The sequence below is a fragment of the Equus przewalskii genome, chromosome 7, assembly GCF_037783145.1.
Source record: "Equus przewalskii isolate Varuska chromosome 7, EquPr2, whole genome shotgun sequence".
Lineage (NCBI taxonomy): Eukaryota > Metazoa > Chordata > Mammalia > Perissodactyla > Equidae > Equus > Equus przewalskii.
In genome coordinates, this window is record NC_091837.1 from 31,333,386 (window position 1) to 31,403,984 (window position 70,599).

The window sequence follows — 70,599 nt, forward strand, 5'->3', positions numbered from 1 at the left end:
AGGCCTGGAACACGCAGGAACTGCCTTTGGGCGCAGGGAGAGCGTGGCGATCGTGTGGTCCAGCAGCCACGGCACCCAGCATGGAGGCAGAGCGAAGCAGGACACCAAGTCAGAAAACGCTCCTTAGGAAAAAATTAATAAGTAACTAAACGCTCTGGTGGCTTTAACAGCGCCTCCAGTGAGCCTGGGAACACCCTTGACTAGGGGGAGTGCCAAGGGACCTCGACCCATCCCTGCAGCACTGTGCAGGTGGCTTGGGTCCTGGGGGACTGGAGGCCACATGTGGAAATGACAATAGTCTTAGCAATCGTGGACACTGGAGCAGAAGGAATTTTGTTGTCAGGGATGGAAGTGAGCAAAATGGCTCCCTCACATCTCACCCTACCCTGTGGCAACGCGTCTGCAGCACCACCGGGTGGACAAAAGCCCTGATGTCACCTTACCCTCCAAGTCTTTCCAGACCTCCAGGGAGCCTCCCGCTCCCTTGTTGCTCACATTCGCCAGCGAGGACGGTGGTGAACCGACGACAAAGCACAAGGGCTGGGTTTGTCTGTCAGATACCTGGGTGCTGTCTGGTCGGGGAGACACCGTGGTTCCTGCTGCTGTTACAGGCAGGATAAAGGGTGCCATCTGGGACTGGGGGACCACCGAGCAGGAGCCCTGACCCAGGCCAAAATAGCAGTGAAACAAATCCAGTCCTTGGGTGTGTTAACTCAAGGACAGCTGTGTGAACTGGACGTTCCAGTCACCCAGAGGGGTTTGGATGGGGTCTTTGGCAGAGGCAAGGCAACAAACGAGGGCCCCTCGGCTTCTGGCCCCAGCTGTGGAAAGGGGCTGAAAACCGGTATAGCACCTGGAACAGCTGTGTGCTGCTGACCAGGCCCTGCAGCAGGTGGAGCCCACAACCCGTCCCCTGCCTGTCACCGTCCGCACTCATCTGCCCTCTCGGGGTGGCTGTGGGAGGCTTTCCAGAAAGCCCCACTTGGAGCAGCCAAAACACAGACACTGGTGAAGTGACATGCACACTTACACAACAAGGGACCCTGGCCAGTAGTCCCCTCAGTGCAGAACTGCATGCCATCCTGGGGTCAGTGACAAACACCACAGAAGAAACAACCCCGTTAGACCAGGTGCCCATGCCTGAAACCCTGCCAAATGTAGGAGAAGGAGTAGGGCCAATCAGAGGCCTGGTCAGGTGGCTGCACGAGGGGCAACCGCCCCAGTGGACGGCACTGGCCATCCAGCCTTCGACCGACGGCATGCGGTTAGACTCTGGCTCTGGGAACGGTGGTCAGTGGGCTGAGCTGCAGACTGCCTGGACAGTGCTGACTCGTGAGCCTGATCCAATATGTCTGTGCGTGGATGGGTGGGCAGTCTGTAAGGGCTCACCCTTCGGAGGGCCCAGTGGGCATGACATGTTAATGGTTGCCCGCTGTAGGGGGCAGAGCTCTGGGGTGACATCTGGCAGTGGGTCTGGGGAATGACCTTAACAGTGCACCACATGTCTGCACATCAGGTGACAACGCTGTCAGGAAACCAGCAGGCGGATGAGTTAGCTCAGATCCCTCTCCTGGAAGAAGTGCCAATCGAGAGAGCGGCAGAGTGGCTACATGAGAAGACTGGACATAAAGGACGAAGGATCCTATGGGCTGTTGCCAAGGCCTGGGCCTCCCCCTGCGCTATGCGGACGTGGTGCAGGTCTGTCAGGAGTGCCCTTCTTGTTCCTTGCAGAGACCCAGGTCATTCCCCGGGACACAGGCCAAATCACCAGAGGCAACCGGCCCGCTCAGCGCTGGCAGGTGGACCGTATTGGGCCCTTCCTCTTTCTGGTGGCTGCCGGTATGCGCTTCCATGTGTGGACACGTACACAGGACTGCTGCAGGCATACCCCAGCAAGAGGCCCACACAGAAGGCCACCATGAGAGGCCTGGGACACCTCTGCAGTGTGTATGGCGTTCCCGCAGACATCAACAGTGACCCAGGTACACGTTTTACTGGCCACCAGGTACAGACGTGGGCTGATCAAATGGACGTACCTTGGCATTTTCACCTCTCATACAGCCCCACAGCTGCGGGGCTGGTGGAACGAATGAGCGGCTTGCTTAAACAACTGAGGACAGAAGACAGGACCCTGGCCCATTGGATGAGACGCCTGACAACGGCAATACGTCAGCTGAATGAACGTGAGAGCCGCGCCCGACCCAGTGCCTCTCAGAAGTTGACATGAGGACCTGACCCGACAGCACGTCTACAGACAAGAGCTCATCGAGGAGAGAAACTACAACCACAGATGGGCACTTGGAAACTTACTATGGCCTCTGCCACAAGAACTCCCTCCCAGGACCCACATGGTCATTTGGCCCTGGGATTGATAGGTGGGGCCAGCTGATCTGGTCTCTTAGCCCCTTGGGGGACAGGCTTAGAACAGGATATCACAGTGACACCCTTCATTGTGGGGAGGCCACCCAAAACCTCCAAACTTACTAACCCAGGGCCTCTAATTCCGCAAGGTACATTCATCCTCTCCCTCTGGTGTGTTGTTCCCTCCCTTATCTTATACCATGGGTCCCTGCGGTGCCCACACCACTGGACAAACAGTGTGGCATTGCCAGCCTGGTCTGAAACCACAGGCCAGTACCATACTGACTCAAGACACTGCACCTGCGTGTTTCTTGCTAGATGGTCATGACCTCCCTGTTCTAGTCCCCTCTGAACATCTTACTTTTCATCCTTAGGACAATGTCTGCCAACCTCTTCGCTGCCTGGGCACACACTGTTGCTGACATACAAAATTGCTCCAACTGTATGCAGCGAGCTGCCTCTCTCCTCAGCCACGGGGTCACCATGGCATCTCCAAGCCGCCCATGCTTCTGACTGGAGCGCCCTCCGAGAGTGGAGGAACTCTGCCCACTTTCCCATTTCTCCTCCCCTCCCAAGTGACCTGGTCCTTGCCCTCTTATGCTGCCTCTTGAAAGTATATCTTCCAGCTGTGCGTGAGCAGGTTAATATAGCCCCAAGGGTGGGTACTCTGTTTTTGATGGCATATGATGGTTAACTGCTGTACAAACAGAATTGAGGTTCCCTTCCCTGCTGCACAGAACATCACAATAACTCCACACCACCAAATGAAAGCATCTCAAAAACTGTGGGGTGGACACCTAAAGCAATGTGCAACCAAACAATACTCATCACTGCTGATATGTGGTTGGGGGACAAAATAACACCATCAAAGGAGCCTGTGCCTCTCCTCGGGGGTGGTTGTGGGCTTGTGGCACCCACAGCTGGCCCTGTCTGCCCTGTAATTGGACCAGCAGATGCACATGGGGGCCCCTACATCCCTGCACGAATCCCGTCTTCCCTTCAACAGCTTCTTTCTAATTGGGAGGCAGTCCGTACGCGCCATCGTGTGCAACACACCGCAGGGTGGTTTTACTCCCTCACTATCTTTTCCCCACTGGCTGCAGCCATTGATGCAGAATGGGAAGTGTCTGCCCCAGCCCAACGTGTGGCAACCGCTCTGATCACACCAGACACGCAAAACTCTACTAAATGAAGAAACTTCCCAAATGAGGCAGGTAGTGCTGCAAAATAGGATGGATTTGGACATGCCTACCACAGCCTAGGGGGGAACCTGTGCCCTGACCAAAGTGGAATGCCATTGACAACCTGTGCACTGACCCGGTATCCGCTTGGATACAATCCCTGCCCTCCTCCTGGAGACGTGTTTTCTTTGGTGTCCTTGCCTTTTTACTACTTCTTTTATTTTCACGTTGTGCTCTCTATTGCCATTGTGGTCTCTGGCTACAGTGCTCCCCTCTGTGTCTGGCTTGAGGGAAACCGCAGGAGACTGGCATGATGACATTGTAAGGGCCATTCGGACACCTGGCGGGTGGAGCGTAGGGGCACCAGCCTGCATGCCCTTTAGGAGCTATGCTCCTTTGAAGCCCCTTATCTGGGCTACATGCCAGCACTCACGATGATAACAGTCCTGGCCTTGGCCAACCCAGTTGCTGTCTCATGGGAGAGTTAGCACAAAGACCATCTCAGTCTGAGGGAACACAGAAGCCCTCCAGGGGGGCTCTGGTCCTTGGAATGCAGGTTGTACAGGGACAGTGCCCCTGGTCAAGCATGCAGCCTTGGTTCCTCTGCCTACTTAAGCCAGCTTCTCTCACGGGGTGGTAGCAAGTGCACACTTCCATCCAGCAGCCGCCACTGGACATTCCCTGTAACTCCCAATAAACTATATGTCTCATTCGCTGTCTCTGGGTCTTTTCTTCAGTCTCTCCACAACCTGTCCCACTGCTCACTCAACTGGTGTGCAGCCCAACAATAATAAATACAGTTTTTCATATTGTATAGTGAAACATGTCCACATTTGGAAGATCATAAGTTAGTGAACCAATATTTTCCAAATGACCAGTGCATGATGTAACAAAATCACACGTGATAAAACTATCCATTCAAAGTGCAAGATAGACCAATGGATTTTACTGTAATAGAGTAGAAAAAGTTCACCTGTATGGTTTTAGATTGTGTACTGCAACTAAACTATCCCGTGTTCAGCTTGTACTATCTAAGAAGAATATACACAATTATCTGATAAGTATATTAAAATACCCTGTCCTTTTCCAACTATGCATACACTTGTGTGAGGCCGGCTTTTCTTTATATGCTTCCACAAAAACAACACATCCAACAGATTGAATGCAGAAGCAAATATGACAATCCAGCTGTTTCCTGTTAAGCCAGACATTTGAAAGATTGTCCCCACCCCACCTCAAAAGTAAAACAATGCCACTCCTCGCTATTTGTTTTGGAAAGTAAATTTAATTTTCATAAAAATGTTACCGAACACACACACAGCTTCATTTACCCGCTGCACACGAGGGCCAATAACTGGGAAGCCAGGCTTGTGGCAAGGAAAGAGGTTTACTATTGAAAGGCAGCCAGACGAGGAGATGGGAATTAGAACTCAGATCCATCTCCTGGAAGGGAAAAAGGTAGGGGTTTTTATCTGGGGTTTTAGGGGAGGGGGAGCATGTGGCCGTGCTGGTTGGCGCCTTCCCACCAGCCTGCATTTGGCCTTGACGACCAAATTTCTTTTCCCTTGACTCTCTGGACTTTTCTGGTTCTCATCTTCAGCCTGTGTTTGGCCTTGTGAGGCTGAATCTTGACGTTTGGACCTTGAATTCCCGGGAAAGACAGCTCACTCACATACCGGGAGGGACAGACTTGCTTAGTTTTGAACAACGGCTGATTATGCTGAGTATGCACAGCTGCAGCTAGCAAAGATTATCTCAAAGCTTTTTTCCTCTTCTTCTACCCCAGGGAAGATTTTTTAACCTCTTTGTCCTCAGTTTCAAAAATGTTATTTATGTTAACATGTTATCGTGAATCTTTGAGTTATTGAAGTGTAAATTAGGACTTTCACCATTTCAGAAAAGCAAGGACCTTAGAATACTTTTAACTGAATTTATACCACTCCAGCCTTTGTGCTATTGCTGTCAATTATTTTAATTCCCAGATCATTCAACGCCGGCAGCATGCGCGCCCGAGGGCTGGAGAGCTTGAGCATCCCAGACGCAGCACAACCCCTCCCAGCGGCCCTCGGCTGCAGCCCGCCCAGCGCGGGAGGAACTCCCGCAGAGCCTTCTGGGAGTTGTAGTTCATTCTGCCTTCGGGTCGCACAGACGCATTTCCTGTGCGCCCCTAATGGCCGCCATCGGCTCGGCTCCGGCTGGGCGAGCCTTGTTCCGCGGTCGGCGTCTATCAGCCCCCGCGGTGACCCGAGCTACAGTGCGCTGACCTCGTCTGCCTCGAGAGCTGTGGCCGAAGCACGCGGTGCTGGCGCCGCAAAGTCAGGAGCGAGGACGGAGGCGATGTGGCTGCAGATCCGGGAGATGGAGGCAGCCAGTCTCCCCCGAGTCCCCGCGCCGCCCATTCATGGGCTGGAGCAGCCGGACGCGCCGAATCCGTCCAGTTTGAAGGCAGCGGGACGGTACAGACTAGTCCGGCCTCACTCCTTCCTACCCGCCCCGAGCAGCGTCCTCACCGGACCGCGTGTGTTGGGAGCTGGGGTCCGCCGGGGCTGCGGAGGTTCGGCGTCTCCGCTGGGGGAGGGCGGGCGCCGGTCCTTGGACCCTCCCCCTGCGGGGGTCGGGCGGGTCCCTGCGTGGGGGTGAGGCGGCGGGGAGACCGTTTCCCTCGCGTTCTCTCTTCTCCCGCAGCCCTCCGGTCCTGCCACCGCCCGCGGGGCGCACGCAACCGACCGTGGGGACGGCCGCCAGGGTCCGGACGGCTGCCGTCTGGGTGAGTAGGGGTTTCGCCCTTGTCTCTGAAAAGCTGTCCTCGAACATCGGCGCGTGCACTTTCCCTCTCTTCCAGGGCGGACCTTGTCGTGAACTCCCTCTTCCCACCGCTCGTCGAAGCCCCTGGGCCTCTTTTAGGGGATATTAGGCCGTCCTTAAATGCTTCTTGTCATCAGACTTTTAATTTACTCTTTCTCTCAGTGCCTTTTCTGTCAGTCTTGTACCCCGAATTCTTGAGTTAAAGCAAGGGGTAATCATCCATGGTTCAGTTTTTTCAACTCATGCTTACTCTTTGTCTTCTGTGTCTGAGATCTTGGGGCCTTATTTGGGAAATTATGCACTTGTTTATTCAGTTATTCAACACTTTTGTTTATTGTCTTTTGTTTGCTGGACTCTGGGGCAGATGCTAAGAGTGCAAACATAAGTTGTTCATGGTTCCTGCTTTGGAAGAGCAGTGGTCTGATGGGGATGCTGGACAAGAAGACGTATAGGGACAGTGACAAGTTAGTAGGTTCTCTAAGAGCAGGCAGTGGAAGTGCATGGGGGACACACAGAAGAGGGTCCGTTTTGGAAGTAGGGACACCGCAAGAAATGCTTCAGAGATTAATCAGAGATTCTTAAACTGAGGTTTGAAAGTGAGTGAGGTGAACGAGGAACTGAAAGTCAGCCTAGGGAGAGGAATCCTGTGCACATTTAAGAGGCTTGAAATGACCCAGTGTGTTGGTGAACTGTGAACACTTTACGATTGCCGAAATGTAGAGTTTGGAGGTTTGTAGGTGTGGTGATGAAGAGTGTATATTAAGAAGTGAGGCCAGAGCCATAGGTAGAGACCAGATAGATCATAGAGAGCTTTGAGGATCACATTAAAAACTTGGAGTTTTAGGGGCTGGCCAATGGCATAATGGTTAAGTTTATGTGCTCTGCTTTGGTGACCCAGGGTTCACGGGTTTGGATCCTGGACATGGACCTATACAGTGCTCATTAAGCCATGATGTGGCAGCATCCCACATACAAAAAATAGAGGAAGATTGGCACAGGTGTTGGCTCAGGGCCGATCTTCCTCACCAAAGAAAGAAAAAGAAAAAAATGTGGATTTTTATCCTGTAGAGGAGACAGACTTATTGAAGTGTTTTCCCAAAGGATTTTTGGTTGGAACAGTCAGCAGCAGACAAGAGAAGACAAAGGTTTAAGTAAACTAGTGGTTTTGAGAAAAGAGAGGTGATAAAGAGGCAGAAGCAACTGGATTTAGTAACTAGTTGGGTGTGGGTAGTGAGTACGCTGGAAGAGCCAGAGTGACTGCCAGAGTTCTGCTCTGGGCCAGGTTGGGAGTGGTCCATTCCCTGAGTCGGGAGAGACCATCTAAGTCATTACTGGGTGTGGGTGGAGATTTCAGCTTTATGTGGATTGGACCCTCCAGGTGCCAGTGGTTGGGTGAGTAGGCATGTGTCTCAAGAGAGAAGTCTGGACAGATTACGCTGATTAGGTATCATTGGTTCGCAAACTGGTCCCGTCACAGGAGGGCAAGGAGAGACTGAAGAAAGAGGCAGACCACTCCAGGTTGACAGGTGGAAGTTTTAATAGACAAGGAAACTTCCGAGGCTTGTCTTGGGCAGCCGAAAGACAAGCAGATCTCTCCACATCCTTGCCAAATCTTAAAAGTTTACGTACAGGTTTTAGCTGGGTTCAGTCATGCCTACCATCCAGGTGGTTTCAACAATACCTTACTCTGTGGAGGCTGTGTCCTTGGAACGGCTCCCACTGTGGGAACAGTAGGCAGAGCATACATTCCAAGGACAGGGGAGGGTAAGGAGCCTCTGGTTGCCCACGTCAACTGGCAGTCACATCCTCTCGATCTCCTCCAACAGGCATGGCCAAATTAGCTCAAGGAGAGTGTGTGCCATGAGAAGAGGACTGAGGGCCATGCTCAGGGAACTGACAAAGGAAGGCAGTGGAGGAGGAGCTGGACATTGAGATGGAGCCCAATAGAGATGAGAGAAGAGGAGAGACTTGTGTTTCAGAGTTAAAGAAAAAGAAACCTCAAAAATGCTTGCCATGTGAGATGCTCCAGGAAGGTCAAGTAATATTAGATTATAAAAGTGTAAACTGGATTTAGTGGTGATGGTAGTCATGGGTGTTGCTGGTAATATTTCCAGAGCAGAATGTGAGAGAGAGTGTGTGTGTGTGTGTGTGGGGCAGGGGAGGAAGGTGAAGGAGTTGGGTAGTGGGGACAGCAGTTGGCTGCAGAAATGTGAATGAGGCAGGAGGACAGTGATAGAGACAATCGAGGTGCTCTGTTGTGATGGGAAGATAATGGTAGCTTGAGGAGAATCCACTGAGGTACCTTGGTACAGTCTAAAAATTAATAGGTTTCTTATTTGTAAATAGTATCTACTTATAAAATATAATGCAAGAAATTGTCCTATTTACACTGGCAATAAAAAAGGTAAAATAACTAGCAAACCTAAGAAATGCAGAGGACTTATATAAGGAAGGCTTTACAACTTCAGTAATGCCAGTTGTTAATGTTTATATAGCGTTTACTATGCCCCAGCCACGGCTCTAAGCACGTTACAGATGCAAACTTTAACCCTCACAGCGGCCTCATGAGGAAGGTACCATGGTAGCTCCGTTTTAAAGATGAGGAAAGTATGACAGAAATCTGTCATAGATCACACAGCATGTAAGTGTACATTTAAAAACTGCATTGTATATTATATCCTTTCAGCTTTCAGCCCATCCCTGAGTGAAGTCACCTACAGTTAGGAAAAAACTCAGTTTCTGTCATTCCTGGAGACTCGGCCACATCCACCCATTCTGCCCAGGGCACAGCAAGGTACCTAAGTGGTGATCTGTCAAGATCATCCAGCATGTAAGTAGCAGAAGTCAGAATTCAAACCCAGGAGTCAGGCTCCTGGCTCTGAGTTCTTAACACGACGATATATACTCTCACAAGATAAAGAGTATCCTAATAGATGATTTTTGAAACATTCGTTCATTTTTTCATTCTCCAGATATTTATTGAGCACCCACTGTGTGCCAGGCCCCCTTCAGGTCCGGCCTGTGGTGGTAAACAAGACCAACAGAGTCCACGCCCTTGGGGAGTTTGCATTCTGTTGGAGGGAGACAGATGACAAATAAACGATGAAGAAACTACTCACAAGTGAAAAGAAAATGTCAGAGTTGTGCTATACATAGCATTAAAATTGATTACTGTGAAAGATTGGGTGCTTGGGGAAAGCCCCACTAAGGAAGTGACATTTAAGCCAAGGTCTGAGTTATGAGAGTGGGCCAGCCTTGGGAAGAGCAGGTGGAAGAACATCCACGATGGGAATAGCCGTTGCCGGGGGCGTGGGGTGGGAGAGCGCCTTTGTGACAGGGGAGGAACGCCTGTGGCTGGGGTGTCGGGGGGCGAGGGGAGCAAAGACAGAGGTGGCCGCAGGCCAGATGAGGCTGGGAAGCTATTGTTTTAAGAAACTTGAACAAGACCTGCTTAGGGCTTTCAAAGACCCTTCTGGCTGCTGAGTAAAGAATGGGCTGTTTTTAGATGGATAAGACTAGGCACAGGAGAGGGTAGGACACAGGTGGCCGGCCAACTGATGGCTACAATGGTTCAGACAAGAAGTGGTGGAGGTTCCGTCTAGGGCAATAGAAATGGAGAAACTGGACAGAATTGGGGGATGTTTGAAAGTAGAGTGCTCTTTTCTGAGAACCAGCTTATGCTTTTCATCTAGTTGATTGTCTTTTTAAAAATTTATTTTATTTAATTTTATTTTTTAAATTTTATTTTTTTGAGGAAGATTAGCCCTGAGCTAACTGCTGCCAATCCTCCTCTTTTTGCTGAGGAAGTCTGGCCCTGAGCTAACATCCATGCCCATCTTCCTCTACTTTATATGTGGGACGCCTACCACAGCACGGCTTGCCAAGCGGTGCCATGTCTGCACCCAGGATCTGAACCGGCAAACCCTGGGCCGCCGAAGCAGAACGTGCGAACTTAACTGCTGCACCACCAGGTCGGCCCCTGATTGTCTTTTTTTAGAGTGGTTTATTTTCTTTAAGTGGTCCTGTATTTTTTATCATTCCAACCAAATGTTAATGCTCAGTGTTTACTCTGTGTGAGGATCCGTTCTAGATCTGTCTAGGTATTGATTAATGCCTTCTGTTGGGAGTCTGGTCACACCACTAGTCAGTGCAGAGCCAGGGTTTGAACCCAGCTTGTGTGGCTCTACACCCTTTTCCCTGGCCAGTGTACTCAGCTACCTCAGGATGTAGGTTGAGAATTTTTCAAGAGACAGAGATTCCAGCGTCCTGGGCCCTAATAGTGGTTACTGTTTACCCACGGAGGACAGCTTGTCAGCTCCTTGGACCCAGGTGAAAGGGACAAAAGCAGGACCAGTTAGATACCTTGCTGTGCCCTGGGCAGAGTGGGTGGATGTGGCCTGGTCTCTGGGGAATGATAGAAACTGGGTTTTTTCCTAAATGTAGATGACCCCACTCAGGGATGGGCTGAAAGCTGAAAGGATATAATACACAAAGCAGTTTTTAAATGTACAACTGAGGGGCCTGTTTCCCATGACAAATATACTCGGCCCGTATTCTGGGTGTCCCCCCTAGGTATTAAGGGTGATACCTAGTGATTAGAAGGCTCTACGGTGAGTGTGAATTCAGAGCAGAGGGAGGCAAGCCCTGGAAGGGGTACTTCACTGAGGCCTGTGAGCCCCTCAGTCTCTGGCTCTTTCTTCTGAGGATGCTGAGCACTTACTGGCAGGTTTTGCTTTTCACTTGCTTTTGTCATTTGACTACTTTCTGCCATTGACACTTGCCCCCCAAGTGTGTTATCACAAATTCATTTACAGTGAAGCTGCATGCCTAGGGGCTTGGGAGGATTTTCCGTTTCCTCTCATGTAGGGGTTGACTGATTTATATCAGCAAACCTTATTCCCTCTGTCTCCAGCACATGGGCAGGCCTCTGCTCCCGTGGACCACTGTCAAACACCGTCACCGTCAAGGCATGCTAGTAGCAGTTTGTGGTGGAGTGAGTTGGGGTTCAAGTCTGATGTGAGATGCTGCTTTGGGGAGGGAAGGGAATCGTGCTAGAAAGGGGCTTTTCTGAGAAAGGTCGGCCAGTGCTCCTGTGCCTACCACAGTGTATGTCTTCAGCTTTCCCCAAATTGACCCTCTTGGGGAATTACAGGTTAAAATGATAATTCTCTGTTAAAATTTAACTGGTTTTCATTCACCAGTTACTTGTTCAGAACTAACAACCCCTATTAAATGCTTGTTCATATATTCCGGGTATTGGTTAGGCACTGAGGATGCGACGTCAAAGATGGCCCTGGCCCCAGAGAGTGCACGTCTTCAGGAAGTTCAGAGAAGGAGCAGAAGGGCGGTGCAGGTGGCCATGGGATTAGAACTGGGGCACAGGAAGCCCGGGAAATGATATTGGCGGTGTCTACTCTCCAGGGGTCTACAGAATTCGCCTGTGAAGGGGAGGAGAAGACTGCGGCAGAGGGAGCAGTTTGTGCCTGCAGGTGCAGTGGGGAGGAGGGGAGTGGCAGGGATGGTCCGGGAGCATAGGCAAGCCCCGAGTGCTCTTGGGCCAGGCTTTGCCCTCAGCCGGAGCAGCTTGGGGAGGGAGCTGAGGCCACCTGGGGCCAGTTGGAATCTCAGCCCAGCCCTCGTTGGCTGACCTTGGGCAGGCTACTTATCCTCTCCGAACAAGCTTAGATTACATTTTTCTGATGAGTTGAGCCTTTAATGATTGTGGAGCCACCTTTATTTCCAGACATTCTTTTTAGCTTTAAAGTCTGTTTTATGTTCATATAGCTATAGGAGCTTCCTTTTGGTTAATTGCTTTTTATATCTTTAGCTTTTAACCTTTTTGTATCTTTATATTTTAGATGCGTCTTTTTTAAAGAACATCATTTTCTTTAATGTCTGTCAATCTTTGTATTTTAACTGGAATACTTTATGATTAATATTTATGATTAACATAATTACTGATGTGTTTGGGTTTTAAATCTACCATATTACTGTGTACTTTCTATTTGATGTACCTGATCTGTTTTTTTTTCTTCTTCTCTCTTGACTTCTTTTTTTTTTTTTTTTTTTTTTATTTATTTATTTATTTTTTTAAAGATTTTATTTTTTCCTTTTTCTCCCCAAAGCCCCCCAGTACATAGTTGTGTATTCTTCGTTGTGGGTTCTTCTAGTTGTGGCATGTGGGACGCTGCCTCAGCGTGGTCTGACGAGCAGTGCCATGTCCGCGCCCAGGATTCGAACTGATGAAACACTGGGCCGCCTGCAGCGGAGCGCGCGAACTTAACCGCTCGGCCACGGGGCCAGCCCCTCTTGACTTCTTTTTGACTGATAATTTTTTTTTTTGAGGAAGATTAGCCCTGAGCTAACTGCTGCTAATCCTCCTCTTTTTGCTGAGGCAGACTGGCCCTGAGCTAACACCCATGCCCATCTTCCTCTACTTTATACGTGGGATGCCTCCCACAGCATGGCTTTTGCCAAGCGGTGCCATGTCTGCACCCGGGATCCGAACCGGCAAACCCCGGGCCGCCAAGAATCGGAACGTGCGAACTTAACTGCAGCGCCACTGGGCCGGCCCCTTGACTGATAATTTTTTATTCTTTTTCTCTCTCTACAGAGGTTTGGGAGTTATACCCACTATTTATTGCTTAAAAAATTTTTTTTTTTTTTTTTTAAAGATTTTATTTTTTCCTTTTTCTCCCCAAAGCCCCCCGGTACATAGCTATGTATTCCTCGTTGTGGGTTCCTCTAGCTGTGGCATGTGGGACGCTGCCTCAGCGTGGTCTGATGAGCAGTGCCATGTCCGCGCCCAGGATTCGAACCAACGAAACACTGGGCCGCCTGCCGCGGAGCGCGCGAACTTAACCACTCGGCCACGGGGCCAGCCCCTTAAAAATTTTTTTAATTAAACTTTTTATTTACACATAATTTTAGACCTTAGAAAAGTTACAAGAATAATACAAAAAAATCTTTCTATACCTTTTACCCAGATTCCCCAAATATTAATAGTTGACTACATTTGCTTTATCATTTTCTCTTTCCCTTTCCATTCCCTGCTCCCTGCCTTTTTCACTTGACACACACATACGCATGCATGTGCAGACACACACATTTTTTTCTTGACCGTTTGAAACTGATTTGCAGACATCATGTTCCTTTACCCCTAAATACTGCAGTAAATCTTAAAAACAAGAACAGTCCTTTACATAACTGCTGAATCAGGAAGTCAGCATCAGTACAATGCTGTTATTTCATCTACAGTTCTTATTTAGGTTTTGCCAATTGCTCCTTTATAGGAATTTAGGGAGTATTACCCTTTACAGGAAAAGAATAGCTTGAATCATGCATTGTAGTGGGTTGTCCTGGCTCGTACAGTTCCTCAGTCTTTTAGTCTTTCGTGACATGATGTTTTGGAGAGCACAAGCCATTTTGTGGGTTGTTCCCCAGTTGGGTTGTGTGGTGTTCCTTCTGATCAGTTTCGGAAGTGATGCCTTCTTTGCGTTGCATCAAGGGGCACGTGATGTCATTTGTCTCATGGCTGCTGAGGTGGACTTGATTCTCTTGGTGATGGTGGTGTCTGCACTGTCACCACTGTGAAGTGACTCTGTCTTCTCTTGTAAGTAAGTATCTGAGGGGAGATACCTTGAGCCTAAATACAGAAATACTTCTTACTCTTCTTACTCCTCAAACTTTCACCCACTCGTTTAGCACCATATGGATGATTCTCGTCTGAATCACTTTTTATTATGCTGGTTGACAGATGAGCTTTATCTAATTCTCTTATTCCTTCCGCATTTATTAGACAGCTGTCTGCTGTAAGGAAGCTGTTCCTTTCCCCCCTCATTTTTTTATTTGCTTTCTTGTTTCTTCTCAGACTCCAGTGAAGCTTATGATAGACCTTCTCAGTCTGTCTTTACGTTATCTACTCTCTTCTGTATTTGCCATCTTTTTATCTCTCCGTGCCACTTTCTAGATAATTTTTTCTACTTTGTCTTTAAATTTACTCATTCTAACCTGCTGTTAAACATATTTTTGTTAGTGTCATTTTTTTCATTTCTAAAATTCATTTCTAAAATTCTTTTTAGTTCTTTTTAAAATATGCTTGCTAAGTCATTTGTCCAAATTCCTTGCCTTTTTATCCTTGAATGTAGTAAGATATTTGCGTTATAATCAGTGTCCATTCATTCCAGCATCTGTTGTCTTTGAGGTTTTCTTTCTGTTGCTTGTTCTTTCATTAGTTCTTGTTCATGTCATCTTGTTTTCTGAAACCTTTCTTATCTTGTGGGCCACTTACTGTACTTGAAAAATTCTTCAAAAGAAAAATTTAAGGCATAGGATGAAGGTACCTTATTCCAAATGTGCATGTAGTTTTGAATTTTTTTCTGTCTATTTTTGAGTACTATCAGTCCAGGACGAATTTGTTCCCATTTTAGGGGTTGGATATGAGCCCAGGCTGCAGGACTGCATGGGGTTGGCTGACATTTGCTTCACTCTGATCCTGAACTTGAAGTGTGCTGGCGTCCTGGCTTTTTGGAGAAAGAGTGTTATGTTAGATGTAGCATTCTTGCCTGGCATTGGATTTTGATTCTGTTTTTTCCATGCTACAAGGTGATCAGAATAGAAGTTCATATTTTGTAAAATGAACATTAACTGCAGGACAAAAGTAGCTCCCGTGCTTTCTTGCTTCTCTGAGGGTCCAGTCTTTCTTAGGTTTTGACTTGATTATTTTATTACTGAATTGTCAGCTCTGTTACCTTTTAGAAGATTTTTTAAATTCTATCACCAGGATCTTTAGTTGTTTTCAACAGGAGGCTTGGTTTGAACGGCCCAGCCAGCCATTTCTGGACATGCAGTCTGCGTCAGTGTTCAGAGGTGTGCTCAGACCTCAGCTCCGTTGGTTATAGAGCAAATTTCCTTTTTATTTTTGAGGAAGGTTAGCCCCGAGCTAGCATCTGCTGCCAATCCTCCTCTTTTTGCTGAGGAAGACTGGCCCTGAGCTAACATCTGTACCCATCCTCCTCTACTTTATATGTGGGACGCCTGCCACAGCATGGCTTGACAAGCCACACCCAGAATCCCAACCGGTGAACCCCAGGCCACTGAAGCAGAACGTGCAAACTTAACTGCTGCGCCACCAGGCTGGCCCTATAGAGCAAGTTTCTTAATTTGTCCAAATCTTGACTTCCCCTCTCCCCTGGAAACCATTAACCTACTCTGTGTTTTAATAAATTTACCTGTTCTGACATTTCATATAAATAGAATCACACTATATCTAGCCTTTTGTATCTGGCTCCTTTCATTTAGCATAGTGTTTTCAGCATTGCTTTGTGTTGGTCTCAGGTTATCAGTAACGATGCTCTCAACTGGGGATACCTGGGTCACTCACCTGGGCCCTAATACTTCTGAGCCCCCACAGACATTTCCCTGCCTGGAGCCAGTGTTGTGGCCAGACTGGCCCTGGTGTTCTTAGTATGATTGCAAGATGCACCTCAGCAGCAGCCATCAGAGAACTTTGAAAAAAACAAGGTTTATTCCTCACAGGTCCTGGAGGGTACGCGGCACACCCTGTGCCACACAGTGAGGTCATGGGGAGAGAGAGCGAGCATGCATGTGCATGCGCGGACCTGGGGTTCTGCCTTCAGTGGGGTCGAGGGTGGGGTGCCTTGGGTTTCTCAGGTTCACTTTTATTGGTGAATTTAAAATATACAGGCAGTAATTAAGGCACAGGAAGGGAAAAGCAGGTCACTCAGGCGAGCAGTTATCCAGGCCATCCAGGGCTTTCTCCAAGGGGAACTTCCTGGGTGGGCAGCTTGGCACTTTACCTAGTTGCACAGCTGGCAATATATTTATGTGGAATGGATGTCTTTGAAATGGATGCCTTGTCAATCAAAAGCTGAATGTCAGGCACTTACATTAAATAAAGAAACTAATAGTCAGGCACTTTTACCACAAAAAGTTCACCCGTATGGTAGCATTTATGAGTACTTCATTCCTTTTTATGGCTGAATAACATGGCTTTGTGTAGATATCCCACATTTTGCTTATCCATTCATCCATTGATAGACACTTGGGTTGTTTCCATTTTTTGGCTCTTATGAATAATGCTGTTAGGAACATTTGTGTCCAAGTGTTTGTATGGACATGTATATGCTTTTGATTCTCTTTGGCAAATACCTGAGAATGGAATTGCCAGGCAATAACAGTAGTTCTGTGTTTAGCTTTATGAGGAACTGCCAAACTGGTTCCAGAGTGGTTGCTCCATTTTACATTCCTCACAGCAGTGTATGAGGCTTAAAAACGTTACTCTTGTGGGGCTGGCCCCGTGGCCGAGTGGTTGGGTTCGCGCGCTCCGCTGCAGGCGGCCCAGTGTTTCATTGGTTCGAATCCTGGGCGCGGACATGGCACTGCTCATCAGACCACGCTGAGGCAGTGTCCCACATGCCACAACTAGAAGAACCCACAACGAAGAATACACAACTATGTACCAGGGGGCTTTGGGGAGAAAAGGGAAGAAATAAAATCTTTAAAAAAAAAAAACGTTACTCTTGCATCTTTTTGTCATATGCTGGATATCTTGGTTCTTCACAACGGTAATATAACTGTCATGTCCTACAGTATCCATGAAATGGTTTTAAAATAACAATTTATTGCTAACAAGGATACTAAATGATGTTCAATATGTCTTTATAGCTCATTTTATCCAAAGAATACACCAATAACACATGTTAAGGTCAGTTAGAAAAATTATTGTCTCTTGTAGTTTTGTTTCCAATTTGATAAATGTATTCGTTGACATATATTTTCAACTTTAGAGACTGCCCTCCCTGCTTTTTTTCATCGTGTGGAATATTTACATGATTCAAAAGTAGAACCTGGGTAATGGTGCATTCAGACAAGCCTTCCTTCCATCCGTTCTGCCCTGTCCTTCCCTCCTCCAGAGGTAACTGTTTTTACAGTTTCTAGTTCATCTTCTCAGTGATTCTTTTGGACATATAAGGGAACACACTCACACCTGACCTGACTCAGCACTAAACCTGGTCAGGAAGTCTTGTGTTTCCCAGAGTTCAACACACCTTGTCTTCTCATGTGTTTCACGTTTACATCTTGTATTTTCTTGTGAAAATAATTTCTGGAAGAAGGTTCCTCTGGACCTTCCCTCTTACTGTCTAATAGCCTCTCTCTCCTCCCTCTCATTCTCTGAATCTGCTCTCTCTCCCATCCCTCTCAGTGGCTGAGTCTTTTTTCCTTCTTTCTGTGCTGAACAGTTGGGTCTCTGTTTCCAGCAGCTTTCCCTCACAGTGAACGTCTGTGCTTCTGGAAGTGGGTCTTTGCCAATTATTTCTCAGATCCTCATGTTCTTAAGTGGCCACAGCACGTTAGGTCTCTTGGTGACTTTGGGAGTATATTTTATAGTCCCCTGCAACTCTGAGCCTCAGAGGCATTGCTCAGATTCCACTCGGGGGGAGGTGCTCCCCTGTTGGGGGTGCACATTGCTTGGTGACTTTGGAGACGCGCAGCTTGTGGCCCACCAGAATCTTCCCCCACTTCCTACACATCCTCTGATGGGAACTACCCTAGGCAGTTGGGTCACATCTCCCTGGATCATGAGGTTTCTGAGGAGACCCTACCATGTAGGTTTTGTGTGCTTGTTGTAGATGTCTATGGCCTTGTTCTTTTCCTATTCTGGTAGATCTGTTGGTTTCATTGGGAGTTTTGGGAGGTTAAAAATCTACACTACTACCCTGATCTCATCCTACGCCCAATGTTTGACAACAACAAAAAGTAAGACCCAGTGAGAGAGATTCAGCGACTTGTTCAGGGACATCTAAGTAGTGAGAGAAGAAGCTCTAACAGAAATGGAGACTGTTGGATTCAAACTCTGTTACTCATGTTCACCCCGCCTAAAACAGTTGTTTCCTCCTTAGTATCTGGCACTGTGTTCTTCTTTAAGTGGCGGCCTGAAGCTGTTTAAATCTCAGGGTAGTTGCTGCACTTTTGGGGTTCCTGGGGGCCGATGCAGGGTCTGGAGAGGGGGGACTGTCGTCAGTGTGCTGGGCTCCCCATTGGTATTTCGTTGTGCTTCTCCCCTGCAGTGGCACTGACCACAGTCTGCAGAGCACGCAGCCTGGCCTTGTGTGAGTATGTTTACTAGCAGAAGAAACCAAGGTTGGGGCCCAGAGGAAATGTGCTCACTAAAGTGAGTTTGCTCTTGAGTCTACAGGTCCCACCTCTCCAGGAACAAGACAGTTCATGCAATAGCATCAGAAAACTCCAAGGTCAGGAATCCATCCCGGGTCAAGGGACCGCTGACCAGAGGCCTCTCCCTGGAGGACCCTGGCAGACGCACAAGAGACACAGGACAGAGCAGGTTCTAGAGTGGCTGCTTATTTCCCAGGAGCAGCCCCAAACCACCAAGTCCTGGGTAAGTTGCTTATTTATTTATTCCCACTTCTTTCTTTATTACTTTTTTTTTTGGCAAGGAGAGGGATGGGGGATCCTCAGGCCTCACCTCAATCCTGTTATATCAGACTCTTCATTTTAACAAGATTCAGGGATTCATGCACATTAAAGTTTAAAACAAACCTGATAGCAAATCCATATTCAGATTTTGCCTGGGGTGTTTCTTTTACTTCTGATATTTTGTTATGAAAATTTTCAAGCACAGGGCAACATTAGAATTATTTTACAGTGAACATCTGTATACCCATCGCCTAGAATTTACTATTAACATTTAACCAAACTTTTTATCGCATTATCCATCTTTCCATCCCTCTATGCATCCATTAACCCATCTTATTTTTGGTACATTTCTTGATCTATTCCAGACATCAGCATGCCTCCCTCTAAATATTTCAGTATGCATAGCATTAACTTACTGTTCACTGTTTACTTTTTTTTAATTGCAGTAACCTTGGTTTATAACATTTTATAAATTTCAGGTGTACGTTATTTATTTCCACTTCAGTATAGATTACATCATGTTCACCACCCAACACCACACACATGTGCCTAATCATCCCTTTCACCCTCCTCCCTCCCCCTTCCCCTCTGGTAACCACCATCCAATCTCTGTTTCTATGTTTGTTTGTTGTCGCTTTTATCTTCTACTTATGAGTGAGATCATACGGTATTTGACTTTCTCCTTCTGACTTATTTCACTTAGCATAATACCCTCAAGGTCCATCCTTACATTTTTTTTTGACTTGCCTTTTCATTCCATTAATGCTGTCTTTTGATAACAGACATTTATAGTTTTAACTTATTCTGGTTTATAAATTTTCCTCTTTTACTGCTGGTGCTTTTTGTGTCTAATTTAAGAACTTTTTTTTCTTAACCTGAAGCTCGTGAATTAATTTTTCTTTGTTATTATTTTACCTCTTGCATTTAGATTTAGAGTACATCTAGAATTAATTTTTATGTTTGGTGTGGTAGGAGTCAAGATTTATTTTTTTTCTTAGCGTTATCTGATTGTCCCAGTCCTACTGAAGTGATTGACCTCCACCTATAACTCTGCAGTGCCCCCTTTGTCATATATTGAGGATCCATATATATGGTTTGGTTTTATAACTCTTTATTCTGTTCTCTTGGTATACTTTTCTCTCTTTATGCCAGTACCACACTGTATTTATAATAAGTCTTGATATCCAGATGCTTCCAGTTTTTGGTGATTATGAATGCTATCAACATTCATGTATGGGTTTTTGTGTGGAAATGAGTTTTCAGATCAGTTGGGTAAACCTAGGAGCATTGTTACTGGATTGTATGGTAAGAGTATGTTTAGCTTTGTGAAAAACTGTCTCCCAAAGTGCGTATGCAATTTTGCATTCCCACCAGCAGTGAATGAGGGTCCCTGCTGCTCCTCCTCCTGGGCAGGGCTTGGTATTGTTAGGTTTTTAAAAATTTTGCCATCCTCATAGATGTGAGGTGGTATTTCATTGTGGTTTTAAGTTGGATTTCTCTAATGGCTAGTATTATTGAGTATCTTTTCATATGTGATTTACTCTCTGTTTATCTTTGGTGATGCATCTATTCAGATCTTTTCCTCATTTTTTAATTGGGTGGTTTTCTTGTCATTGATTTTTAAGAGTCCTTTACATATTCTTGATTCTAGTCCTTCAACAGAAAAGTGATTTGTAAATATTTTCTCCCAGTCTCTGGCTTGTCTATCCATTTTCATAACACCAGTTTTCACAGAGCAAACTGTTTTATTTTATTTTTTATTTTTTGTTTGTTTTTTTTTTTTGCTGGGGAGGATTCGCCCTAAGCTAACAACTGTTGCCAGTCTTTTTATTTTTTCCTGCTTTATCTCCCCAAATCCCCCCTGTACATAGTTGTATATCTTAGTTGCAGGTCCTTCTAGTTGTGCCATGTGGGACGCCGCCTCAACATGGCCTGACGAGCGGTGCCGTGTCCGTGCCCAGGATCTGAACCAGTGAAACCCTGGGCCGCTGCAGCGGAGCGCACAAGCTTAACCACTCGGCCATGGGGCCGGCCCCAGTTTCGTTCTTTTTAAAGATTGTTTTGGCTATTTGGAGTCCCTTCAGACTCCATATGAATTTTAGGATGGGTTTTTCTATTTCTGCAAAAAGTGTCATTGGGGTTTTTACAGGGATTGCACTGAAAATGTGGGTCACTTTGGTGGCATTCACATCTTGTGGTTAAGTCTTCCAATCCATGAACGTGGGCTAGGTTTCCATTTATTTACATCTTCTTCAGTTTCTCTCAGCAAGCTTTTCCAGTTTTCATGCTACAAGTCATTTACCTCCTTGGTTAAGCTATTAATTCTTTAGTATTTTATTCTTTTTGATTCTGTCATAACTGGAATTGTTTTCATAGTTTGCTTTCCAGATTGATCATTGTTACTGTATAGAAATGCAACTGATTTTTGTGTCTTGACTTGTATCCTGCTGCTTGGCTTAGTTTATTTGTTAGTTCTAACTGGCTTTTGTGTGTGTGGAATCCTTAAGGTTTTCTACGTAGAGGATCGTGTCCTCTGTGAGCAGAGGTAATTTTACTTCTTCCTTCCCAGTTTGGATGCCTTCTTTTTTCTTGCCTAATTGCTCTGACTAGAACTTCCTTTGTTGAATAAAAGTGGTGAAAGCAGACATCCTTGCCTTGTTTCTGATCTTAGAGGCAAAGGTTTCAGTCTTTCACCATTGAGAATGATGTTCTTTGTGGGTTTTTAGTATGTGGCTTTTATTATCTCGAGGTACTTTCCTTCTATTCCTGGTTTGAGTGTTTTTTATCATGAAAGGGTGTTGAATTTTGTCAAACGCTTTTTCTGTATCAATTGACATAATCATTTTTTTTTTAAACTTCATACTATTAGTGTGATGTATTCACTGATTGATTTTTTAATGTTGAACCATCCTTGCATTCCAGGAATAAATCCCATTTAGTCATAGTGTATGATCTTTTTAGTATGCTGCTGAATTTGACTTGCTAGTATTTTTTTGAGGATTTTTGAATCTATATTCATAAGGGATATTCGTCTGTAGTTTTCTTATAGTGTCTTTGGCTTTAGTATCAGGGTAATGCTGGCTTCGTAGAATGACTTCAGAAGTGTTCTCCCCTCTTCAGCTTTTTGGAAAAGTTTGAGAAAGATTGATGTTAATACTTCCTTAAATATTTGGTAAAATTCACCAGTGAAGCCATCAGGTTCTGGGCTTTTCTTTTGGGGACTTTTTTCTTTTGGAGATTTTTGATTACCTATTCAATCTCCTTATTAGTTATAGGTCTGTTCAGATTTTCTATTTCTTTGTGATTTAGTCTTGATAGGTTTTGTGTTTCTAGGAATTTATCCATTTCAACTAGGGTATCCAATTTGTTGGTGGACAGTTGTTCATACTACTCTCCAGTAATCCTTTTTATTTCTGTAGAATCAGTAGTACAATTGTCCCCCCTTCTCCGCAGTTTTGCTTTCCATGGTTTCAGTTACCCACAGTCAACTGAAGTCTGAAAATATTAAATGGAAAATTCCAGAAATAAACAATTCTTAAGTTTTAAATTGTGTACCATTCTGAGTAGTGTGATGAAATCTTGCACCATCCTGCCCTGTCCCATCCAGAACATGAATCATCCCTTTGTCCAGCATATCCATGCTGTATACACTACCCACCTGTTAGTCACTTAGTAGCTGTCTCAGTTATCAGATCAACTGTTGCGATAGCACAGTGCTTGTGTTCAAATAACCCTTATTTTACTTATAATGGCCCCAAAGTGCAAGAGTAGTGATGCTGGCAATTCAGATATACCAAAGAGAAGCTGTAAAGTGCTTCCTTTAAGTGAAATGGTGAAAGTTCTCAATAATGAAAGAAAAAATATGGTAGGCTGAGGTTGCTAAGATCTATGGTAACTTTTATTACAGTATTTTGTTATAATGTTCTATTTTATTATTAGTTGTTGTTAATGTCTTACTGTGCCTAATTTATAAATTAAGTTTTATCATAGGTATGTACGTATAGGAAAAAACATAGTATATGTGAAGTTAGGTGCTATACACAGTTTCAGGCATCCACTCGGGGTCTTGGATGTATCCCCCACAGATAAGGGGGGACGACTGTAATGTCCCACTTTCATTTCTGATTTTAGTAATTTGAGTCTTTCTTTTTTTCTTAGTCCATACCTGAAGGTTTAGCAATTTTTTTGATATTTTCAAAGAACCAACCTTTGGTTTTACTGATTTTTCTCTGTTGTTTTTCTAGTTTACATTTTGTTTATCTCTATTCTGATTTTTATTATTTCCTTCTTTCTCTAGCTTTGAGTTTAGTTTGTTCTTTTCCTGATTTCTTAAGTTAGATTGTTAATTTGAGTTGTTTCTTGGTTTTTAATATAAATGTTTATAGCTATAAATTTTTCCCTCAACACTACTTTTGCTGCCTCCCATAAATTTTGGTATGTTCCGTTTTGTTTTCATTCATTTCTGAGTATTACTAATTTCCCTTTTGATTTTCTACTTTCTCCTTTGTGCCCATGTTGTACTCTCTGTGTTCCTTCATCTTGGCTTCTTTGACTGCCTATTACATTTGCATGTCTTTAATTTTGCTTTCCTCTGCAATACTAAACGCTTCTTGTGGGCAGGAGTGTGTTTCATCCATTTTTAATCACCTGCACCTAGCTGAATACCCGGCACCTGGTATTCTCGTATGTTGAGTGAAAGACTGACTGATTTAATGCACATTGATGGGATATTTTCAATAAGTTTTTACTTTTCTCACAAAGTAGAATTTAAATAATGGACGCCTTATGCAGCCTGTTGTTTCCTACAAACTTAGTAAAATAACTTGAGATCGAGTGGGAATATGCTATTTCAGGGACCATTCTCATTCACGGATGTGTTTGTGGACTTTACCTGGGAGGAGTGGCGGCTGCTGGACGTAGCTCAGAAGCACCTCTACAGGAGTGTGATGCTGGAGAACTATAGCAACCTGGTGTCCCTGGGTGAGTGCTGCCTTCCTGAGAGGAATGTGCATAATTTCCAGGCTTCCCCTTCTTGGTTGCTGAAAGCTGGGGGCTTTTGTAAACTACTTAGTGATTTTGGACTTAGATTTAGAGGTCAGATTTTCTTAGTCTCCCTTTGGCATCAGAATATGCTAGTTGAATGGTCTTTACTTTGCCAAAGTGCAGAAGGGCAGCTTTATCATGCCGCCTCTAAACTGAATCTCTCCCATTCTTTTCTTTTTTTTTAGGATTTTCTTTTTTCTTTTTTTTCCCCAAAGCCCCCTGGTACACAGTTGCATATTTTTAGTTGTGGGTCCTTCTAGTTGTGGCATGTGGGATGCCGCCTCAGCATGGCCTGATGAGCGGTGCCATGTCTGCGCCCAGGATCCGAACCAGTGAAACCCTGGGCTGCCGAAACTGAGCACACGAACTTAACCACTCGGCCACGGGGCAGGCCTCTCTCCCATTCTTTAGAATCTCTGAATCTAGGCAGTTTTGGGTCAGGTTGTCTGTGATTTTTCCATTCACAGGGCATCAGCACACCAAACCTGATATCATCCTCAAGTTGGAACGAGGAGAAGAGCTGTGGATGATGCAGGCCCAAAGCCCAAGTCAGGGCCGTCCAGGTGAGGGACAGGACATTAGATCCTTTCCTCCTCGTTCAGAATTGGTGTGAGTTCTGATGTGATGTGCACCTCATGTTTGTACTTTTTATCTCATCATAACCGTTCTCTGTTAGTTGATCTCCTTCTCTTTGGCATTCTCAGTTTCCTCCTTACTTTCCCATGGTAATAGACTCATCTCAATATGCATTTCAGCATGCTTTTCCTCTTTACCTCATTTGATGTGACTTTCACACCTCTTCTACTTCCTATTTTTTTATTTGTATTTTTAAGTCCCTTACACTTGTACTCAACAACCGCACTCCCAAATTCCTTCCTTCTCCTTGAAACCCACTAGTAGATTCTACCCTTCCATGTTTCTGCATGCTAATCAGTTTAATGTCATTACTCTCCTTTCTCAGTGCATTCCTGCGTCACTTGGTAATACCAGTTATCCTGCCTGAAGCCTTCCTTCCTCCCCCGTATTCAAGTGACAACCTGTTGACCCCACTCGCCCTGCATGATGAAGTGATCATTCTCCTCATGCTTCACTGGCTTGTCTTGCTCTTCCCTCTGAATCAAAGGGATCTTTTTTATATTCTGCACTCTCCTTGTATATTGTAACTTTTAAGACTTCCGTTCTGAAGATTTAATCTCATTCTTTCTCTATTGATAATTCACAACCCCATCCTTCTTTTGTCTGCCCTTTGGGTACTGGGTTTGATTGCTCCACAGGGCATCTTCACTGCATGTGCCACTCCCTTGTCTCATTTTTAGAACCTGGAATTGTCTCTCCCACTGCTCCGTAGCCACATCATACCTTCTTCTCACTTTTCTGATTGTTCGTTTTGCTGTGCTTCTAGTTCTTTTTTCTGGTACTGGGGAGTCAGCCTAAATCTCCTTTATATGCAGTTCTCCTCACTAGTGTTGCTATGGTGTTAGTATTTTGGTCCTTTAAAAAGAAGTCTTTTAAGGCCCCTATCTTCTCCATTCCCACCCAAAACCAAGCCAATATTATCTCATTTCTTTTTTTTTTCTTTTTTTTTTCTGCTTTTTCTCCCCAAATCCCCCCAGTACATAGTTGTATATTTTAGTTGTGGGTCCTTCTAGTTGTGGCATGTGGGACGCCTCCTCAGCGTGGCCTGATGAGCAGTGCCTTGTCCACGCCCAGGATTTGAACCAGTGAAACCCTGGGCCACCAAAGCAGGGTGTGTTAACTTAACCACTTGGCCACAGGGCCAGCCCCTATCTCATTTCTTGATTGTTCTAGTCATTAGCCAAGTTTATTCATTTTTCTCTTTTTGTATTAGTTTATCTTGATATTAGTGTCAGGTATGTTTCCTTAAGCACCTGTTTATTTTATTTATTTATTTATTTATTTTAAGATTTTATTTTTTTTCTTTTCTCCCAAAGCCCCCTGGTACATAGTTGTATATATTCTTCCTTGTGGGTCCTTCTAGTTGTGGCATGTGGGATGCTGCCTCAGCATGGTTTGATGAGCAGTGCCATGTCCGCGCCCAGGATTCGAACCAACACTGGGCCGCCTGCAGTGAAGTGCGCAAACTTAACCACTTGGCCATGGGGCCAGCCCCAAGCACCTGTTTATTTTGTCACAAGCATGGAAAGATAAATCAAGTTAGTCTTTGTATCATTAAGATTCTTTCGGCTGTAAGTTTTTATTAATTCTGAATCTGCCTATTTAAGCGGAAGTGATTTAGTGCCGCATCTCACCAAAAGTCCTGAAGTGGAGCAGCTCTGGGGTTGACTGATTGGTTTAGTACATCACCAAAGGCCCATCTCTACCCTGCCATTCTAAGTACGTCAGCATTTTCCTCAGGGTACCGCCCCTCATGGTCATCAGATGGCAATGACAGTTCCAGCCGACACCTACTGATATGTCAGTGGCTGGTGGAATAAGAAAGACTGTCTCTTCCCACATGACTCTCTTTATCAGCAGTAAAACCTATCACAGGAGCCCCCAGCAGGCTTACTGTGTTCAGCTGGCTAGATTTCATCACATAACTCTGCCTGAGGAAGACTCTGCTAAGGGAAATGGGACCATCATTGTTGGCTCAAATAAATCGTGCTTCCTTCTCTTGGGATGAGGATGGGGGTAGGGATGGAGATGGGTCTCTTTTTTCCCTGTCTGAAGCACATCAACTTAAGGATGGGAGTGGGGAAAAGACAGGATTTTGCCAGCCAGGAAAAGAGCAGCAGAATTGTTGGGTAGGCAACACTGTCCACCTTCATCTGCCTCTTTGGGTAGGCAGCATCCAGTCACATCCTTCTTCCCATTCATGCGTCTTCAAAAATATTCCACTACTTCTGTTTTAATTCTCTCTTTTTTAAGGAAGATTAGCCCTGAGCTAACATCCGCTGCCAATCCTCCTCTTTTTGCTGAGGAAGGCTGGCCCTGAGCTAACATCCATGCCCATCTTCCTCTACTTTATATGTGGGACGCCTACCACAGCGTGGCCTGACAAGCAGTGTGTAGGTCTGCACCTAGGATCTGGGAAACCCTGGGCTGCTGAAGCAGAAAATGCAAACTTAACCGCTGCACCACCGGGCCAGCCCCTGTTTTAATTCTTGTACTGCATTAATGCAAGTCTAAGATCCTTGGTCCCACTCAGACCTGGTGGTAGTTCTTTATGGTCTGGTGATCTATAATTAAAGATAAGTTACCCACAAACAACCAGCCACACACATGCAGAGTGGCAGAGAGAAGTGCAGGGTAGGTACAGCAGGAATCCCCCTTCTGGGAGAGCAGTCGCAGTGAACACCATGTGGAAGTCATTGGTTTGCGGTGCACTGGGGTCCTGGTTGGGCAGTCTGTGCCAGGACTTCCTGCTGTGGCAGTGGCCCAGTGAGCCCCTGGTTCTTCTCTCTGAGTATAGTTTCATTTTTCATTGTCTTCTGTGGCTAAACTCACGATAGTCACTGGGGAGAATGCTTTTCCGTAGCTTCAGAATCGCAATTCTGTTGGTGCGAGTTGGCGTCCCAGGGATTGCTTTCAGACCACAGCCAGTAGTCGTATTTAATGTAGTCTTGAGTCATCTTTAAATGATTTTTAAACTTAATAATTTCTGTCTGGAACAACAAAAGACCCCAAATAGCCAAAGGATTCCTGAGAAAAAAGAGCAAAGCTGGAGGTATCACACTCCCCGATTTCAAATTATACTACAAAGCCATAGTAACCAAAACAGCATGGTACTGGCACAAAAACAGACACACAGATCAATAGAACAAAATTGAGAGCCCAGAAGTAAAGCCACACGTTTATGGACAGCTAATATTCGACAAGGGAACCAAGAGCATACGATGGAGAACGGAGAGTCTATTCAATAAATGGTGTTGGGAAAACTGGACAGCCACATGCAAAAGAATGAAAGTAGACCATTCCCTTACACCATGCACAAAAATCAACTCAAAATGGATTAAAGACTTGAATGTAAGACCGGAAACCATGAGACTTCTAGAAGAAAACGTAGGCAGTACGCTCTATGACATTGGTCTGAGCAGCATATTTTCAAGTCCCATGTCTGACCGGGCAAGGGAAACAAAAGAAAAAATGAACAAATGGGACTACATCAAACTAAAAAGCTTCTGCACAGCAAAGGAAACCATCAACAAAATGAAAAGACAACCTAACAATTGGGAGAAGATATTTGCAAACCACATATCAGATAAGGGGTTAATATCCAAAATATACAAAGAACTAATACAGCTCAACAACAAAAAAAGCAACAATCCAATTAGAAAATGGGCAAAAGATCTGAACAGAGATTTCTCCAAAGAAGATATACAGATGGCCAACAGGCATATGAAAAGATGCTCAACATCATTAGCTATGAGGGAAATGCAAATCAAAACTGCAATGAGGTATCTCCTCACTCCGGTCAGAATGGCTATAATTAACAAGACAGGAAACAACAAATGTTGGAGAGGGTATGGAGAGAAGGGAATCCTGTTCACTGCTGGTGGCAGTGCAAACTGGTGCAGCCACTATGGAAAGCAGTTTGGAGTAGCCTCAGAAAATTAAGGATAGATCTACCATATGATCCAGCTATTCCACTGCTGGGTATTTATCCAAAGAACTTGAAAACACAAAGGCATAAAGATACTTGCACCCCTATGTTCATTGCAGCATTATACACAATAGCCAAGATTTGGAAGCAACCTAGGTGCCCATCAAGGGACGAATGGATAAAGAAGATGTGGTATTTATACACGATGGACTACTACTCAGCCATAAGAAATGATGAAATCTGGCCATTTGTGACAACATGGATGGACCTTGAGGGTATTATGCTGAGTGAAATAAGTCAGAGGGAGAAAGTCAAATACCATCTGATCTCACTCATAAGTAGAAGATAAAAACGACAAAAAAAATCACATAGCATTGGAGATTGGACTGGTGGTTACCATTGGGGAAGGGGGAGGGGGAGGGCAAAAGGGGTGATTAGGGTCACATGTGAGGGGATGCACTATAATTAGTGTTCGGGTGGTGAACGTGATGTATACAGAATTTGAAATATGATGTACATCCGAAAAAAATAAAAATTAAAAACAAACAAATGAAAAATATAAAGGATTTCTGTCTTCTTGTCTCTGGCCTTGGTATTCTTTACTGATTTCTTTGAACTTTCCCTTGAGATACCAACCATAATCTTATTTTTTGCCATTATTGTTGCAAAGAGAATGCTCAACAGAAAACACAGTAGATTTCCTGGGAAATCAAATGAAGGAAGTCTGAGAGGTGGGAACCAAGGAAAACTAAGGATGGCAGAGTACAGTACCAGCAACAGAAACATCGGAAGGGTGAAGTATAGGAATTGATGGTAAGGACAGATTCAGTATCCGTGAACTCTGAAAGTCTACAGGGACAATGCTGATGGCCAAACACGTGAGCAAATCTGATTCTAGGGCAAAGATTAATTACTGACTGGCCTATTTTCTTCTTGATGGACACGTTTCTGACTTTAGGACCATATCATAGCCAGTAATACCCCCTCCCAAACCATTGTGGTAATCAGAAGTGCCCATATTTATTTCTCAGTGCATCCTGGGGAAGGTACTGACCAAGTTGGGAATTGACATTTGGGAAAATAAAATTTTGAGGTTGTGTACAAAATGAATAAGGTTGTGTACAGAATGTGTACAAAATGAATCAGATTTAGGAGGTAGGGAAACCTGGAATGAGGTATTGAGGCGCTCTGGTCTGCCATCTGCAAACTGGACTTGCTGCTGTGTTCTCTTAATACCCCTTTCTGTTCACTGCCTTGGTCAGCATGTTACTTTGGGACATCCTGATCAGCTCTACACATTCTCTCTTGAATCCAGCCTTCAAATGTTTGTCATTGTGCCTGAATACTTAGTCCTGCGTCGTCTTCGCTGTCTACTTTGTATCTTTGGCTTTAGGGGTTTTATTATGTTTAAACAGCCTTCTGTCCACCCTGCCCCCTCCTTGTTTTCCATTCTCCCCTAAGAAAACCACTTCCATCTCTTTTTAGCTCTTGCTTATGGCATTTACCTCCCTGTTTCTAAGTAAACAGCTTCTTCTACTGCACCTTGATTCCCCCACTCCCAATGATGATGACTCAGTATGGAAGGGTGGGAATTTAATTCTCTTTCACCCTCCTCCCTTCATACTCCCCAAGAAATACACATTGTCTCTTCCCATACCCCACCATCCTAATAAAGTTATTTCATACTTTTGGTTAAATCAGTCTTCAGTCTTTACATCTTTATGACTGTAATTTCCATTCATAAGTAAATCATGCAAGTATACACAGTTAATTTTTGTTCATAAATCATTTTTTTCTCTTGAGTTGTTTTATTTGCCTGCCCATTTTCTCTGTCCTTATCTTTAATGTATTTATCATCAATTTAACCCCAGACTCTTCTTCACATGTCTAAATATTCTTTTGGTACATTCAACCAAATGAGTTATGCTGTCAGTTTCATCTTCCATGCCTTTGACTTGCTCCAGCGTAACCTAGTTTTTCACAAGACCTGGTTATACAATCTTTATCCTGGAATTTAATTTCAGATTTTATTTTTTATACCTATTCTGTGTCATCTTTTTTCTTGGTTTGTTTTGTTGCAGCACTTCTTCCATTAGCTTCCTGTGAAGAGGTGCATGTGATATAAGTTTTGATACTTTTACTCCTGCATGCTCTGTTTTCTATTCTCTAGTCATACTAATGAGAGGTCAGATGCCATTTCTAAACTTTGATCCATTATATGAAACTTTGTGTTTTTGGTATTTCTGGAGGCTTTTACTGGGTGCTTCTTTTCCTCAGTGTTCTGAAACATTGTGATGATGTTTCTTGTGAGTTTGTTTTCCTCTGTTTGTCTTGGTATTCAATGGAACTTTATTCTCAAGGGGACTGTTAACTAAGTTTTTAGTTTTCTGCTCTTTCTTCTGATCTTAGCACAGTGTTTGGCACATAATAGTCATTCAACAATTATTTGTTGAATGAATTTAATGCTGCACTCCCCTCCAACCTCTTTATATTTTGTTCATTTTTCCTTGTACCTATTTTGCCTTCTTTACCCAATATATAAAAATTTTAAATTCAAAACCATCTGTATTCATTGTCAGTGTCCTATGCCTATCTTCATTTTTTTAGTTTTGCTTTGTTTTCCCCAGTATCCAGAAGTATGTACATTTACTCTTGAGATTTTATTTACTTCAGATCTTATATGTGAAAATAAATGAATAACTTCATGACATGGTATTTTTAAGGCAATTTTATGCTATTCCAGGATCATGTTGTTATTTATAACGTATGTTTATTTTCATTTCTAGGCAAAGTCTGGGAAATTGATGATCATATGAAAGGGCATCAAGAAAATGAAGGCAAGCTGGAAAGGATGGCAGAAGACTATGAATGTACTGCATTTGGAAAACTGTGTTTTGTTGGTACAAATTATGTTTCTTCAAGACAAAAGCTTCATAACTGTGGTACACATGGAAAGAGTTTGAAATATAATATAGATTTCAATGTTAATTATGTTGGAAAGACTCCTAATGAGTTTCATCCACGTAGGGAATCATTCCTCCGTTCTGAACATGAGCAAACTGTTATTGGAATAAAATACTGTGAAAGTAAAGAATCTAGGGAAACTGTCAACAGGAAGTCACCACTCATATGCCAACAGATATGTATGGGAGGAAAACCCTTCAAATGCAGTTACTGTCGGAAGGCTTTCAGCAGCAACTCATACCTTGTAGTGCATCAGCGAACTCACGTGGAGGAGAAACCCCACGAATGTAATGGACGTGGGGAAGACTGCAGCAGCAAGTCCTACCTCATGCTACATCAGAGATCTCATACAGGAGAGAAATGCCATGAGGGCAGTGAATGTGGGAAAACTTTTAGTTTCAATTCACAACTTGTTATACATCAGAGAATTCACACAGGTGAGAATCCCTATGAATGCTGTGAATGTGGAAAAGTCTTCAGCAGGAAGGACCAGCTTGTTTCACACCAGAGAACTCATTCAGGACAGAAACCCTATGTGTGTAGTGAATGTGGGAAAGCTTTTGGTTTGAAATCACAGCTCATTATACATCGAAGAATTCATACAGGAGAGAAACCCTATGAATGTGGTGAATGTCAGAAAGCCTTTAATACAAAGTCAAACCTTATGGTACATCAAAGAACCCACACAGGGGAGAAACCATATGGTTGTAGTGAGTGTGGGAAAGCCTTCACTTTCAAGTCACAGCTCACTGTACATCAGGGGGTTCACACAGGAGTAAAGCCCTATGGGTGCATTCAGTGTGGGAAAGCCTTCAGTCTGAAGTCCCAGCTTATTGTACATCAGAGAAGTCACACAGGAATGAAACCTTATGTATGCAGTGAATGTGGCAAAGCTTTCAGGAGCAAGTCCTACCTCATTATACATGTGAGGACTCATACAGGAGAGAAACTCCATGAATGCAGCGAATGTGGGAAAGCCTTCAGTTTCAATTCGCAACTCATTATACATCAGAGGATTCACACAGGAGAGAGCCCGTATGAATGCCATGAATGTGGGAAAGCTTTCAGTCGGAAATATCAGCTCATTTCACACCAGAGAACTCATGCAGGGGAGAAGCCCTATGAATGCAGTGACTGTGGAAAAACTTTTGGTTTGAAGTCACAGCTTATTATACATCAGAGAACTCATACAGGAGAGAAACCCTTTGAATGCAGTGAATGTAGCAAAGCCTTTAATACAAAGTCAAATCTTATTGTACATCAGAGAACACACACAGGAGAGAAACCTTATGGTTGTAGTGAGTGTGGGAAAGCCTTCACTTTCAAGTCACAGCTCACTGTACATCAGGGGGTTCACACAGGAGTAAAGCCCTATGGATGTAATCAGTGTGGGAAAGCCTTCAGTCTGAAGTCCCAGCTCATTGTACATCAGAGAAGTCACACAGGGGTGAAGCCGTATGGGTGCAGTGAATGTGGGAAAGCCTTCAGGAGCAAGTCCTATCTCCTTATACACATGAGAACTCATACAGGAGAGAAGCCACATGAATGCAATGAATGTGGGAAATCCTTCAGTTTCAATTCACAACTCATCGTACATCAGAGAATTCACACAGGAGAAAATCCGTATGACTGCAGTGAATGTGGGAAAGCCTTTAATAGGAAGGATCAGCTCATTTCACATCAGAGAACTCATGCAGGGGAAAAACCTTATGGGTGCAGTGACTGCGGGAAAGCCTTTAGTAGCAAGTCATACCTCATTATACACATGAGAACTCATTCAGGAGCGAAGCCATATGAATGTAACAAATGTGGGAAAGCCTTCATTTGGAAGTCTCTACTCATTGTACATGAACGAACTCATGCAGGGGAAAACCCTTATAAGTGCAGTCAATGTGAGAAATCCTTCAGTGGAAAATTACGGCTCATTGTACATCAGAGAATGCACACAAGAGAGAAACCGTATGAATGCAGTGAATGTGAAAAAGCCTTCATCAGGAAATCTCAGCTCATTGTACATCAGAGAACTCATTCAGGGGAGAAACCCTATGGATGTAATGAGTGTGGGAAAACCTTCTCTCAGAAATCAATTCTCAGTGCACATCAGAGGACTCATACAGGAGAGAAGCCTTGTAAATGCACTGAGTGTGGGAAAGCCTTTTGTTGGAAGTCACAGCTCATTATGCATCAGAGAACTCATGCAGATGAGAAACATATCGATGATTTAAATATAAGAAACTTTCTCTCAAAAGTCGATTCACAGGAAATACCAGCTAACTCCTATAGAAGAGAAGTTCTATAAATGGAATCATCTCTTACCCCAGAAAACTCACACTGAATGGAACTAACCTTATGAACGTATAGCATGTAGAAGAGCATCTGCAGAAAGCTGTATTTTATACATTAAAAAAAAATCAGTCAATGCACGCAGGAACCTTGTGAATTCAGCGTACCCTATGAAAATTTTCAGCACATCATACCGTTTTAGGTTTATAAGGTGAAGAACCATATGAATGAAATTAATGTTAGAAAGTCCTTTTTAAATATAAAACTCACAAAGAGGAAATTCCATAAAGCTAATGAATATAGAATACAGTCATTTGAAGTTCATAGTTCCTTAAACATTAGGATTTTAATGAGAAAATATAAGACCAATGAATGGCAGAATTATCAGAATTACAAACACTTGAGGTATCAGAAGCTCAAACTTTGGAGAAATGATGCTATAAGTTAGGGAAATTCTTCATCTAGAAATGACAAAGTTCTAGCAAAAAAAACATATGATCTTCAAATGTGTCAAATGGGATAAAGCCTCACTAGGAGGGTTCCCTTTGTTATTATTTTGATTAATTTGGAAAAATAATGTCCTTTACAAATTGTTTAAGGGTTGCAGATGTTCCAAACTTTTAGGAAAAGGTTGGAGAAAATATTCAACTAAAAATGATAGACATGTTATAATAGAATATAAAGATTTTTTTTAGCATGTAAGTGTAATAGTCATGTGTCACTTAAGGACAGGGACATGTTCTGAGGAATGCATTGTTAGACAATGTCGTGTGAACATCACAGAGTGTAGTTACACACAACTAGATGGTAGAGCCTACTATACACTAGGCTTTATGGTACTAATCTTATGGGACCACTGTCATATATGTGGTCCATCATTGACTGAAACATTGTTATGCAGTTCATGATGGTAATCAGGATAACAATAAGAAATACATCATAAGATCTTCAGGGATATTTAGATGTTATCCTCCTCTCTGTACTATATGAGTCTTGTATAGTTTGGCATTTTGCTTGTGAATGCCACATATGATAGGTTAGATAGTACGTAAGCATTTCCCAGGGATTTCTACTCTGCATAGCAGCATTCTTCTTAACAAATACAACTTGTTATTAGAATAATATGACTTATTAAAAATATATTTTGATAGTACAGACCTTTCTTATTATTTTGTACCCTTTTTTAAGGCCTGGCAGGTACCTCTTTAGTTATATATGTCAATATAGTGCACATTTCATGTGTTTGTGTAGCTGGAATCTTCTGCCCTCGCTGGTTAGAACATCCTGATATCCTTTAAGAGAAATAATCCTTCCCCATGTATGCAGTCAAGTAGACTGAGATACTGTGCACTAAATTGTTAATGGACTCTATGTACAGAAAAGCAAAATGAGCCTTTGTTCTCTGGTACCGTCTTGCTTCAATTATTAATTCATTCCTTGTACATAGATTACCCAGAATAGTCTTATGGTCATTTTTTCTTTTTTTTTTTTGAGGACGATTAGCCCTGAGCTAACTGCTGCCAATCCTCCCCTTTTTTCCAAGGAAGACTGGCCCTGAGCTAACATACGTGCGCATCTTCTTCTGTTTTATACGTGGGACGCCTACCACAGCATGGCTTGCCAAGCCGTGCCATGTCCGCACCCGCAAACCCTGGGCTGCTGAAGTGGAACGTGCAAACTTAACTGCAGCACCACCGGGCCGTCCCCTTATGGTCATCTTTTAATTCTAGCTCACTTGTAATCTGAGCTATCTGATATCCATTTAACACATTTATGTGATCCTGCTGATCTGTGTACATGTAAATGTTACTGCAGCTGTAGTCAGGGTGGTGACAGATCATTCTGTTAATTACTTACTTACAAAGTCAGTTTCCTTCACAACCTCACCAGTTTCCTGACATGAATGAGCATTAATCTGGAAAAAGCTGGGACCCTGGCAGTCAGATTGGGCTGTCTTGGAGGTATATATGGGGACTCAAAACTGCAACTATTTCTGAAACACCCTCCACTTTATACTCTAGTTCAGAACAGAATCCCATTTCTTACCCAAAGAAACTGTTCTTTCCTTGAAGGAGATAAATGATTTCTGAATGCCTAAGCCTCATTGTGTTCAGCTCATTATACAGGATCTAGTCTCAGGATGCCTGAGGTGAAGAATGACAATTCACAGAAGGGAAAAGAAGGCTTGCATAAAGAAAGAACTTCAGATATTTGCTAACGTGTATCCCCTCAATCTGGAAAATATCAATGGATATGTATTTCACTGTTCCAAGGAAGATACACAATAAAAAGTAAATACATAAGAGAAAGTCAGTATTCTATTTACTATTACCCAGGGTCAATTAGGTTTTAAAGGTTGCTGTATTGTGTGAGGCAAATCCACATGCCACCTTGCTCAGTAGAAACCAGAAATGTCGACATAATGTTGAAGGTAGGATAATGCTGGGTTACGTCTTAGTCTTAAACGAAATGGAAAATTTACCAGATAGATGAAACTTAACAAATGAATAGATCTACAGCCAGTAAACAGAAAAGTTAAAAATTGAATCCCTGGGTCGAAAAATCTACCTAGTCCCTCTAGCCCTGCCCCAGCCCCCTAAAACAAAGAGGCTCCAGAGACTTTTCAGTAATAGTTGACAATTTTCAGGAGAGGTCAATGAAAGCTAATTCCAACGTTTTACAAGACTTCCCAGAAAATAGACATTTGGGGGTAAAATGACTTGCAAATCATGTTTAAGAACTTAGATTTTAAAAGTCCTAAATTGGAAATTATAGCAAAATGCATCTAATGTAGAGTTCTTTTTAAAAAAGTCATGACATTCTCAAGTGTAGCAGTGGTGGACCCACTATCCCTTCAATACCAACAGAATCTCTGGTTTGCATAATGGTTACATGCCCAGCTAAAAAGCTACATCTCTCCATTTTGTTTGTAGCTCAGTGTGATCATGGTACTAAATTCTGAGTAATGAAATATAAATAGAAGTTGCTGAGAGAGTCTAATGGGAAAGTTCTTCCAAAAGAAAACAACTAGGAAAGCCCCCTGCTGTCCTTTAATCTTACCTTTCTTTAATATGCAGCACACGTGATGGAGAATTATCAGCCATCTAGAACCTGAATTCATCCTGAGGGTGGAAGCCATCTGCCAGGGTGCAGTGGGAAGATAAGAGTGCCTGGATGGAGCTGTTACGTCAGCCTTTGACTACCAACATCTGGGCATCTTTTACACAAAAGAGAAGTGACTGTCTTGTTTAAGACGCCTTTTCTTTGAATGGAATAAGAGCTGGTTCTGTAATATGCAGCCAAATCTGGCCCTAATTGAAACACAGTAGGATGTTTGGAAGATTTAATATTAGAAAATCTTTTTATAAAATTAACCACACTACCAGGTAAAAGAAAAGCCATAAGATTATCTCAATATATGTAGATAAGTCATTTGATGGAATTTAATACCCATAGATGAGTTTAAAATATTGCTAGGAGTAGAAATTAACTCCTTTAACTGCAAGAAGTAGGTTTCAAAAACTGACAAATGTACTTAATGGTACAATAGTAGATATTTACATTTAAATTAAGAAAATTACACGAATGCTCATTACTTTTATTGAACAGTATAATGGCAGTTCTAGCCAAGGTATGAAAACAAAAGATTTTACGGAATTGGGGGTGAGAGCAGAAATAATTACATTGTAGAGGTGACTGTCTATTAGGAAAGTCAAAATAAACTACAGGCAAGTATTTAGAATTACAAATAGAGTAGGAAGTGTACTGGATATATATCCAGTTTTCAACAGTTGTGTTCTGCTTCTGGTTAAACTGGATAAGCTACAAAATCAGAAAACAGAAGACAAAGAAACCCAAATGAACAAAACACTAGAAAGTAAGAAACACTTTATGTAAGAAAAGAATGTTGCTGTGCTCATCCTCAGTGGAACCACAGACAGAGGAGAGGTCCCGCAGAGAGTAAGGGGAAGCAAGGTGAGCTAAACAGCAGTTGTCTGAACAAAGAGCCCCCACCACAGGGGTTTCCAGCCAACTCTCCCATAGGTCATTGTGAACCCTTAGAGATAGTATGACAAGTGTGATATTGGTGGAGAAAGCTAAAATAAAAAAAGATCCTGCTGAGATGTCCAGGTCCTCTCCTAAGTGCAGGGCAGATATTATCTGAAGGCAGGAAGGTGGACAGGCAAGAGTAGAGAGATTCTGAGGGCAGAATCTGATCCTGCACTCAAAATGTTTGAGAAAGCAGTTGTGAACTAAACCAAAATCTGCAACAAACCCCAGAGCAGCTTAAATATAGGTCAGGTTGATTCAGTCCCACCCTATCTTCTAATCTAACAGCTGACGTTAGAAAACAGTCTTTTTGGAAATAAATATGTATCCAGAGCAAAGAAAATTACTAGGAATAAAGAGGAATTTATATAATGATAAAAGCATCATTTCACCAAAAAGAAATCCTGAATGTGCATGCACTTCACAATGAAGCTTCAGATCATACAAAAACTGAGAGCTGAAAGAAATATACTCCACTATCTTAGTTAACACTTCAACATTTGTTTCTCAGTAACATAACCTGGAAACCAAAATTCAGCAAGTTATGCCATCATCAACAAACTGGATCTAGAAGACATTTCTAGAACATCCAACAGCAGAATACACATTCTTCTCAATTGCACATGAAGCATTCACCAATATAGGTCATGTCCTGGGTCATAAAATAAATGCTAAATGTTTAAAAATGATTGTAATCATACAAAATGTCTTCAAATTATAATGCAGTTTAAGAAGAAACCAACAGCAAAAAGAACAGGAAAATCTCCAAATACTTGGAAATTAAGCAACACAATTCGAAACAATCCATGGTTCAGAAAAATTTCAAGAAAAAATGGAAAGGATTTTGAATTGAACAAGAATTAAAATATAACATGTCAAAATTTTTGAGATGCAGAAAAACCAGTGTTTAGAAGGAAATTTGTAGCATTAAATGCTCATATTAGAAAAGAATAAAGGTCTCATATCAATAACCTAAACTTCTAGTTTATGAAAGTAGAAAAAGAGTAAAATAAGCCCAAAGTAAACAAGAATGAAATAAAAAGGATAAGATCAGAAACCAATGAAGTAAAAAAACAAAAAAGAGTAGAAGGAAATGTTATAAACAACACTACAGACATAAATTTGACAACTTTGATGAAATAGACAATTCTTAAAAGACACAAACTACCGAAGCTCACTCAAGAAGTGGAGACCCTGACTAGCCCTCCATTTACTAAAAACATAAATTCATAAAAACCTTCCAGCAAAGAGAGATTCAAGCTCAGATCATTTCACTGGTGACTTCTATCAAACATTTAAGAAAGAATTTCAATCTTATATAAACTTCCAAAAAATAGAAGATGAGGAATACTTCTTAGCTCATATTATGAGGTCAGCATTACACTGATAACAAAACCAGAGGTATTACAAATAAAAAAAAATGTTCCTCATGAAAGTAGATGCCAAAATCCTCAACAAAATGCTACTTAATTTAATCCAGCAATATAGAAAAAGGTAATACATTAAGGGAAATTGGAGTTTAGCTTGGGAATGCGAAGCTGAGGCTGATTCAATATTCAAAATCCAATCAGTAACTCACACTGTTTGACTAAAGAATAAAAACCATACGATCATCGGTGGGCGGAGCAAAATGGCGGGGTGAGCTCACCCGGGATTCTCTCCCCTCCAAAATACAACAAAAGATTGGAAGAACTGAATTTCAGAGAATAAACATAATGCCAGCTCGTTAGAGACCTACAATACCAAGAAGGCAGAGATCATAAACCTTGCTCACACCCTCGGAGGCGCTGGAACGGTAGGAGAGAACATCGCTCCCTCCCCTAGAGTCTGCGATCGCTGCGGCGCGGGTCGGGAAGGAGCGGGGGAGGGGCCGCGCGACCAGGGATCATCCAGGACTCCTGCCGCTGATTCAGTGGAGACCCGCTGACGGGGGGAAAGCTTCCGTCCACAGGGACCCCATAAATCAAGGGCCTTGGGAGACCAGAGAACAGAACTGATCTGAACCCAGACTGGTGCGTGTGAGTAACAGCCGCCCCTCCCCCCCCAAAGGCGGAGAGCTCAGAACACGCGGCTCTCGACCCCCATCTAGTGGCGACAGGCTGTAACTGCAACCGAATTCTACCGCCATGCAAAAAAACCGCTCCTCTACCATCCAGCAATTTATAAAAGCCCCAGACCAGAAGGAAAACAATAAAAACACAGAATTAAGTCCTGAGGACGTGAAATTAGGTAAACTAAGTGATAATGAATTCAGCGCAGCTATAATCAAAAAACTCAATGAGGTAGAGAGAAAGATAGAGAAACAAGCCGAGTTCTGGAGTTACTTCACAAAAGAGATTGAAATCATAAAGAAGAATCAAACAGAATTACTTGAGATGAAAAACACAATGGACCAGATAAAACAGAATACGGATTCCCTGAATGCCCGTGTAGACAATATAGAGGAGCAAATCAGCATAATCGAGGACAGACAGGCTGAATGGTGCCAGACAGAGGAAGAAAGAGAACTAAGAATTAAAAAAAATGAGGAAAATCTCCGAGAAATAATGGATTCAATGAGGAGTAAGAACATAATGATCATAGGAATTCCCGAGAATTTGGAAAAGGAAAATGGAGCAGAAAGTGTGCTTAACGAAATTATTGAAGAGAACTTCCCAAATCTAGGGATCAATGGAGAAATGTGTGTAGAGGAGGGTTTTTGATCTCCTAGATTTGTCAATGTAAAAAGACCCACCGCAAGGCACATAGTAGTAAAGTTGACAAGTAGGAATGATAAGGACAGAATACTCAGGGAAGTAAGGGAAAAAAAGAGAATAACCTATAAAGGAGCCCCTATCAGACTGTCAGCGGATTTCTCTACAGAAACCCTACAAGCTAGGAGAGAATGGAGTGATATATTCAAAGCTTTAAAGGATAAAAGCCTTCAGCCAAGAATACTCTATCCAGCAAGAATTTCCTTCAGATATGAGGGAGAAATTAAATCTTTTCCAGACAAACAAAAGTTAAGGGAATTTGTAACTAAAAGCCCTCCATTACAAGAAATCCTCAAGAAGGCTCTCATATTTGAAAAAAGAAAAAAGGGAGAAAGGGGACACAATCCACAGACTAGGGAGACTGATGGATAGAACCAGAACAGGATAGCAAATATTCAACTATAGCATTAGGGTAAAAATAAGGAAACTACCAAAACAAGGACGATCTTAGCACTCTAACTACAAATTAATAAGACGAGTTGGAATAAAAAATGAAAATAATTATTTAGGAGGGGAAGAGCAAAGGGTCTAAATCAGTATTGGTCGAGTAAGTAAGAGACCACCAGAGAATAGACTGTATTATACACGAGATTCTAAATACAAACTTCAAGGTAGACACTAAAATAAAGTACAGAACAGAGTCACAAATCATAGATAAGGAAAAATCTAAGAAACCCAGCATAAGAAACTGCAGTATTAAATGGATAGTCTAAAGCACACAGGAAAAGAAACACAGGAAAACAAGATAATGAGCGACAGATTGACAGCATTAAGTCCACATGCATCAATAATCACTCTCAATGTGAATGGATTGAACTCTCCAATAAAAAGACACAGAGTGGCAAAATGGATTAAAGAACACGATCCAACAATTTGTTGCCTCCAGGAAACACACCTCAGCCCCAAGGACAAACACAGGCTCAGGGTGAAGGGGTGGAGGACAATACTTCAAGCAAATAGCAAGGAAAAAAAGGCAGGTGTTGCAATTCTCATATCAGACCAAATGGATTTCAAAATAAGACAGGTAAAGAGAGACACAGAGGGACAATATATAATGATCAAAGGGACACTTCATCAAGAAGAAATAATGCTTATAAATATCTATGCACCCAACACAGGAGCACCAAGATTCATAAAACAACTATTAACAGACCTAAAGGAAGATGTTAAAAACAACACAATAACAGTGGGGGACCTCAACACCCCACTCACATCAATGGACAGATCATCCAGACAGAAAATCAACAAGGAAATAGTGGAGCTGAATGAAAAACTAAAACAATTGGACTTAATAGACATATATAGATCACTCCACCCTGAAAGAGCTGAATACACATTCTTCTCAAGTGCACATGGAACATTCTCTAGGATAGACCATATGTTGGGAAACAAGGCAAGCCTCTACCAATTTAAAAAAATTGAAATAATAACAAGCATCTTCTCAGATCATAGTGCTATAAGGCTAGAAATTAATTACAAGAAAAAAGTTGAGAAAGGCACAAAGTTGTGGAGACTAAACAACACACTACTGAACAAGCAATGGATCATTGAAGAAATTAAAGAAGAAATCAAAAAATACCTGGAAACAAATGAAAATGATAGCATGCCATACCAACTCATATGGGATACAGCAAAAGCTGTATTAAGAGGAAAATTCATCACAATACAGGCACATCTTAACAAACAAGAAAAATCCCAAATAAGCAATCTTAAAGCACACCTAACTGAACTAGAGAAAAAAGAACAAATGAAGCCCAAAGTCAGCAGAAGGAGAGAAATAATAAAAATCAGAGCAGAAATAAACACTATTGAAACGAAAAAGGCAGTGGAAAGGATCAATGAGACAAAGGGCTGGTTTTTTGAGAAGATAAATAAAATTGACAAACCACTAGCCAGACTTACAAAGAAAAAAAGGGAGAAAGCTCAAATAAACAAAATCAGAAATGAGCGAGGAGAAATAACAACAGACTCTGCAGAAATACAACAGATTATAAGAGAACACTACAAAAAACTATATGCCAACAGAATGGATAACCTAGAGGAAATGGATAAATTCTTGGACTCCTACAATCTCCCAAAGCTCACTCAAGAAGAGGCAGACAATTTGAACAGACCAATCGCAAGGAAAGATATTGAAACAGCAATCAAAATCATCCCAAAGAATAAAACCCCAGGACCAGATGGCTTTCCTGGGGAATTCTACCAAACTTTCAGAGAGGATTTAATACCTATCCTTTTCAAGCTATTCCAAAAAATTAGGGAAGATGGAACACTTCCTAACACATTCTATGAGGCCAACATCACGCTGATACCAAAACCTGACAAAGACACCACGAAAAAAGAGAACTACAGGCCAATATCACTGATGAACATAGATGCAAAAATTCTCAACAAAATTTTGGCAACCAGAATTCAGCAATTCATCAAAAGAATCATACATCAGGATCAGGTGGGATTCATACCAGGGACACAGGGATGCTTCAACATCCGCAAATCAATCAACGTGATACACCACATCAAAAAACTGAGGAATAAAAACCACACGATCATCTCAATAGATGCAGAGAAGGCATTTGACAAGATCCAACAGCCATTTATGATAAAAACTCTGAACAAAATGGGCATAGAAGGAAACTACCTCAACATAATAAAGGCCATGTACGACAAACCCATAGCCAACATCATACTCAATGGGCAAAAACTGAACCCCATCCCCCTGAAAACAGGAACGAGACAAGGATGCCCTCTATCACCGCTCTTATTTAACATAGTACTGGAGGTCCTGGCCAGAGCAATCAGGCAAGAAAAAGGAATAAAAGGAATCCAAATAGGGAGGGAAGAAGTGAAACTCTTGCTGTTTGCAGACGACATGATCTTATATATAGAAAACCCCAAAGAATCCATTGGAAAACTGTTAGAAGTAATCAACAACTACAGCAAAGTTGCAGGGTATAAAATCAATTTGCATAAATCAGTAGCATTTCTATACTCCAGTAATGAACCAACAGAAAAAGAACTCAAGAATACAATACCATTCACAATCGCAACAAAAAGAATAAAATACCTTGGGGTAAATTTAACTAAGGAAGTGAAGGACCTATACAATGAAAATTACAAGGCCTTTCTGAGAGAATTGGATGACGACATAAGGAGATGGAAAGACATTCCATGTACATGGATTGGAAGAATAAACATAGTTAAAATGTCCATTCTACCTAAAGCAATCTACAGATTCAACGCCATCCCAATCAGAATCCCAAAGACATTCTTTACAGAATTAGAACAAAGAATCCTAAAATTCATATGAGGCAACAAAAGACCCCGAATTTCTAAAGCAATCCTGAGAAAAAAGAACAAAACGGGAGGCATCACAATCCCTGACTTCAAAACATACTACAAAGCTACAGTAATCAAAACAGCATGGTACTGGTACAAAAACAGGTGCACAGATCAATGGAACAGAATTGAAAGCCCAGAAATAAAACCACACATCTATGGACAGCTTATCTTTGACAAAGGAGCTGAGGGCATACAATGGAGAACAGAAAGTCTTTTCAACAAATGGTGCTGGGAAAACTGGAAAGCCACATGTAAAAGAATGAAAATTGACCATTCTTTTCCACCATTCACCAAAATAAACACAAAATGGATCAAAGACCTAAAGGTGAGACCTGAAACCATAAGGCTTCTGGAAGAAAACGTAGGCAGTACACTCTTTGACATCAGTATTAAAAGGATCTTTTTGGACACCATGCCTTCTCAGAGAAGGGAAACAATAGAAAGAATAAACAAATGGGACTTCATCAGATTAAAGAGCTTCTTCAAGGCAAATGAAAACAGGATTGAAACAAAAAAACAACCCACTAACTGGGAAAAAATATTTGCAAGTCATATATCTGACAAAGGCTTAATATCCATAATATATAAAGAACTCTCACAACTCAACCACAAAACATCAAACAACCCAATCAAAAAATGGGCTGGAGACATGAACAGACATTTCTCCAAAGAAGATATACTGATGGCCAATAGGCCCATGAAAAGATGCTCATCATCGCTGATCATCAGGGAAATGCAAATCAAAACTACACTAAGATATCACCTTACACCCGTTAGAATGACAAAAATATCTAAAACTAATAGCAACAAATGTTGGAGAGGTTGTGGAGAAAAAGGAACCCTCATACACTGCTGGTGGGAATGCAAACTGGTGCAGCCACTATGGAAAACAGTATGGAGATTCCTCAAAAAACTAAAAATAGAACTACCATACGATCCAGCCATCCCACTACTGGGTATTTATCCAAAGAGCTTGAAGTCAGCAATCCCAAAAGTCCTGTGCACCCCAATGTTTATTGCAGCACTGTTTACAATAGCCAAGACATGGAAGCAACCTAAGTGTCCAGCAACAGACGAATGGATAAAGAAGATGTGGTACATATATACAATGGAATACTACTCAGCTGCAAAACAGAACAAAATCATTCCATTTGCAATAACATGGATGGACCTTGAGAGAATTATGTTAAGTGAAATAAGCCAGCGAGAGAAAGATAATCTGTGTATGACTCCACTCATATGAGGAATTTAAAATTGTGGACTAAGAACAGTTTAGTGGATACCAGGGGAAAGGTGGGGTGGGGGGTGGGCACAAAGGGTGAAGTGGTGCACCTATAACATGACTGACAAACATTAATGTACAATTGAAATTTCACAAGATTGTAACCTATCAATAACTCAATAAAAAAAAAACAAGGGAAGAAAAAAACCCAAAAAAACCATACAATCATCTCAATAGGGATAGTAAAAGCATTTGTTCAAATTCCACAGCATTCATGATAAAAACCTCAGCAAAGTAAGAATAGGAAGTAGCTTCCTCAAACTCAAATAAAGAACATCTTAAAAACGTCCTCAGTTAACATCATAGTGGTGAAAGACTGAGTTGCTTCCCCTAAGACAACAAGTCAAAGATGTCCCCCTCACCATTTTAATTCAATGTTGTACCAGAAGACCTAGCTGGACCCACAAGGCAAGAAAAAAAAAAGGAAACAGATTGGAAAGGAAGAAAGACAACCTTCTCTATTCAGAGAAAACATGATTGCCTTCATTGAAAATCGTTATCAAATTTACCCAAGAAAAGCCACAATAACAAACAAGTCAGTTGAGCAAGATAGCAGAATATAAAATCAATATTCAAAGGCAGTTCTATTTCTATATATTTGCAATGTCTGGTTGGAAATTTAGATTAAAATGCACTTACTATTCATGGTAGCCCCCCCAACATAAAATAAGTATAAATCAAATAAAATATATGCCACGAACAACAATTAAGGGAATAAAAGTGACCTAAATAACTTGAGGATATGCCACATTAATTGATTCACTAGTAAAGTGTTGATGTTCTCCAAATTGATTTATAGATTCAATATCTTTTCAATCAAAATCCCAGAAAGATTTTCTGTAGAAATTGACAAGCTAATTCTGAAATTTACGTGGAATAGCAAAGTAACTAGAATACAATTTTGAAAAGGTAAAACAAAGTTGCAAGGCATATCCTATTTGATTTTAAAACCTATGATTAAGCTAAGACAGTGTGGTATGAGTGAAAAGATAGACATAGATTGGTGAAACAGAATAGAGTCCTGAATAAAACTACACACTATACGGTCAACTGACTTTTGTCAAAGATGCAAAAACAATTCATTGGAGAGAACCTGGTCTTTTCAAAAACATGGTGCTGGAACACTTGCAGATCTGTATGGAAAAAAAAATAGTCTTGATCTAGACTTATACCATACACAAAAAAATAACTTTTTGAGGAATATACTAGAGGTGGAGCTTCATCCAGCTAAAGGGCTGATGGTGACCATGTAACATGTTTAATTTCAGATCTAAGACTAAAATGAGAGTTGAGTAAGGATGGAAGAATACTGTATAAATATATTTTCTGATAAAGTAGGAAGAATGTAAGTAAGCATGGGAGAAGTGAGAGGGTTGGGGGGAGTAAGATAATACTGATTTTAGGAGAAAATCAGATACCACTTCATCTGATAGGCTGATAATAAAAGATTAAGAAAAATGGGACTCAGGGCACTATAAAAAGATATAAAAGTAACAACTAGAACATAAATAAGAAACTTCATAAATTATAAAAGAAATTATATGAAAGAACAAAGAACCATATAGAACAAAAAAGTAAATATAATAAATATGTTGCACTGAAATAACAGAAGAGCGAAGAGGAAAACCGCTTTATGACAGTAGAATTCCAAATGATAACTGTAAAAGAAATGATGAAATTAGAAAATCACTATTTGGAACCACTACAGTCTGGATTGTTTCAGGCAGAAATTATTAATGGATGCTAAAACTTCTCAGCAAAAATGTTAATGAGGACCAAATATTACAGTCTTAAAGTATCTTCCCTCAAGATACTTCTGAATTACAAAAATATTAACTTTAGAGTGAGAAAATAGACAATATTTTTACATAAATGATAGTGAAATACAATGCTAGAAAGGTTTTGAAGGAAAATGTATAGCTTGAAATTAATATATTAGGAGAGAAAAGGTTGAAAATCAATTATCTAGCCTTGTTTTTCAGGAAGCTAGAAAAGAAGAGCAAAGCAAGTTAAACTCAGAGAAAAGAGGAAGGGAATAATGAGGAGCAGAAATTGATTAAATAGAAACAAATGGGGGCTGGCCCCGTGGCCAAGTGGTTAAGTTCACATGCTCCGGTTCAGTGGCCCAGGGTTTCGCTGGTTTGGATCCTGGGTGTGGACACGGCACCGCTCGTCAGGCCATGCTGAGGCAGCATCCCACATGCCACAACTAGAAGGAGGCACAACTAAAAACATATACAACTATGTACGGGGGGGCTTTGGGGAGAAAAAAGAAAAATAAAATCTTAAAAAAAAAAGAAAACAAATGTACAAGAGAAAGTAATACCACTAACAGTCAGTACTTTGGTAAGATTAATAAAATTCATTTCTGATCAAGAAAAAGCAAGAAAGAGAAAAAGTACATTGCCAGTATCCAGAATGAAAATGCGGCTATCACAACAAATTTTACATGAAAATAAATGAATGATACATAAATTAATATAAAAGATAAATGAAAGTAAAAGAAGGTTAAGTAATAGGCAAACACATTTGACACTTTAGATGATATGGACAGATTCCTTGAAAAACACAGCTTAAAACTGACACAAGAAGAAACTGAAAAATTAATTATTCCTAAATCTATTGAAGACATTGAATCCAAAATTAAAAACCTTTCCACGAAGAAAGCTTGAAGCCTAGATGACTTCACTAGTAAATTCTTCCTGACATTTAAGAAATAATTGGAAGAAATAATTCCAATCCTATAAAAATTTCCAGAGAAGAGACAAAGAGAATACTTCCCAATACTTTTTATGAGACTAGTGTAACTTTGGTGCCAAAATCCAGCAACATATTGGAAGAAATGAAAGTGTAGACGTAATTCTTTTTTATGAACAGAGATGCAAAAATCCTAAACAAAAAATTAGCAGACTGAATCTAGTGATATGTAAAAATCACATCATGATCAAATATGGCTTATTCTATTCATACAAGAATGGTTTAATGTAAAAAAAAAATCAGGGGGCCACCCTGTGGCCAAGTGGTTAAGTTCCCGCACTCCGCTTCAGCAGCCCAGGGTTTCACCGGTTCAGATCCTGGACACTGACACAGCACTGCTCATCAGGCCATGCTGAGGCAGGGTCCCACGTGCCACAACTAGAAGGACCCACAACTAAAATATACAACCATGTACTGGGGGGATTTGGGGAGAAAAAGCAAAAAAAAAGAAAAAAAGATTGGCAACAGTTGTTAGCTCAGGTGCCAATCTTTAAAAAAAAAAAGATTCTAGAAAAAAAAATCAACCACTGTAATCCACCATCTTTTCAGATTAAAGGAGAAAAACCAACTCAAGAGATGTGGGGAAAAAAGTTGATGAAATTAAACAAGTATTCACTGCAAAATCTCTTAAAACTAGTAGTAGAGACCAACTTCTTTAATCTGATCAGGGGCATCTACAAAAGAAATCTACTGCAAACACTTCCTGATGCAAAGACATCATGATGTCCCCTCATGGTGAAGTATTTAATGCTCTCTCCTTGCACAGACAAATAGGAAAAATTACAGCCATTACCTCTTGTATTCCACATTGAATAGTGGTGGTCCTAGGTAGTGCAATTTTTTAAAAGTATATAGATTGGAAAGAAAGAAATAGAACTTGTCACCCCTACACGATATGTGCTTGGGAAAATCCAAAAGCATCCACAGATAAACTGTTAGCATCAATAAGTGAATTTATCAGAGTTACCAGATAGAATGTCAATATACAAAAATCAATTGCATTTCTATATATTAGAAAAACACTTAGAAAATAGGACTAAATGTACCATTGTCCATAGCATCAAAAACATTTAAATGGTTAGACCTATAAGTCTAAAGAGAGGTGTGAAAAGCTTCTGCACAGAAAACTACAAAGTATTGCTTGAAATTCAATAAATTGAGATCTAGTTCACATTCATGGATTGGAAGACTCAACATTGTTCTCAAACACTTCCCAAATTGATCTGTAGATTCAATGCAATCTCAAGTAAAGTCCTAATAGATACAGTTTTGTGAAAATTAACAAGCTGATTCTAAAATTTATTTGGAAAGGCAAAGGGTAAATAATAGCCCAGACAAAGAGGGAGAAAATTGAATATCAAGACAGACTATGATTAAAATAGTATAGTTTGTGTAAAGCTAGACAAATAAAAGAATGGAACAGATGAGAGAACCCAGAAACAGACCCAAACATGTACCATCATCTGATTTAAGACAAAAACTGCACTGCAATGTGGTGGTGAAGATCCTCTTCAATACGTGGGCTGGTCATTGGATATTCATTTGGAAAAAAGGAAACACTGACACCCATTCCTCATACCATAGGTTAAAATTACCTCCAGATGAATTGTACACCTAAATGTAAAGGGGAAAAAATAGAACTTCTAGAAGGTTACATGGGGAAAAAAACGTATGGCATTTGAGAAGGCAGAATTACTAAATAGAATATAAAAGTGTCAACCATAAAAGATAAATCTGATTTCATTAAACCAAGATTTTTTTCTAACGCCATATGTAAGAGAATGAAAACATGAGCTACTGTCTGGGAAAGATACTTTCATTATACAAATATGAAAACAACTTAGATCCAAAATTTATAAAGAACTCCTACAAATCAGAAAGAAAAAGTAAGACAAGCCAATATAAAACGGGCAAAGAACTTGAGCAAGCTTTTCACACAAAAGGGTAACCAAATGGACAATATGCATATAAAAATATGCTCATCATCCTTAGTCATTAGGGAATACAAATAAAAACCATGAGGATGTATCACTATACACCCTCCAGAATAGATAAAATGAAGACTGACAATATCAAGTATTGGCAAGGAAGTGGAGGAACTGGAACTCTCATATGTTGCTAGTGGGAGTGTAAATTTGTATAGTTTCTTTGGAACACTGTTTGGCAGTTTCTTTTAAAACTAAACATATGCCTATACTATAATTCAGCATTTTCACTCCTAGGTGTATACCCAAGACAAATGAGTGCATGCGTACACTCTAAAATGTCACAAGAATATTCATGGCATCTTGTTGATGATATACGAACTGCAAACAATTCAAATACCCAATAGTTGAATGGAGAAACAAGTTGTGGTAGATTCAAACCATAGAATTCTACACCACAAAGAAAAGTAATGAACTACTGATATATGCAACAACATGGATGAATCTTAGAACACTGTTCAGCAAAAGAAGCCAGACTCAAAAGAGTACATACATACTTTATACGAAATTTAAGAAAAGGCAAAATTAATCTATGGCAATGGACGCCAAAACAGTGATTGTCTTTGGGACATACTGACCGGAAGGGGCACAATAATGCCTGTTAGGGTGCTAAGAATATGCCCTCTCTTGATCTGAGTGTTGGTCTTCCATTTATATCAAGTGCAAAATCAGGCAAAGCTAATCTCTGGTGACTTAAATCAGAAGAGTACTTACCCTGGGGGGGTACTGACTGGAAAGGATGATGAGAAACCGTCAAGTGTGGCAATGACATAAGTATATACATATATTGAAAAAACAGAGGTATACCCTTAAGATTTATATAACTTAAGATATGTAAGTTATACCTCAATAGAAAAAAATACAGAATCAAAATCATTAAGAACTTTCACAATGTACTTTCATTTTCTTGGACTTACGTTTCTATTCAACTTTTCACATGTAATATTAAGCTAATTTTAAAATGGTTTTGGTTAAATATCTTTTTTAAACAATAAAAATACATAAATAGATTGATTTCTTCCTGCCCTACCTAGAGCAGGCAATCCACAACTCTTTTTGGAGGGGATGGATTCCTCAAATGCAGGGACTTACTCATCTCTGATGTCAGTGCCAAGCGTGGGCTGAAGCATAAGGAGCATCAGGAAAGTGTGCCGAGTAAGGACAGAATGTAGCTTACACTGAGACGTCCCGCCTCCCTCCCACCCTCCCATTCCCTGTGCTGCTGGATGACATGAAAACACAGATGACACCAGAGCCTTCTGCTTCCAGGAGGCGGTACTCATAGTAGAAAGCCTATGTCCCATAGGCAAGTGGGTCATGTTGAAAAAATAACACACACTTTCGAGCCAGATGAGTGTAGGTTAACTTTGAACCCACCCTCTACCAGTTATGTGACTCTAGACCAGTGACTTAACCTCCCTGATGGGCATCTTGTCATTTGGGAATGATGGCAAAATACCGAACTCACAGAGTCCTTATGTGTGCTGTCTGGCACACAGGCTCAGTCATTAGTACTTGGCTCTGAGTCCCTGCCCCCACCCTGTACTTGACCCACGACTGAGGGAAAGAACATTTGCAGTAGGTGAAGGGGGCCTTATTGGGCCACACCACTGCCCAGCCACCTTTGAACGTGAGGCAAAAGGAAGAAATCAGTAATACTTGTCTTTTTAAATAATTTTGATATTTTGTTCATCGTGGATTCTCTGGCATCAATTTTTATTTTGAAAAATATTATTTATCTTGATTAATGAGTTTTTTGATGCCTCACTCGCCTCACCCTAGTCCAAGCCTTATTTGGAAAATAAAGTACTGTGGGACATGGCCTGGGCCTTGTAGATCGAGACTCCAGGGAGTGTTGGGCCCACCTACCTGCTGGGTCATTGCTCTGAGTGGTGAAGCTGGAACCCAGGGTGACGAAGGAAGCACACCATGGGGGGCCCGGACCCTGACCCAGAGTGGGGCAGTGCAGGGCTTTCACCAGGGCAAGATCTTCAGGTGGATGTGCAACTTGTCAGTCATCTGAGTTTGTAAAAGAACACGGTCCAACCCTCCAGCAATGCTGTTGGTCCAAATAGCTTCTGTCACAGCAAAAAAAGGAGCCATTCCTAATGCGCTCTGGGTCAGTACATTGGGAGAGAGCTTAAAATCGAAGCTCCTGTTTTCCTGGTCCCTGCCCCCAACCACGTCTACTTCCCAGAAAGGAAGGATGGCTGAAGCAGTCTCGTGAGCTCTTGCTTATGTTCCCTCTGTCCTTCACAGAGTCCCACCCAGGACATCAGACTCTCTCTGTCTTTCTCTGTCAGGCATCTGTTTCCCAGGGTGTCCCCAGAAGACCACCGGCTCCCGGTAGTTCTGTGAACCCAGCCAAGGGGCCCAAAGGACTGGGCTCCAACAGCTTGGAGCCCCTCAGTATGCAAACAGACATCTACCAATCTGACAAATCTCCCTAGAGGTACTCACCCAGGGGCCATCCAGAGGGCTCCACGGGGCAGTGTGGCCGAGGCAGGGACTCCCTCCGTAGAGCCCCTGGTGAGGAGGGCAATTCCCCAGAGGGAGGAAAGGGGTTCATGGTGAAGCAGAGGTTCTTAGGAGGCCAGTCTCCAGGGGCTGCCGGGCTTCCACGCATGAGGGATCTTAACAGATGTGTTCAGCTAAATTATAATGCTGAAAGTACAAGAATCGCCAAGAAATTTCTGAAAACGAAAAACAATACGGGGGAATTTACCTTACCAGGTTTTTAACGTGTTAAAAATAAACAATGTACATAAGAAACGCAATGATGATGATGAAGAAGATAGCATTTTTTGAGTATTAACTCGTTTAATTATCTCAATCCCACACAGACAGATGTCCTATCATTAGCCTCATTTTACCAAAGAGGAGAGAAGGTACAGAGAGAGTCAGTGACTTGCTCAAGGTCACACAGCTATTCAGTAATCGAACTAAGAGTCCACTCCAGGTAGCCAGGTCCAGGAGAGAACAGAAAATGTAGACAAAGCAGGTAAGTATGCTTTCGAATGTGTCCTGTGCTAACGACTGCATCTCCCGTTAGAGAGCAGGGAGGAAGAGAGCAGCCTGCAGTTACCACGGGCATCGGTTAATGAGATGTCGGCAGTACCTTTTGTTGGAAGATCAGGCCTCCATTAAAAGTGAACCTTTAGAACAGTTATTCCTGATTTAGAATACTTACAAATGGTTATGTGCTAAAGTTAAGACTAGGCTTTTGAGTCTGACGGTTCAAGGAGGCCACTTATTGGTGGAGGGCCTCTGGAAAGTGTTTTAAAATTCACTGTATCTATTCGTCCTTAGTAACAAGGGAATAACCATAGCTCAGAGGGGGATAGGGAGGCTCAAATAAGACAATGTTTGTAAATAATAACATCTTACCTGGGACATGTTGAGTGTTTAGCAAATGGTAACCAAAAAGAGTAACTTATTTTATAATAATGAATTATGATCATACAATTTGTTGAATTATATTTAAATTTAATTTAATAAGGTACATACTTTGACATTTTAGGTTCCACTGACTTTTAGAATTCATTGGTGCTTAATAGGTGGAAAGGACCAGGAATATTTTCCCTGAGCACAGAGTGCATCCTACAGCAGGGCCTGCGGCGGCCCTCCCAGAGGGGCCCCTGTGAGGGGGTTTTGCTGCGGCGAGCCTGCTCCTGCCTCTTCACCCAGTCCGGGTGCCTCAGCCTCAGGACACTTGGTCATCGGGATTGCTTCCCCCAACCCTGGCGTCTATCTTTTCTCTTTCCACTCCTTGAAAAGAACTTTAAAAATAGAAAAAGAGAAAATTATCTTAAAAAAAAATTTTTTTTTTTTGAGGAAGATTAGCCCTGAGCTAACTGCTGCCAATCCTCCTCTTTTTGCTGAGGAAGGCTGGCCCTGAGCTAACATCCACGCCCATCTGCCTCTACTCTATATGTGGGATGCCTGCCACAGCATGGCATGCCAAGCGGTGCCACGTCTGCACCCAGGATGCGAACACGCAAATCCCGGGCCGCCGAAGTGGAATGTGTGCACTTAACCGCTGTGCCACTGGGCTGGCCCCAAAATTATCTTTTTTAAAATTAGAAAACATAAATAAGCAAAAGGAAGAAAATTAAAATGCCTAATACAAATAAACGGGGGCCGGCCTGTGGCCTAGTGGGTAAGTTTGGCACACTCCACTTTGGTGGCCTGGGTTCCGATCCATCTGGATACCTATTCCACTCAACAAAAGCCATGCTGTGGCGGCTACCCACATACAAAATAGAGGAAGACTGGCATAGATATTAGCTCAGGGCAAATCTTCCTCAGAAAAAATAAATAAATAAAGTAATAATTCTATCACCCAGGGGCAACCAGGGTTTACCAGTGTGGCCTCCATCGCTTTACATGTGTTCTTTCCAGAGGGGGTCCTATCACTCAAACTGTCTTGTAACAGCCGTTTTACTGTACAATGTGTTGTGATCACCGCTTGGGTCAGGAAGCGTTCTTCCTCAGCATAATTACTAATAACCTTCCAGGAGCCCATCCTCTTTCCCGAGTGTGATTTATTTATCGAATCTTCCACCAGACGCTTGGATAGTTCCCAGATTCTCACTTGAACAAACGCTGAAATGTTTATCTTTTTGCTGAAGTCTTTTGCATAAGCTTATGCATAAGCTTTGACGGCAGAGAATTTTTTGTTTCCAATAAGACCTTGACCACCCTTTAAAAACCAACTTGAAGGTCTCTTGGTCTCTCATTTCTAGAGCACCTTCCAGCTTTCTGTGTAAAACAACTCACAAAACTGAACTGCACGAGGGGAGAGGCTGGGCTGCCTGAGCCAGGTCGCTGGCGGTTTAGCGACGTCCCATCTGTCTTCTGACCAGGGCAGCGGGCCCACCCTGCTCGCGAAGGTCTCTCCATCACGCCCTGGAGGTCGGCCCCTGGGGGCTCTGGCCGCTCTCAGGGCCCCGCTTCGTGGAGCCCCCTCCTGGGCGCCGCGGCCCCGCGGGTCTGGATCCGAGCCCCATGCGCTCTCCAGGGGCCTCCGACCCGCTCTCCTAGGGTCTGGGTGTGAAGGCACCCTCCTCCCGCGGGGCCGGGGTGGGGTGCGGGTCTCAGAGAGCACGGGATGGGTGTCTGCGTCACGGCTGCGACCCCAGTCGGGCTTAGGCTTCGCTGTGCACCAGGACGTGTGGCGCGGGTTAGCCAGGGGTCACAGCTTCTTCCTGCCCCCACCCCCCCGCAGGGGAGTGGGAGTCGTGCAGCCCTCTCCTCCACCGCCGGCCTGTCTCCGCAGCCCACGACCCCCAGGACCCCCGCCCCGGTCCTGCTGGGGCCTGAGGACGGGCGGAGCCAAGCTTCACAGCGCCTCGGAACCCCCCCCCCGCCCCCCCCGCCCCCCCCGCCCCCCCCGCCAACCTCTGGGATCCCCTGCAGTCCCTCGGATCGCACAGACCCTCAGAGCCCTGGGGCCTCCCGAACCTCTCCGATCCCCTGCAGCCCCCGGGATCCCACAGACCGCAGGAACCCTTGGCCCCGCAGAACCTCTCGGCTGCCCCAGAACCCGCCCCAAGCCTCCAGACCCCCCGGCCTCAAGCGCGCGGGGGAGAAGGCCCCGAGGTCCGGGTCGCCGGGCGGGGCCCTCGCTGGGATTGGCCGCGTCCTCGATACTTTGTAGCGACCTCGCCTTCCTCGCTGCCCCGCCGCCGCCGCGGCGCCTCCTCCCGAGGTGCGGGCCGAGCACGTGCGCGCCGAGCGCGGAAGTGGGGAGAGGGCGCGGGCGAGGGTGAGTCGGAGGGCGGGGGGCGCGGGGCGCGGGGCGCGGGGCGGGGGTCGCTGGGCGGGGGGCATGGGTGGGCCCCGCGGCGCCGAGAGCGGAGCCGCCGGGGCAGACATCTCGGCCTCCGCGGGGGAGCATCGCCCCGAAAGGTACGCGGGCTCCAGGCCAGAGCCAGGCGGGGGGTGCCTGAGTCAGGCCGCCCGGCAGAGCCACCTGTCCCCGCTCGTCACCCCCGTCCCTGCCCAGGGCCGGGTGCCCTCAGTGTCCGGGGTGCCCCAGGAACCCACTTACTTCCTGAACTCCTGGGTGTGGTCTGCATAGACCTGGCCCTTAGCCTCTTTCCCGCCCTCTCTGGAGCCGGTGGGGGGTCGGCCCTGGAAGAACCTGGGGTCCTGAGAGGAGCCCTTCTCTCGCCGCGTGATCGAAGCCCTGGAGCCTCGGCCCCCTCGGGGGACGCGGGGTGCGGGACCTCCTGCCCGGCGGGACGGGGAGAAACGCGGGGCCCCGAATCAGGATTCGGTGACACGGCACTAAAGCTGGGAAGTGGCTGCGTAGACGGGAGCGCGGCCCCCTGGACCGGACAGGCGGGGCGGGGCTGAAAGAACTGGAAGCTGAGGCCAGCTCTTGTCAGGGGGCGCTCACAGGCCGGTCCCCAGCATCCTGGCGCGCAGATTCTCACCACCTTTGCGGAAAGCAGTTTGGCAGCCTGTACTAAACACGGAGAGGTCCTATAGCACTGCCCTTAACCTCGCTCCCAGGGGTCTGTTCCATAGAAGGAAGAGTAATGGCGAACCAAAGGTGTTATGTTTGAAAAACCAGTGTCTAGCCTGCTGCCTCAGTTCCACGGGTAGGGAGGTGTTTAAACGAGCTACGGCGCCTCCTTTCACGGGATGCTGTGCAGGTCCGTGCGTGTGGACTAGGAAGTATGCTGTGGTACTAGCCAGAGTAAGTGTGGGCATAAGCAGTCTCTCTGCTGCTAGAAATTGGCGCATGTACACATAGTCAGATTGGTATAAAAAAGGAAAATTCACAAAGCCTTCGAGTCTAACTTGCCATAGCTTACACGTGTGGGGGGGCAGAGTAGATGGACCATAGCAGAGTGGGATTTGGGGATGTAATGGATCAGTACTCCCTGCTTGGACACTGAAGCCAGCCCGCTGGGGTCCCCACTCTGGACCTTGAGGGTTGCCGCCCCTCTCAGCCTTGTCTTTGCCTGGCAGAGGGGAACAGCTCAGTTTGAAGGTGGAGGTGCCTCCCCTCAGCAGAACCAGGCACAGGGAGGCCCAGCAGTCTTCATTCCTCTGCATAGTTTTTTTTTTTTTTTTTTTAATTTGTGGCATTAGGGCAACCTTTAAATCTTTGTGTTTTTCAAATACAAGTTTTGGGGTTTTTTTTTTTTTGTTTGTTTTTTTCCCCCAAGATTAAAACAGCTAAAACCAGGTGGTGCTGCTCCTGCTCCCTCAGGCCCCATGGCCCCTCTTTGCAGGAATGCAAACAGTCTGCCCAGGGCACCTCCTGAGTGCTCTGCGAGGCCTTGGCATCCATCTGGCAAAGGCTGGGGAAATCTGATGACCCTAACGTCCACAGTCCCTGCCCTACTGGGCCCCAAGAAGGAGAGATACAGAATGTGATTACCTTGTGTGTAAGAACATGGCGGATGTCAGAGGACCTGGGTGGGGCCTGTGGGAATTCCCGGGGCACCGGGAATCCGTGGAAGCTCCAGAGGAGTGAGGGGGGACTGCTGTAGTGATGGCACCTGGCTCAGTCTGGGCACACAACCAGGGACTAACAGGAAATTTTGGTGAGCATCTGATGCCCCCCGCCTTTTCCAGGGTGAGTTCTTACTATTGCCATGTTACAAGGGCCTGTGGCAGGAGGGACCTTGTGGGGTTGGTCTGAAGATTGACGCATCAGCCTGTGGTGAGTGCTGGCTGTTGTCATGACTGCCCTCTTGTTTGCAGAGGGGCCCAACCTGACTCGGGATGCAGAGCTTCCTGAACCTGCTGAGGGGGAGTGAGGGCTCCGGCCCTCCCTTGGCAGAGCTGGTGACCCTCGCAGGCAGGCTGTGCCGTGACCTCCAGGACGACCCCGCCCAGGTGCAGCCCTTGGTCTCAGCCCTGCTGGACAGCCAGCTCCGCCTGTACTTGCTGGACAACGCGGATGTGGCCCTGGTGTGCGCCCGCGTGCTGGCCCAGCAGGAGCAGCACCAGGACGCCTGCCGGCTGCTGGAGGTAGGACTGGTCTCGGGGGGTGCACAGAGACAGGCAGCTGCTGCCATCCCACACGATGGGAATGCCCGGAAGTCAGCAACAGCCTGGCGAGGGGTGCTGTGCACCGAGTGGGGTGGTCCACTCTCACTTGACTAAGTCTGACTAGGCTGGTAATGCGAGACCAAAGTATTCACTTGTCGAATCCATATGGAGTGGGGGTCCTGGCTTGGAGAACTGGCATCTAAGTCAGCGAGACAGACAGTCAGACCCAGATCTCAGCCCCTTAGCTGCAGGTCGGCCATCAAGAACTTTGAAAGGAAAAGTCTTTGTCACTCATCTGGTGGTACTTGGAACCTCAACTCATTTGACCTCAAAACCTGACCTGCATTGATGTGAAGCTATTTATGGTCTTTATTTATTCCCTTAATGTGACTGTGGTACATCTGGCTTCCTAAATACTGGTATGTTTGATTCTGCGGTGCTGCCTGCCCCAGATTACACTGGCGTGGTGCATACTATGTAGTACATACCAGTACTTCCTATAATCTGAGAAGTTCTGAATTCCAAAATACTTCTGGCTCAAAGGTTTTCAAATAAGGGATTTATGGGCGAGTTTTTCCCTCTTTCACCCCATATTACAGTCCATGCTGAGTTTACAAGATACTCAATTCTTTCCAGTTCTTTTTATTTCCACTCCTCACCCCCCCAAGCCATGTGATGTCCTCTTGGCCACTCTCCCTATGTCCTCTCCTGCTCCCTTGATCTGTTCCTCACGTATCGGCCAGAGAGAGTTTTAAAACTGCAGATGGGACCACGGTGTGCGCCTGCCTGCGATCTGAGTCTGCCTGCTCCACAGGCTCATCTCCAGACTCAGCCCCGGCTTCCTCCACAGTGACTGTGCCAGCTTCCTTGCTGTTCCTAGAACTCCTGAGATATTTCTTTGTCTTAGGACCTTTGCATGTGCCATTCCCTCTGCCAGAGGCTGGTGCTTGGCTCTTTGTGTGGCTGGTGCCTTCTTACCTTTCTGGTTTCTTCTTTAAAGGTCACCCTGTCTAGGCACTGCTCCCTTATTCTCCAGTACAGCCCCTCGTTCCCCCCTCTGTTGCTCCTTCCTCAGTTCATAATTAGAAGCCTATTTATTTGTCAGCCTGTGTTTCGTGTGCCTCCTGGTTCTGCACCGCAGGCCCCAATGATGGAGGAGCCGCCTTGGTTTGGCTCATTACAGGATTCTCAACACCCAACGTGACACATGCAACATAAGAGGGGCTTGGTTTTTCAAATCCATCAAAATAAACGGATGAAGTGAACAAACAAGGGAACACACAGCTGGAGTCGTAATACCTGCTGTGAAGGCAGTCGGTGATGAAGTGTGTGAATGACACCAGCGATGAAAACTCCCAGGAGAGGGTACAAACTCAGTCAGAATGATCCAGAAGTCTCTGAGGAGGTGACGTGTGGCTGAGACCTGAGTGATATGATGGGCCACCACGCCAAGAAAGGGCATCTTTGGCTCAGGGCCAAGTCCTGTGGGCAGGGAGGGTCCCGTATGGGTTCCTTGACCTGTGCCCTCAGCCGATGGCTGCATCCAGGCTGGAGATGGCAAGCCGCAGCCCAGCACAGTGGGCTTTGTCTGATGCTGTGGAGAGAAAGCTAGATGATTCCCAGTACCTCCCTCCGCAAGATGGTTCTGGGAACACTGGAGTTAAAGGCAAGAACCACACACACTGACCACAGGGGCTGTGTCCCAGGGGAGGCCAGTGCTGGGTGTCCTTGGCCATCTCCAAAGTCTGGGCATGGGAATAAGTCACAGTGGATCGGTGAGCTGTCACCGGGCACAGACCTGGACCCCTCCATCCCACTTGGCTCAGAATGCGCTCGCTGAGCACCTAGGGGCTCAGCCCTGCTTGGTGGGAGAAAAAGGCCATTCACGTAAGACATGGGTCAATCCTCAGACCCTCAAATCTGACTGTGTGGTTCTAATCGCAGCTCTGCCTCTCTGTGCTGTGTGGCCACAGGCCAGTTACTGGCCTTCCCCTTGCCTCGTGCCCCTCACCTGTAGGGAGTGACTGAGAGCTGTGCTGACCTCATGTGCTTCATGGGAGGGTTGAAGGGCAGAGGTGAGTGGGTGGCCGGTGGGGCCACCAGGGTCACTATGGAACCTGGTGGGGATTGGCATGCTGGTCATATGGCTCCTGCCCTTATGGCTTGGCGCATCAATGAGCAGCTCCTCCCAGGGTCAGGTTGGGTCAGATGCCGGTACTCCAGGGTGGGCGAGGGTGGCCAGGTCTCAGGAGGCTTTCTCGGTAGGGTTGCCGGGTGCCAGGAGGCAGCCAGGAGCTGGTGCAGCTCTGGAATGACATTCACTACCGTCTAGTCATGAAGAGGCTGGGTGTGGCCACGCTGACCCCGGTGCAGAAGTTCCGCTGCAGGAAGAGGTACACTGCTGGCCTTCATTTGTGCTTATTCTCTGCGGCTCCCAAGGGATGTGCTGTCCAAAACCACAGAACGGCTGAGGTGAGATAGAGGAAGGGAGATCAGGGCCAGAAAAGTCAGATGAAGCAGTAACAGTCAAAAGGTAACAGGCTCACCTGCTGCCAGCGTGCCCGACTTGGAGCCATGCTCTCCACCTCTCAGCCGGCCGTGGCCTATTCCTGCCTGCACCTCTGGGGCAAGGAGAGCCAGCTGTTCCCAGGAGCGAGGCAGAGTTCCAGCTGTAGCAGGAGCCACTGCCCACCAGTGAGGCCCCCAGGGAGGGAGTCAGTGGGTGGGCACCTCACCTCACTCTCGTCTTGTCTCCTCCTCCCGTGGGAGCCACCCAGCACATGTGCCTCAGGGCATCTAGTCCCCACTGTCAGGCTCTGCAGGTGGCCCAGCCTGAATCCCAGCACTGCCCCTCAGGGCTGCAGGACCTTTTAAAGAGAGATAAAGATGAGAGTGCTGCAAGCATTAGATGAGATACATGCCTGGCATGTGATGGATGTTGAACAGATGTTAATACTAATTACCACCATGACCATTTTCAGCACTGAGTAAGCAGTGTGACTACTAATTATTATTATTACTGTCATTACCAGTCATGGATGAGGAAACTGAGGCATAGAAAGGTTAGTAACTTGCCTAAGGTTGCATACAGGAGAGATGCAAACCCAGCACTCCAGCCCAGACACTGAGATGGTAGAGCCTTTGTTGTTGATCTTGGGTGTTCCCCACTGGCCAGGAGGGGCTTCAGATCTTGCTTTGAGCTCCTGACAGCTCAAGCGGCAGAGGATTCCTGAGCCATGAGCCCTGGTTGATGGCCTGGTTACTGGGAGAAAAAGAGATGGATTTCTTTTGGACCAAATAGAGTGAGATATGTCCTGGAAGCCTGGCAGCTAATCAGCATTGGGGTCTTCAGGGATGCAGTCATGTCCCTCCATTTGGTGCTGACGGCCTGCCAGAGTGCAATTCAGTGAAGTAAATGATTTGGGGACCAGCATGCAGAGTTTGTGGAGAGGTCCCTGATTGCTGGGTGCCACTGGAGGTGTTGGTGATATAGACTGGGACCTGCTCTCCTGGAGCTGATGTTGGGTGTGGATGATGGACGGTAGACAAGGAAACAAGGGAGGTCCCATAATTCAGAGTGAGGAGCACTAGATGGAGAATGCATTCAGAAGAGGACTGTGACTCATTGCTTCTTTGCTCTGGGGAAGGGGCTGCAGCACAGGTCTGTCCCAGCTTTGGAGGAGAGGCCTGAGCACAGACGGCAGTCCCTGGGGGCATAAAGAGGGAGTGACATGGGAGTTACAGCAAATGCTCAGTGCAAGAGCAGAGGCAGGAGGTTCTTAGCATCTCTGGGAGTGGCCAGAGAGGGGTTGTGTCGGGACAGATTTTGGAGTATTTGCTGATGGGTTGGATGTATTGGAGGAGGTAAGACAGAATGAAGCTGGACTCCAGGGCTCCTGGCTTGATTGGCTGGAACGTGGTGGTTTGTCACCGAGATACACAGCATGTGGGCTGGGGCAAGATCTGGAGAGTCGGGGACCGAGCTCCATTTGGTTTGTGGGTGTGTGGCATGCATTTTTGACATCCATGGGGATTTGCTCAGTTGGTGTTTGGATATCAAGTTTTGTATGGATAGGTGCTATTTGTTTATATGTCACTTTTTTCTTTTGGAAAAATTCAAATATATACAACAGTAAAGAGAATAGCATAAGCAACCTCAACATCCTCATCATCCAGTTTCAAGAGTTATTGGCCATTGGTTAGCTTTGGCATCTCAGTGAGTGGTCCTGGAAACCCTGGTGAGACCACTGTGAGAGTGTGGAGCACAGTACGGGCTGAGCTGACGCTGGGCCCCTCCCTTGTTCAGGGGACAGACCCCTGGGATTTGTAGCACACAGCCAGGCAAGGAGGAGTGGCTAGTGAGACGTGAGGCAGTCCAGGGAGCGTGGTGTTTGGGAGCACATGAACTGCATCCAGGAGAAGGGGTGTCTGTAACCACCTCCTCACTGTCCTCATCCAGGAACCCACCGCCCCCCTCCCTCTGTCCGGGCGGCCTGAAGAGCCGGAACTTTCCCAGAGAGGTTCGCCAGAAGCTGCATGATTTCGCTTCGGGAGTGAGCGCTAACCCCAGTAAGGCTGAGCGGGTAAGAGCCGACAAGACGGAGGCCAGCTAACCCTCCCCTTAGCTGCCACTCCATCCTTAAGGGACCCTCCACCCTCAGTTGTCCCCTCACCCTTAGGTGACACTCCACTCTTAGGGGACACCATCGTTAGGAGATACCACCACCCTTAGGTGACAGTCCCTTAGGCAACACCAGCCTTACCCCCGCCCCCGGCCTCCCGAGTGGTCTGTCTGCCGGGGCACTGGTGGTCTCCGCCTCTCCTTGAACTCTCATGGGAACAGGAGCTCGTTGGCGTGCAGCCCCTGGCCGTCCAGCGGGCAGACGTAAAGCCTTTTGTTTCCTCACGTGGGGTCATAATATCCCCAGTCGGTGTGGCTTCAACAGATGTTCACTGAACACCCACTGCGGCCAGGCCCGGGTACCAGGGTGAGAAGAGTCGAGTATCTGCCTCCGTGGAGCTTCCCGCGTCGGGCAGGCAGATGGCCGCGGAGCCCAGTGCCTGCCGAGGCTCGTGGGCGCCGTCCCCGGTCCCTGAAAGGAGGAGGGATGCGCGGGGTGGGGTAAGGTCGCGAGAAGAGGCCAGGTGGGCAGGCGGGAATTTCGCGGGGTTCAGAAATCTGGGCCCGCTCTTTTCACCGGCGTCTTTGCGCTGTCTAATCAGCGGGGCTCTTCTGTGTTTGCTCCACCCACTTCTCTCCCCATCCAATCATCAGAGCTGTCCCAGCGATCGCCCCTCCCGCATCTCTCTACTGTCCAATCGGCATGGTTCTCCTAGTAGTCACCCCGCCCACCTTTCTCAGCCCTCCAATCCAGCGCTCTGCGCCGTGGGCAGTGGACGGCTGGGGGTGGGGCTGTCTCTTGAGAAGGTTGAAGGCGCAGTTTGCTCGAGGCGATCGCGGGCCGGCGCGCCCACGTGGTCTGGGTGCTGGCGGCGGGAAGCTCCGGCTCCGCCGGTTCTGCCCGAGTCCCCCCTCTCTGGGTGGCCGTCTGCGGGGTCCGTCGGCGCCCGGCCGCTCCCTGTCCCCGGCCCGCGGAGAGCCTTCCCGGTGGGGCCGCCGGGAGCGGGGCTAGAGGCCGTGTCGTTCGGGCAGGAGAGGCTGGCCTCGGAGACGAGCCTGAGCGCGGAGCAGGTCTACAACTGGTTCGCCAATTACCGGCGGCGCCAGCGGGCCCTTCTCCAGCGCGCGGAGCCAGCCCCGGACGCGGCCGCAGACGCCGGCGCGGGGGCGAGGGGCCCGGTCGCCCCGCGGCCGTCAAGTTGCCCCGACCTGGGTTCCGGACGTGGGGACCGGCCTCTGTGGTCAGGTGAGTGGCCCGAGGGCCCCGGCACCCTCTCAGGTCTGGGGCCAGGCCTAGGTAGGGCCCCTCTGGTGCAGGGGCAGTCCCCCCACCCCAGTCCGCACGTTCGGCTTTCAGCCTGTCCGGAGCGAGACCGCTGAAGCAGAGGCTCGGATTGGGCTCAGGGTGGGCCCAGGCGGGGCTGCGGCCGCCCTTTCGCGTTTAGAGGTTACTTTGGGGCCAGGGCCACAAGTCAGTGAGTAGATTTAGGAAGTGAGCCAAACGCCAGGCTTTAGGGTGTCCTGGGTTCAGATCAAGGGACAAACAAAGAATTTTGGGATGCTTGGGTGGCGACACCGTTTTCAGGCCAGCGGGGCTGCTCTTAACCTCCTGGGCAGGCGGCTGGGGCTCGAGCATCGCAGAGCCCCGTTCCCATCTGATTGGCTTTCAGGAGGACGCGAAGAAAATGGGCCTGTACAGTCCCCGGAGACCACCCAAGAGCCATGGGAGCCGCTGGCCCTGTCCCTGGACTTTTCTGGAGATGAGACTATGCCAAAGCCACTGGCTTCCAGGTACTGCCATTCCCACAGGCTGTGTGACCATCTCCTTGTTCAGCTCCCCCATCCTCGGTCAGAGACCTGGCCTGGCGTGGAATTGCTGGGGCACACACTGGGACCAGGTCAGTGACAGCTGAGCACAGACAGCTGTGACCCCAGGGGTAGTGGGGCCACTGGCAAGGAACCTACTTCAGGGACCTGCACACTTCCTCCTTGGAGCCTGTTTCACAGCCTGGCTTCATGTATATTTTGGAGAATGGAGAAGACAGCTAGGAAAACGTGCAGATCTGCCTCCTGAAGGCAAGTTCAGCTGTCTTTGTGGTTTGTTTATTTCTAGTATTTTCTGTGGTTTGTATTTCTTGAGTTCCTCCTACCAGGCACTGTCCAAATGCTTTCCCTTGCTCTACAAGGCACAAACCTGGTGCAAGGGTAAGGCAAGTGCTGGCCAGCAGCAGGACTAGGGGTCAGGCCCAGGCTTGTGTAACCATCAAGCTGTGCACTCTTTTTCCACTTAGTGCTGTGATATCAGCTTCTCTCGTGACAGTACTGGGGCCTGGCACCTCATATCCAGGCTGGCTCTGACCTGGTGTGTGACCTCAGACAGATTCCTGTAACCTCACAGTGCCTCGCTTCTTTCACCTGTGAAATGGGGCTAGCGATAGGACCTGCCCTGCAGGTTGTTGATAAGATTATAGGGGTGGTGGTAGGGAGGTGTTGACAAAAGACAAGGGCACTATCCGAGACACAGTGAGCATTTGTGGAATGTTAATTCTTTAAATTATTATCAACTGCTGCCTCATATTCCTTTAGATAGTCATTATCTGTTCATTCCACTGTTAGGCTTAGCCTATTCATTTTCAGCATTCAATATTGTTGAACAATGCTTTATTGAAGGTCCTTGTACATAAACTGCTAACGTATCATAGGTTTCCAGTAATAGTGTTCTTTAAGTGTCTCTAGAACCCTTGCAGCTGCAGGGAGAACAGTGAAGGCAGCGTGACTAGGGATGTGCTGGGTGATTAGGGATGTCAGTTGCTGAACTGATTCAGGAACCCAGATTTCCAAACTGGGCTGGAGTCTCCTCCCAGGCCCCACTGCCCCGGCCTGAGGAGCCTCTGCCCACCAAGGGATGGTGTCCACTGTGTTCCCCAGGTCTCTGCAGGGTGCTGAAATATACCAGGAGGGGCCTGGCCACGGTCCTGCCAGTCTCCCCACCGTCTGCCCTGGCTCTGGCCTCTGCCCTCTGGCTGCCAGCAGTGACATGCTGGACCCCTCGCTGGCTGCCCCTGAGTCATGGCTGATGTCCCTTGCACTGGCGTCCTCCAAAGAAGTTTCCTTCCAGACTGGGCAGCTGGTCCACGGTCACGGGCTGGACTTCATGATGCGCCCCGCAGATGCTGCCGTGTCTGTGTCCATCGCTGCCCTCAGTGAGCCCAGCCCCACAGGTGGGTCCACTCCAGACAGACCATGAGTTTCTGCACCAGACGCTACAGCTACTTGTGTCCCATTTGAGGGGGCAGAAGTGCGCAAGGGTCAGAACTTTCTGCTTGAATCCCACGTGTTTGATTCAGGTCAGAACTTTCCACTTGATCCCACAACCAGTGCAGTTAGAACAGAAGCTTGTCCTGCAAACATCCCAGATACTTCTCGTTATTTTATTTTGCAAAATAAGATATACACGTCTGGAAAATAAGACAGTGAGGAAAGAGCTAATGAAATGAACCAGCTGCCACCCCTGCACTTTCCAGTCTAGTCCACCTCGCTCGCCGTCCCCGTGGCTGCAGCTGAGGAGAGCTGAGCTGCTTAGCTCTCCCTCCTCCACTCATCTCATCTCATGGTGGAAATATTTTAATTTCTCTCTTAGTTATCATAGTAGATATAAATACCTTTAAAGAATACATGTTTAGATATGTATTTCATCCACCAAATACAGTAACATCTTGTGACATCCCACTGAGCTAACATCTGTTGCCAATCTTCCTCTTTTTGCTTTAGGAAGATTGGCCCTGAGCTAAGCTCTGTGCCAGTCTTCCTCTATTTTGTATGTGAGTTGCCGCCACAGCATGGCTTGACAAGTGGTGGAGGTCCAAGCCTGGAATCCAAACCAGTGAGCCCAGGCCACTGAAGTGGAGTGCTCCAGACTTAACCACTGTGCCACAGGGCTCACCCCAACATCCCACCTTTTAGTGAGGATATTGGCACTATGAAGTCAGCCTTTCACCAAGATTTCCCAGTCTTCTATGGTAATATATATGTTGTCTTAGAGTTTCCAGTTGCCTTTTTTTCTTACATTGCCTGCTTTTATCACATCCGTCAGTCCCCTCTGAAGACTTGCTGCTGGGAGCGCTCCTTCCCCATTGAGTGATGTCTCCCTGGGTCTGGGACGGAGCTGTCATCCCAGAGCTCATTGAATCGCTTCCCTGGGTTTGCTCCAGTGTTTCCTGAATTGCAGATCTTGTTCTTTCTTGACTCCTGTTAAATTGGAGAATGCCTTCAATTAACTTTGCAAGAAAGGGTGCCTGTAAGATAAATTTTCTGAGTCCTTTCATGTTCTGAAATTGTCTTTTATCTTCCCTCACATTTGATTAGCAGTTTGCTAGGGACAGAATTCTGAGTTTAAAATACTGTTTCCCTTCACACTTTGAAGGCATCATATCAGTGTGGCGTCTAGTGTTGTGGAGAAGTCACACTTTCCCTGGTGCTTACTCCCTTACAGGTTGCCTGGGTTTTCTTTCCTGGAGTTTTTTTTTTTAAGTCTTGGCGTTCTGAAATTTCATAGTGATGGTCCTAGGTGTGAGTTTTTTTAAATTCGCTGTGCTGTTAAGCCTTTCAATTTAAAGAACAAGAGAACAAGTTCTCCTTTAAGCTGTGTGCATTTGTTATAATATTCTTTGATAGTTTCTTTGATAATTTTCTCCCTCCATGTTCTCAGTTTTCTTTTTAGAGCCCCGACGTTATTTGGATGTTGGAAATCCTAGACCAATCTCCCCAAATGCTTTTTTTTCTTATATTTTCCTTTCCTTTTTATTGTATGTGTTTTTGGTTTTCATTTATTTGTGAGTTTTTTTGCTGAGGAAGATGTGCCCTGAGCTAACATCTGCTGCCACTCTTCCTCTTTTTGTATGTGAGCAACTGCCGCAGCCTGGCCAGTGATGGACGAGTGGTGTAGGTCCACGCCCAGGAACCAAACCTGGGCCACCAGAGTGGAGTGCACCGAACTTAACCACTAGGACACTGGGGCTGACCCTGGGGGAGTATTTCTTAAACTCTGTCTTCCAGTATTTTATTTTGTTTTAACACCTTTGTTTTGACAGTTATATATTCTAAGAAAATTCTAAGCTCTCATCTCTGAATTTTCCTTTCTTAATAGATCTTGTTACTTTTTATAGATGCAATATTTTATATTTCTCTGAGTATCTTAATTAGATGTTTCAAAAAACTATGCTATGTTGTCTGAAGGCAGGAGTACTGGGGCTGTGGATGTTGGCCTTTCCTTACATAGGGCAGGTGAGGGGCCACAGAGAGGAAGGAACCTGGGGACTCGTCCTCTGGGGCAGCTTTTCAGTGTGACCACATTGGTCTTTCGTTTCTTGCTGCCCATTTTTTTTTCGCTCTCAGAGACTCATATTTGCTTGTCCGTATTTGCTGACAAGGCTGGAGTGGGGACACTCAGGGGCCGACTGGCACTGGGACCAGGGGAGCTGGTCTTCACACCAGGTGCGGCCCCTGGGCAGGTGGTGCTCTCTGGGAATTGGCGAGCTTCCCTGCTGACTGCCGAGCACCAGGACGGAGCCTGCTCGCCCTCACTGCTCCCTCCCTCCCTTCAGGCTCAGCCCCTGCCCTGCGTTCAGATGCCCTACCATCATGGGACTGTACTTGTGCCTGAGTCTGCAGGACTGGACACACCCAGCTGCTAATTACCCCCCCACCGTGACGCTCCCTTTGTTCTTAGCTTGTGGCTTTTTACTTCTCTTTCTTTTGATGAAGAAACTATAACCCATTGGTCTATTATGTTTGAACCAGAAATGTTCAAATTAGCACTTGAGCTGTGTTTCATGTGCCTCACATTATCTCTAGAGTTCTGCAGGAAGGAGGACACAGCAGAAAGTGGAGGTAGAGTCACATAGCAAATGGCCAGGAAGGCTCCCTGGTCTGAGAAGATTTGGGCAGCTGGCCGGCAGGAGGGAGGGCAGTGTGAGCCTGACCTGCTTGCCTGTGATTCTGGCTCTGAGGTCAGGGACTCTTAGGTTAGGTTTACCACCTGGTAGGCTCAGCACAGAAACGAACCTTCCTTCTCAGCTCACTTTGCTCCTAAATGTCTGTCAACCCAGAACTGATCAAATCCACAGTGGCTTGTCTTTAAAAGTGTAAGGCATTCTGAGATATTCTCTGAAACGTCTTAAGTTGAGAGAGTGAAATGAGGTAGTGACACCTTGCACCTCAGTGAAATCATGGTGAAACCTAAGAGAAAAGCTAAAAATGAAAACAGCCAAGGGCTGGCAGCCCAGCCTTTGATGAACCAGCACGAGAGATCCTGAGAGAAGTGGACTGTGCCCGCCCCGTCCTCCATGGCAGCAGCGGTGTGGACAGATGTGGGTTCCCAGTGTTTGCTGCTGGGGGCCGGTGTGAGGTCTGGAATGACAAAGGAAAATTGGAAGTCAGCAAAATTTGACTTCGTTTTGGTCTCTGGAATCCTGAGGAGGCCACTGAGGTCAGCAGTAGTGGCTGTTCCCTTCTCGGAGAAGGAGGCTGAGGCCTGGGGCTGGGAGGCTGGACGCTGCCTCTCTGGGCAGGTCTTGGTCAGGCTGCATGTGGGCTGTGCTAGCTCCTCCCAGCACTGGGATATGAAATTTCTTCCCAATCAGGATTTGCGGCCCCGCCCAGTGGCAATCCCCAGAGCACGTACCTGGAGGAGTGTCCAGGCACGAGTGGTGGCCAAGCAGAACGACAGGAGGGCAGCTTCCTGGTGACACAGCCACCGCCACCGGCTCCTGAATTCATCCTCACCCAGAGGTAAGCCCCACAGCGCCACCGGGCTCTGGCGAAGCTTTCTACGGTTTCTTTTTCTGTGGTAAGGGTAGTGCCTGGTTTATAGACTCACCGTCTCAGACGGTGCAGATTGAGTCCCTTCCTTCTCGGTTTCTGGACACTACACAGTTCCCCTGGCCTGCATCTACCAAAAGAAGAGGGTGGTTTTTCCCTTAGACAGAAGAACACCTGCAAACATCAGAGCAGACATGGGCCTCCATCTGGGGATGCTGCTCAGGCCTCACTTCTTCCCTAAGATCTCCCTGGTCCCCAGCAGCCTCTTTCTAGCATTTTCTTTTTCTCAGACAAAGGATTTCAGAGTTTCTGAGCAGCATAAAGATCCTGATTTTATATTCCACGTTGTGGTTTTGAAGGGGCTTGGAAAGGCTTGAACAGCCTACGTGCTATGGACTGTGGTCTGTGGGGACCAGGACAACAGGCCAGGAGACTGCAGAGGCAGAGAGGAGGGACGGAGGAGCGTGACAGGTCCTCTGGTGGAGAGGGACTCTCCATGGGGGCTGCCAGGACCAGGTCCCCAGGGTTCAGGGTCTCCCTAATCTGGGAGCTGAAGGCCAGGTGCCTAGTGAGGGGAGAATTACAGGGGACTTGCGAGAGGCGGGGGGCAGTCCCCCGGCACAGGCTCTGCTGAAACAGCCAGACGGCGAGAAAGTCCAGGCCGGGCAGATGGACTCGCTTCTCCATTTGTGATGGGGAGCTGTGACGGAGCACATTGCACCACAGGGTCCCCTCGTGGCTTGCTTGGCCTTCACTGGCCGTCCCACCCTTGGACTCTGATGCCCCAGCCCATCTTTGCTCTGATCTAATGACCTTGATTTTTTCTTTAAAAACAGCTTCATTGAGGTGTAATTGTATACAGTAAACCAGCATGTTTAGATGGTACAAATGACGGTTTTCTGAAACCATAATGGTGCTGAAGGTCATGAGCCACATAGGTCGTTCCCACCCCCCTCAACCCCCCACCCCCAGGACCACGGATCTAATTTTTTTAGCTGCATTTTCCAGAATTTTGTATGGACGAAATCAGACAGTAGGTACCCTTTTTCAGTCTGGCTCCTCTCGCTTGGCCTTGCTGCTTCGAGGTTCACCCCTGGAGCTGCGTGTACCCGCAGTTCTCCCTCTTACTGCTGAGTCCTGTTCACTGAGGTGGAGGGACCACAGTTTGTCGACCCTTCAGCTGTTGGCGGCCTTTTGGGAGTTCCAGTTTTGGCCGCTGTGAGCACTCCTGGACACGTGTCAGTCTGCATGTTTGCCGTCATGTCCCTGGGCACGTGTACACCTAGGAGTGGACTGGCTGGCCTTTGCCTTTTTTGAGGAACT

At 45.2% G+C, this 70,599-nt stretch overlaps 2 protein-coding genes and 1 long non-coding RNA gene across 14 annotated transcripts in view; 2 read left to right on the forward strand and 1 right to left on the reverse strand.

Annotated features, from left to right (window-relative positions):
* Nucleotides 1-5,676: 5,676 nt before the first annotated feature.
* ZNF268 (zinc finger protein 268) lies at nt 5,677-34,810 on the forward strand. 4 transcript variants are annotated; one of them, XM_070629453.1, is made up of 9 exons: nt 5,704-5,998; nt 6,228-6,309; nt 8,174-8,362; nt 9,034-9,177; nt 9,320-10,318; nt 18,565-18,765; nt 23,657-23,783; nt 24,314-24,409; nt 31,197-34,810. In XM_070629453.1, exons 7-9 carry the CDS (start codon nt 23,750-23,752, stop codon nt 33,671-33,673), a joined length of 2,607 nt encoding a protein of 868 aa, XP_070485554.1. In that variant the 5' UTR covers nt 5,704-5,998; nt 6,228-6,309; nt 8,174-8,362; nt 9,034-9,177; nt 9,320-10,318; nt 18,565-18,765; nt 23,657-23,749; the 3' UTR covers nt 33,674-34,810. The 4 variants fall into 4 exon arrangements, with proteins under 4 accessions (XP_008532218.1, XP_070485554.1, XP_070485553.1 ...); XM_008533996.2 differs by lacking the exons at nt 8,174-8,362; nt 9,034-9,177; nt 9,320-10,318 and having other exon boundaries at nt 5,677-5,998; XM_070629452.1 differs by lacking the exons at nt 8,174-8,362; nt 9,034-9,177; nt 9,320-10,318 and having other exon boundaries at nt 5,706-6,096.
* A 20,668-nt stretch (nt 34,811-55,478) lies between these two features.
* The window catches only part of ANHX (anomalous homeobox), a 16,517-nt gene continuing 1,396 nt past the window's right edge, over nt 55,479-70,599 (forward strand). The window contains exons 1-8 of one of the 3 annotated variants that reach the window (XM_070629457.1): nt 55,479-55,590; nt 57,546-57,815; nt 60,102-60,229; nt 62,296-62,419; nt 63,490-63,703; nt 64,128-64,248; nt 65,386-65,678; nt 69,099-69,246. In XM_070629457.1, the coding sequence (XP_070485558.1) occupies nt 57,567-57,815; nt 60,102-60,229; nt 62,296-62,419; nt 63,490-63,703; nt 64,128-64,248; nt 65,386-65,678; nt 69,099-69,246 (1,277 nt within the window). In that variant the 5' untranslated portion in view covers nt 55,479-55,590; nt 57,546-57,566. Of the gene's footprint in view, nt 55,591-57,545; nt 57,816-60,101; nt 60,230-62,295; nt 62,420-62,762; nt 63,704-64,127; nt 64,249-65,385; nt 65,679-69,098; nt 69,247-70,599 lie in introns of those variants that run through there. The other 2 variants (XM_070629455.1, XM_070629456.1) reach the window with 2 other exon arrangements.
* Nucleotides 58,459-63,077, reverse strand: LOC103543634 (uncharacterized). 7 transcript variants are annotated; one of them, XR_011542523.1, is made up of 7 exons: nt 62,600-63,077; nt 60,912-61,098; nt 60,572-60,703; nt 60,383-60,457; nt 59,878-60,282; nt 59,136-59,430; nt 58,459-58,721 (listed from the first exon to the last, which is right to left on the reverse strand). It is a non-coding gene; the product is annotated as an uncharacterized lncRNA (long non-coding RNA). The 7 variants fall into 7 exon arrangements; XR_011542521.1 differs by having other exon boundaries at nt 59,848-60,282; XR_011542527.1 differs by having other exon boundaries at nt 60,162-60,303.

What these genes read in the sequence shown, in the direction of transcription:
- ZNF268 (XM_008533996.2), top strand. Translation starts at nt 5,880, where the DNA reads ATGTGGCTGCAGATCCGGGAGATGGAGGCAGCCAGTCTCCCCCGAGTC. An exon ending in AGTTTGAAGGCAGCGGGACG is followed by an intron (nt 5,999 to 6,227) that starts GTACAGACTAGT and finishes CTTCTCCCGCAG; the next exon opens with CCCTCCGGTCCTGCCACCGC. An exon ending in TAGCAACCTGGTGTCCCTGG is followed by an intron (nt 23,784 to 24,313) that starts GTGAGTGCTGCC and finishes TTCCATTCACAG; the next exon opens with GGCATCAGCACACCAAACCT.